The 72,089-nt window shown below is 38.9% G+C and overlaps 1 non-coding gene across 1 annotated transcript; it reads right to left on the reverse strand.

Moving 5' to 3' along the window:
- Positions 1-39,663: 39,663 nt before the first annotated feature.
- LOC129402684 (U2 spliceosomal RNA) lies at positions 39,664-39,850 on the reverse strand. The gene has a single exon (XR_008628776.1). It is a non-coding gene; the product is annotated as a U2 spliceosomal RNA (small nuclear RNA).
- Between the last annotated feature and the right edge of the window lie 32,239 nt (positions 39,851-72,089).

The raw sequence follows: 72,089 nt of genomic DNA on the forward strand, positions 1-72,089 counted from the left end.
ACATTCTTTTCCAGTGCACATGGAACATTTTCCAGAATAGATCATGTGCTGAGCCACACAACATACCTCAACAGAATCAGGAAGATAGATATTGTATCAGCTATCTTTTCAGAGCATGATGCACTGAAAATAAAAGTTAATCACACACAGATGCAGAAAACCAAATCAAAGAGCTGGAAATTAAACAACTCGATGTTGAAAAATGAGTGGGTTAGGAAAGAAATCAAAGAGGAAATCAAAAGGTACATGGAAACAAACGAGAATGAGGATATGAGCTACCAGAACCTGTGGGACGCAGCTAAAGCCGTGTTAAGGGGAAAATTTATAGCTCTGCAAGCATTCCTGAGGAAGGAAGAAAGGGCTCACATAAATAACTTGACTTCACATCTTAAGATTTTAGAAAAGGACCAACAAAAGGAGCCCAAACCAGGCAGAAGAAAAGAGATAATAAAACTTAGGGCAGAAATCAACGACATGGAAAACCAAAAGACAATCCGAAAGATCAATGAAACCAAGAGCTGGTTCTTTGAGAAAATAGAGAAGATTAATAAACCATTAGCAAGACTCACAAAGAAAGAGAGAGAACCCTTATAAACAGAATCAGAAATGAAAAGGGGGACATCACAACAGAAACCAAAAAAATTCAAAACATTATCAGAGACTACTTAAAAAACTGTATGCCATGGAACAAGAGAACCTAGAAGAAATGGATAAATTCCTGGATTCCTACAATCTCCCAAGGCTGAACCAAGAAGACCAGGAATACCTGAGAAGTCCTATTAATATCAAGGAAATTGAAATGGTAATCAAAATTCTTCCCAAAAACAAAATCCCAGGCCCAGATGGGTTCACTAGCGAATTCTTCCAAACAGTTAAAGAGGACCTGTTCTCAGTTCTTCTCAAGCTTTTCCAGGAAATTGAATAAACAGAAACCCTCCCAAACAGTTTCTATGAGGCTCATATCTCCCTAATACCAAAAGCAAACAAAGACACCACTTACAAAGAAAACTACAGGCCAATATCCCTGATGAAAACAGATGCAAAGATTCTCAACAAAATATTAGCAAACAGAATTCAACATCTCATCAAAAAGATCATACACCACGACCAAGAGGGATTCATCCCGGGGATGCAAGGATGGTTTAACATTTGAAAATCAATCAACATAATCTATCATATCAACAAAAGAAAAGCTCTGAACCACATGATCATATAAATAGATGCAGAGAAAGCATTTGACAAGATCCAGCACCCGTTTATGATGAAAACTCTCATCAAAATGTGTATAGAAGGAACTTTCCTCATTATAGTCAAAGCAATCTACTACAAGCCTACAGCAAGCATCATTCTCAATGGGGAAAACTAAGAGCCTTCCCTCTGAGATTAGGGATGAGACAAGGATGCCCACTCTCTCCTATTCTGTTCAATATAGTACTGGAAGTACTTGTAATAGAGGTTAGACAAGAAAAAGGTATTAAGGGCATTCAGGTAGGTAAGGAAGAAATCAAACCCTCACTATTTGCAGACAATATGATACTATACTTAGAGAACCCTAAAACCTCTACCAAGAAACTCTTAGAAACAATACACTTGTGTAGTAAAGTTGCAGGCTATAAAATCGACATCCAAAAGCTCATGGCTTTCCTATACGCAAATAATGAGAGAGAAGAAAGCAACATGATAAAAGCAATTCCGTTGATAATTGTGCCTCAAACGATCAAATACCTTGGAATCAACTTAACTAAGGAGGTAAAGGACGTGTATAATGAAAACCACAAAATGCTACTTTAGGAAATTAAAGAGGACATGAGGAAATGGAAAGGTATCCCCTGCTAATGGATTGGAAGAATTAATATTGTCAAAATGGCAATACTCCCCAAAGCATTGTACAAATTCAATACAATCCCTATAAGGATACCCTTGACATTCTTCAAAGAAATGGAGCAAGCACTCCTGAAATTCATATGGAACAATAAGCCCCCACGAATAGCTAAATAAATTCTATGATAAAAGAAAATGGGAGGAATCAACCTCTCCAACTTCAAACTCTACTACAAAGTGGTAGGAATTAAAACAGCGTGGCACTGGAACAAAGGCTGAACTTCAGACCAATGGAAGAGGGTTGAATATTTTTACACACCACCCCAAATATATGATTATCTAATCTTTGATAAGGGAGCAAGAAAAATGAATTGGAGCAAGGAAAGCATGTTTAACAAATTGTGCTGGCAAAACTGGACAGCTACATGCAAAAAAATGGGCTTAGATCTCCATCTATCACTATGTACAAAAGTCAGATCAAAATGGATTAAAGACCTCAACATCAGACCAGAATCCCTAAGGTACATTGAAGACAAGGTCAGGAAAATCTTCCACGACATTGTAGCCAACAGTATCTTTAAAGATGACATGCCACTGGCCAAGCAAGTGAAAACAGAAATAAATAAATGGGACTACCTTAAACTAATAAGCTTCTGCACCTCAAAAGATACAGTGACCAAAGTACAAAGAGAGTCTACAGAATGAGAAAGGATATTCATCCAATACCCATCCAATAAGGGGTTGATATCAAGGATATTCAAGGCACTGGTTGAACTCCACAAGAAGAAAACTGCGGACCCGGTCAATAAATGGGGTGATGAAATGAACAGAAACTTCCCCAAAGAAGAAATCCAAATAGCTGAGAGAGGCTCATGAGAATTTGCTCGACATCACTAATCAACAGGGAGATGCAGATCAAAACAGCAATGAGATACTATCTCACTGAATAGAGACTGGCCCATATCCAAAAAAACAAAAGTGACTGGTGTTGGTGCGGATGTTCCCCACATCGGCACCCCACATCCGCACCAAGAGAAAGGGACTCTTCACTGCTGGTGGGAATTCCGACTTGTTCAGCCCTTTTGGAAAACAATATGGACGATTCTCAAAAAATTAAAAATTGAGCTCCCATTTGACCCAGCAATACCACTCCTGGGAATATACCCCAGAAAGGCAAAAAGGTATAGGATAAATAACATTTGCATTTCTATGTTCATTGCAGCATTGTTTACAATAGCCACAATCTGGAAAAAACTGGAGTGCCCAAAAAACAGATGGTTGGTTAAATAAACTTTGGTATATCTACACAATGGAATACTATGCAGCTGTTAGAAAACATGAAGTCATGAAATTTGCATGTAAGTGGATCAACATGAAAAGTATCATGTTGAGTGAAATGAGTCAGAAAGAAAGAGACAGACATAGAAATATTGCACTCATATGTGGACTATAAAGTAGCAGAGAGGTACGAGCTAGCAATGATGCAACTTCTGGCAGAAATTCCTCTGGACTTAGTTACTAAGATACTAAAATACAGAAATCCAAAACCTCGTGGCTGCTATTGTGGCCACACGACCTCATATCTCTTTATTATCAGCAATGGAAAACAAATTATCAAATTCTTCCTTTCAAGCAGGTCTGATTCTGGGCGGGGGGGGGGACTCCAAAAAATAATAGTGAGTTTTTTGTTTGAATGTAATCAAAGTAAAGAGAAAGTAAAGTGAAATTTATCAGCTACACAGCCAGGGTCGGGGGCTGGAGGAGTACGGGGTGTGGGGGAGGTTTACTGTGGTTCTTGATGTTGGAATATGTGCACTGGTGAAGGGATGGGTGTTCGAGCATTGTGTAACTGAGACTTAAGCCTGAAAGCTTTGTAACTTTCCACATGGTGAGTCAATAAAAAAAAAAAAAGATACATCACTTGAGACAAATACATTGTAATTGCCTGAGTGTTGATCACAGTTATGTGGAATAATTAATAGTATCTATTTTTTGTAGAATCTTATCAAAGTTCATCACTGTCACTGTCATCCCATTGTTCATCGATTTACTCGAGTAGGCACAAGTAATGTCTCTATTACACTCAGCCCTAAGACTTTAGCAGCCTATCCTTCCTACTCTTTCCCAACGATTGGAGGCTCTTTCAGGGTCAGGGGAATGAGACCTATTATTACTGATTTTGGCATATTGAATATACCACGGGTAGCTTGCCAGGCTCTGCCATGCAGGCAGTATACTCTCGGTAGCTTGCTGGGGTCTCTGGCAAGATATATATATATATATATATATATATATATATATATATATATCTGTTACTTTAGTTTGGATATGAATACGCCACGGGGAGCTTTCCAGACTACATGGTAGCTACCATGTAGGCAACAGGCTTTCAGTATTTCAGTAGCTTGTCAGATTCTCCAAGAGGGAGAGCTAGGCTATTAGATGTTATGCAGCTGCAATGCGGCTGTGTGCTTTTGGGAGCTTGATTTCATAGTCTCTGGATGTTGGCCAGTGATGGGATTACATGGCACAGGGTGGGGGGGCAGTCTCTGGGTGTGACTTCCTAGCTACTTGAAAATGGGGTATTTGGGCGGAAGGGGCCCAGTCCCGATCGGAGCAGCCTTGGAGATCTTGGCACACCTGGGTTCCTCCACCAGCTCCCCCATGTGTATAGAGAGGGGCCCTGAGTATGGCTGTGGCTGTGTTCCAGAGGTCCTCAACTGTTGAGGCTCTGCTCAGGGTGAGGAGAGGGAAACGCAACCCATCCCCTCTGAGGGGCCCCAGTGAAGACAGTGGCCAACATTCATAAAGAACATATAAAATAGAATGACAGTTTACAATGATATATAAGGCATATGTCAAAAATAATTTGAAAATATATAAATAATAATTTTAGATTTAGTGGTTATAGCATAAGGCCACTCAAGTGCTCAAGGCCACTCTCCACATGTTTGGATGAACCTCACGCATGAAGGAACTGGCAGAAGAACCCAGGAATATGGGACCCAGGGCTGAGATCTTCAAGGCTGCTTGGATTGGAACTGGGCCTCTTCCACCCATATTCCCCAGTAGCTAGGGAGTACAACCGAGAAATTGCTCCCTGTGTCATGTAATCCCATCAACGACCAACATCCACCGACTATAAAACCAAGCACCCGATGGAGAGTGACGCAGAGTCTCTTGCCACCGCACCTGGCTGTTTTCGCCGCACCAGGGTCCCTTGGAGGGGGCAAGTTGAGTTTTCCACCCTACCCTGAACAGAGCCTCGACAATTGAAGACCTCTGGAACCTAGCCACACCCATGATCAAGGCCACTCTCCACATGTTAGGATGAGCCTCACGCATGAAGGAATAGGCAGAGGAACCCAGGTCTGCTGGACCCGGGGCCGAGATCTTCAAGGCTGCTTGGATCAGGACTGGGTCTCTTCCACCCATATCCCTCATTTTTCAGGGGACCCCATAGCTAGGCAGTCACACCCAGAAACTGCCCCCGGCCTGTGTAATCCCATCAATAGATGACATCCAGAGACTATAAAACCAAGCTCAAGGAAGAGATCGTATAGCCTAGTTCTCCCTCTCAAAGAGAACTGGCATCTACTGAGAGTTTCCTGCCCACATGGGAGAGCCTGGTAAGCAACCTGTGGCATATTCATATGCCAAAACCAGTAATAATGATGGGTCTCATTCTCTGACCCTGAAAGAGCCTCCAATACGGCATCATTGGGAAGGACGAGTAGAGAGGCTTCTATAATCTCAGGCCTAGGACGAATGGAGACGTTACTGAGACTGCTCGAGAAAATTGACCATCAATGGGATGATGATGATTATTTGAGTTCTCTTAAGGTGCCTCCCTACACACCTGTTTCCAAAATCTAGGTGTTGGTGCCATCTTACCTGAAGACACATTGTTATTGGAAGCTCATGGTATTTTTTTTATCCCAAAATTCTAAATGTTTCCTTGCATGGGAGAATTCCAAGGATTATCACCCTGGTGATGATGTAGGCAGGGTAGGTAAAAGCCAATCTGCAGAAAACAGGAAAAGAAGTAACTAAGACCTGATAAAATCTTGAGCAGCAATGGACCCTGAAGAGACTGAACCCATCCTCATGAAGAAAATTCCTGGATTACTCTAACTTTATGATTCAGCCCAAAGAAGAAATTCACTACTCTCAACCTCCCTGCTAACCTCCTAATCAATGGAATGTTACCTAGCAAAAAGCCCCACGCGAGAGCAGGTTGGAGAAACCTTATAAAAGCCACCATGAACAAAGGAAGGGTACATATATGTTTCCCAAGTAATCCATGTGTGCAGGATCCCACATGGCTGATTATATACATTGCCCTATTTCCCTTCTTGAGATGTGTACTTTCATACTTTCGTGTCTAAAGCTACAGTGTGTGTAGGGGATCACTCTGCCTTTGGAGAAGCCTACATTCTCACTTGAGTGTGGTTCTCTCTAAATTTCTCTGTCTCTGTCTCTCTCTCTCTCTCTCTCTCTCTCTCTCTCACACACACACACACACACTGTCTCTTTCCCACTCTACACCTTCGAAAACCCTCTAAAAAGATCTATTTTATTTTACTGCTTGTCTACTCCAAAAATTCCTTATGCAAATGAGCCAAGAATCCAGTAACCCTGGGACCTGGGTGGCAGCACGGGGTTGGGAGAAAATGACTGTCTTCTCCTCCCCCATTCACATAAGCCACCCCTGGGGCCCACAGACATTAGTGCTGGCCAAAACATGTATCTATAAAGAGCAACCCGGAAAGCATCCCCATAGGAGTAGACGTGCCTGGCAGCATCCCTACAGACCCATGATCGTCAAAGACACATGGACTGTCCCTGCATGAGCAGCAGGATGCTGTGTGGGATGCAGCATGATGCTCCACAGCATCCCAGTGCTGTACCTGCACCCACTGTGGGGAAGGGAGCAGGGTGAGTCAGGAGAAGGAGAAGCTCCTGCACTGGGATCCTTCTGGGAGGAGAAACTCCTATGCAACTACTGCTTACATCCCCATTTCCCTGCTCCCAGGATGCATTGCCTTTCTACTCTCATCTGTAGGTGCCCTCGGGTCGCCGTGGCTTCTGGGTCAGTCTCCATCACTCACAGTGCTGCTGAGTGCCTCTGTACTGAAGTTATGGCACCCTCATACTTTGAGGTCAATTCTCAAGGGGACCTTCCCAAAGGGGGACCCCGTGTTTCCATGATAAGGCCTCTCTTTTACCTGTCAGGATGCTCACCACCCCCACATGCAGGTGGACGGTCCATTTCTGACTCTGGACTTCAACTTGGTTGGGTCACACCTATCTGGCGGAAGTATCTGTACATTTCATTCTCTTTCTGCAGTGGCCCTAGAACGTGAATGCCAGGGAGGCTTGGCCACACTCCCTTTTCAGGAAGCCTGACATTGCTCCAACCTTCCCCAGGGAAGGGGTGGAGGTAGGAGCTTCTACTTTCCACAGTTGCAGCAAGGGATGGTAGGACCATCTCTAGGGGCACCATCACCCCCTGCTCTCCTTTAGCACAAGCTCTGAGTCACTGGCCCCCAGATCCCCTTTCCACCACAGAATGTCCCAGTGAGCCACTATAGTGAACCCTAAGCATAACCGGGTTGATTTACTCGCTATCTCTGCAGGCTGAAATGCAACAGAAAATTTGACAGAAGGCTGTTAGGAAACGGTCTTCCTTTAGCCGATGTTCGGGCTGGGGGAGGGTAAACCGAACTTTTCTGCGCAGCCTCACTGGCGCTTGATCCCAGCACCACCTGAAGCTTGAGCTCCATCGCTCGGCCCCTCCCAGGAGGAGTCTGGGCTCTCTGCAGAGTCCCCAGGGCAGGCATTTCCAGGGGCTGCTTCTCAGCAAAGGGGCTGACCTTCATCGAGCTTCTGATGATGAAGCGGAGTCCTTTCCTTAACAGTGTCCAGGGTCCGAGGACCAGCCGGTGTGTCCTGGATAGCTGCCTCTCCGCTGATCTCATCTCCGTGATGCATTGGGGAACCAGACGGCTGCGGCTCGGGCAGAGAGCGGCAGGGACACAGGTGGGGGTAAAGGGGTCTCAGGGAAAGACAAGGCAAGGCAAGAGGAAGCATGAGTGAGGACAAGATCTGGGACGGGAAGATGACTGCCAGAGAATTGAGGTAATAGTGAGCATGGAGGGCCAATTCGTCTTAGTTTTCTATTCCAGTTGGCCGGCTGCAAACCAAAGCCTGGCCAAGCGTCTACCCTGAGCAGGGCATTTCCTTGTATAGAGTGAGCATGATGTCTAGGCTCTGGGTCAGGCCCCCTAAGTTTTGGTCACCAGTAAGCAGCGCAGAGCCTTGTGGCTGAGGAAGGCTGCTCCAGGGGAGCACACAGCTGCGGAAAGCCCAGGCCCTGCGAGCTAGATTTCCCACAAAATTCCTCTGAGTCATTAGGTGTAGAGCCCACAGATCTTGTGGGGATTGTGATGGGGAAGTTAACAGTGTAAGAGGTTTTGCCTCCTTCCAGACAGCCTGAGGCGGGTGCAGGAGAGCAGGCCAGACTCCAAAATCGTAACAGTCAAGTTCCCCCAAAGTTTCTTGCACCAATTGGCCCCTTAAACAGGGACCAGAGGAAAGCGACTGGACTCTGAGCAGAATAACCGTGAGGACAGGCTAGTGTGATTAGTGCGAGCCAATGTGGTGACCTCACCGCGGCCATCAGGGCCCTCTGTGCCCAACCCACCTGCAGACATAAGTGTCAGGCCCAGGGCAGGAAGCGGGCACTCAGTGCCAAGGTGAGCCTTTGCAGAAACGTACACTAAGAAAAAGATGTTTGAGCCGCTGTTGGATAATGGAAAGGGGGGTGAGGGTGAGGGGCAAGAAGGGCCTGAGAGGGACAAAGAGGCCTTGAGGGAAATGGGTTGGAGGTGAGCAGAGCCATGGGAGGGGCTGGGAGAGGGGCAAGAAAAGGCTGTGAAGTTAGGGAGTAGGGGAGAGGTAGGAAGGGGGTAGAGAGGGAGGTAGGAAAGAAAGGGCAGAGACAGCGGGACTCGAGATATGATGACACTGTTGTTAGTGAGTTCGCAAGTTACTACAGTAAATAGCTGGAGACCAATGTTCCTTAAGGGAAGGCATCAGCCCAGGGGCATGCAGACTTTGGTTCATCATGTACATATACATTATGTACTTTTCTATATTGCTAACATAGTTTTACAAACTTCAGTTTTTAAAATAATTTATAATTTTCTGTGAACACTTTTGTGTTATGTAGAGGGCAAATGATAATACTCTAGGGGTTTTCCTAGTTGTGAGGTATCCCAGTTATAATGTGAGCTTCCAGGGACACTTTTCATATTTGGGGGGAGTGGGAGATTGTCAGGGGTTTGATTCAGTGCCTAACACATGCAAGACATAGACTTGATTCCTCTAAGCCATTTCAAAAGCTAAAGAAATTATTATAGCTAAGTAACGGCATCGCATACCTCTAGCACATTGCGTTCTTTCTGCCTTTTAGTCCCATTCCTATATATGAGCTTTAATCATTAAATGCATGGCTGTCAGTATTATGAACACTTCTTTATTTATCAAAAGCAGAAAGAATGAGAAAATTAAAACACCCATCCCTCCACCAGTGTACATTTCCCACCTCTGATGTCCCCAGTTTCCCTCCTGACAGCCAACATCCCCCCAGCCAGTCTCTATGGCAGACACTTTCCCTCTATTTCTCCTTCTCTCTCTTCCCTCTCTCACTGTCTGTTGCCCGTGCATGGTCTCTCTCTCTCTCACTCTATGTCTCTCTCTATCCTTTTTGGTCTTATGGTTTGCAATGTGGATACTGAGAGGTTATGTTTGTTCCTTTACCTATTTTGAGCACACAGTTCATATCCAGAGTGATCATCTACAACTCTCTTTCTCAGAGAGGTAACTTTTTTTTATCACAACTGCCAACTCCCTTAAGACTTGAGGCAGACCTCCAACCCTTGGTTGAAACAGTCCTCCTGCATTTTTTTTTACTTATATTTAATAGAAATGTCGTATTTTTCTCATTCCCCTCCTTGCAAAAAAAAAAAAAAGACACATTCTTGCTACTCTGTTTTTTAACTCTTTCTCTTCTTTTTTTTTAGTGAGTCAAAGTGAGGGTAGAGTTACAGATTCACATCTTTTCTTTCTTGTTTTTCCCTCATGTAATGTTCAAGAGCCCATCCCTCCACCAGTGTCCATTCTCCACCACCAATGAACCCAGTATCCCTCCCACTCCCCAATCCCATTCCCCCCACCCCACCCTGCCTCTGTGGTGGGGCATTCCAATTTGCTCTTTCTCTTTCTCTCTCTCTCTCTCTCCTTTTGGGTGTTGTGGTTTGCAGTAGGGGCACTGAGTGGCCATAGTGTTCAGTCTCTAGTCTACTTTCAACACGCATCTCCCTCCCTGCGCAGGGTCTCCAATCACATTTTACTTGTTGTTCCCTTCTCTATCTGGGATGAATTTCCCCCAGAGCATGAGGCCAGCTTCCAAGCAATGGAGACAACCTCCTGGTATTACATACTAATATTCTTGGGTATTAGTCTCCTATTCTGTTGTTTTATATTCCACAGATGAGTGCAATCTTTCTATGCCTGTCCCTCTCTTTCTGGCTCATTTTCACTTAGCATGATACTTTGCATGTTGATCCACTAAGTTGATCCACAAAGTTCATGACTTCATCTTTTCTAACAGCTGCATAGTATTCCATTGTATAGATGTACCAAAGTTTCTTTAACCAGTCTTCTGTTCTTGGGCACTTGGGCTTTTTCCAGATTTTGGCTATTGTAAACAGTGCCATGATGAACATATAAGTGCAGATGTCATTTCGACTGTACTTTTTTGCCCCTTCAGGATATATTCCCAGAAGTGGTATTGCTGGATCAAATGGAAGCTCAATTTCTAATTATTTGAGAAGTGTCCATATTGTTTTCCAAAGGGGCTGGACCAGTCCGCATTCCCACCAGCAGTGTAGAAGGGTCCCTTTCTCTCCATATCCTCTCTAACAGCGGTTGCTTTTGTTCTTTTGGATGTGTGCCAGTCTCTGTGGTGTGAGGTGGTATCACATAGTTGTTTTGATCTGCATCTCCCTGATGATTAGTGATGCAGAGCATTTATTCATGTACCTTTTAGCCATTCGTATCTCTTTCTTGGAAAAGTTTCTGTTCATTTCTTTGGCCCATTTTCTGATGGGGTTGGATGTTTTCTTCTTGTAGAGTTCAACCAGTGCTTTGTATACCCTTGATATCAATCCTTTATCAGATGGGTATTGGGTAAACATCCTTCCCCATCCTGTAGATTGCCTTTGTATTCTGGTCCCTGTGTCTTTTGCGGTGCAGACTTCTTAGTTTAATGTAGTTCCATTTGTTTATCTCTGTTTTTACTTGATTGCTTAGTTCTGTGTCATCTTTGAAGATACCTTTAGCTTCATATCGTGAGGGATTTTGCCGACCTTGTCTTCGATGTACCTTATGGATTGTAGTCTGATATTGACGTATTTAATCCATTTTGATCTGATTTTTGTGCATGGTGCAGGTCGAGGTCTAAGCCCATTCTTTTGCATGTGATTGTCCAGTTATGTCAGCACCATTTGTTGAAGAGGCTTTCTTTGCTCCACTTCACATTTCTTGTCCCCTTATCAAAGATTAGATGATCATACATTTGGGGTTGTGTGTTGGGATATTCCACTCTGTTCCATTGGTCTGCAGCTCTGCCTTTGTTCCAGTACCATGCTGTTTTAATTGTTACCGCTTTGTAGTAAAGTTTAAGGTTGGGGAGGTTGATGCCTCCCATTATCTTTTTCCCAAGAATTGTTTTAGCTATCCGTGGGTGTTTATTGTTCCATATGAATTTCAGGATTGCTTGATCCATTTCTTTGAAGAATGTCATGGGTATCCTTATAGGGATTGTGTTGAATCTGTATAAAGCTTTGGGGAGTATTGCCATTTTGACAATGTTGATTCTCTGTCCATGAGCAGGGGATATGTTTCCATTTTCTCATGTCCTCTTTATTTCATGGTAATTCTTTCTCTTTCTAATTTGGGGCATTTGCAATACGGATGCTGAAAGGTTATCTTGAATATCCCTTAACTTACTTTCAACATTCAGTTCTTTTCCAGAGTATCATTCACAACTCATGTTGTCATAATTGACACTCCTCTATGTTAACTACCCTGCACCTTTCGCACCCATTCAGCAATTGATAGCCATTGACCAGTCTTCCTGGACCATTTTCCTTTGCCTTGAATATGTTTCATAATGTGATGTTTTGTTTAAATCCCACAATTTAATGCAAATATTCCATATCTGTTTCTCTCCTTCGAATTCATGAGTCAACATGATTCTCTCCATGTATAGATTCATGCAAGTATATAATCTGTTATAGATTCCAAACTATATATTCTGGCCTACCATGATCTGCTGTAAATTTCTGTACTACTTAAGGAATATCAACCCTTGCCATATATCAAATAAGCCAACTTGAAGCAGGTTACACCAGAGAACAGGAGGGAGGCAGAGTCTGGGGGACATGACACAACTATGGGGTGGATTTGAGATGTCTTTGAGGTGGTCATAGCTGTACTTCTGTAACCTTGGTTTTCTAGGAAGTGCTCCGATTGGGGGCTCTTGTCCTTCTTTGGGTCCAATCCTACCTTACAAAATAAAGTCTTTGGGAGTCTGATTCTTTCCTGATCTTCTAGCTGCCTTTGAACAACCTGTCTTCATCAGAGCACCTGACAATGGAGCTCTTGCCTTTGTTTGGGGCCATTGTGGAGCACAACACCAAGGATTCTGATAAGATAAAATTGTTGAGGAAAACCAGTACCACTGGGTTTCTCTCTGCTTTTGTAGGGATTTTCACAACAGAGTTCTGCACTGGATGCCCTGAAGGGAATTTCACCCTATACTTGAGTTTTCTGGAGGTGCCTCCCTGCAGACTTGTTCCTAAAATCTTGGTGTTGGTGCCATCTTATCTCGTCACATTTTTATTGAAATCGTATAGAAGATTTTTAAATACCTCAAATTCTGAATGTTTCTTTGGCTGGGAGAATGCCAGGGGATAATGCCAGGGGTTATCCCCTGGCACTGATGTAGACAGGATATGGAAGGCCCCTCCAATGCAGTGGCAAAAGCCAATCTTGCAAAAAACAGGAAAAGCAGGAACTAAGGCCTGATAAGACCTTGAGCAGCAAAGAACCTGGAGGAGATTGGACCTCTCCCCATGAAGAAAATTCCTGGAATACCGTACTTTAGTGATTCAGCCGAAGAATACCATCACCACTTCCAACCTCCCAGGGTACCCTCCTTGGCAACAGACTTTCACCTGGGAAGAATTCCCACATGCAGGGCATTTTGGAGAAATCCCATGAAAACCACCTTGAACAAAGAAAGGGCGCACATACGCTGCGCGAGAAGTCCATAAGCCTCTGTGTCCATTTGGCTGAGCATATGTGTCGCTGGCATCTCCCCTCTTGAGATGTGTACTTTCGTGCTTTTGTGTCTAATGCTAGAATGTGTTGGGGCTCTCTCTGCTGACCTTCCCCAGGGAAGTGGGGCAGGTGCTTACTTCTACACTCCAAAGTTGCTGCAAGGGGTAGCAGGGCCATCTTTAGGGGCTGCATCATCACCACCGTCTTTCCTTGTGGGGATTATGAGCACAAGCTCCGGGTCTCTCTCCGGGTCACTGGGCCCCTCGCCCCTTCCCCACCACAAAAGATCCCAGTAAGTCACATGTCATCAAATGGCAAAGTTGCTTTATTCATTCGGCATCGGTTTTGCAGCAGACACAGCAGAACACTTGCCGCAGGACTCTCCGCAGTCTGTTCTCCCGCCGCATAGGCTCCCGCTCCGAGAGGGTGAATCGCTCCCGTCCTGGGGGTCTTCTGCGGGGTATTTGCGGGCGCCGTCTGACCCTTAGAGCATTGTCGCTCAGCTCCTCCCAGAAGGAGTCTGAGCTCTCTGAAGAGTCGCCAGCACAGCCCTTTTTCTGAGGGCTGCTCCTCGGAGGAGGGTCCAGCTCAGGCTCCTCGAATACAGGAGGATCCTCGAGCTTCTGAGCATGGGGCGTGCTTTCGTTCACCCCGGCCAGGGGACGAGCACTAGCCGGTGAGTCCTGAATTGTTGCGATAGCGCTGATCTCATCGGTGTGGGGGCCAGAGGGGCCACTCGGCTCTGGCTCGGGCAGAGACGGCGGCAGGGACACGGGTGCGGGAGGAGGGGTCTCAGGGAGAGGCAGAGGCAGGGCAAGAGGAAGCATGAGTGGGGACACGGTCTGGGTTAAGAAGAGGCCGGCCAGCTCGTTGAGGTACGAGAACGCAGCCAGAGGAACTTCCTCTGGCCACTCGATTGGGGTTGGCGGGCCACAGGAGAGACGCTGGCCAGGGGCAGAGCGCGGGGAGGGCCGTGCGCGCTGCAGGGTCTGTGCGTTGTGTGTCACGCCCTGAAGGGTTTCCTGAGCGCTGAACAGTTCAGAGCCCCGTGGCCGAGGAAGGATGCTCCAGCCAAGGGCTCGGCGGCCGAACCCCGAAGCCGTCTCCCAGTAGTGGTATGTGATCTCCGCCCAGAGGGCCACAGCAGCCTGCTCAGTGTAGACTAGGAGGGTCAGGCGAAGTGCCCTGGGGACATTGCCACTTTGATGCCCTTGCCAGAGGGCTACAGGCGTGGTTTCCGTGTTCTGTTGGTAGATCAGGTGTCTGCAGAGGACACAGAGCACAGGGATAAATCCAGGAGAAACAAAGGCCCCCTTATGGCTGACAGGGAAGTCCTCCTGGCCTCCTCCCGGGCCTCATTCTCACCCCGTTACCAGGGCTCCCCCACCCGTCCATGGGCGGTACCCCAGAACTCTGGAATTGGATCTGGGAAGAAGGTAAGAGGAATCACCTCATCATAATGAAGGTCTGGGAGTTTCCTGCCCATCGTTGTCTGTCCCGTCTGGGTGTTACCCCTAGAGAAGCAAGAAAGGCTCGAGGTCAGGGGAGCAGCAACAGAGCTTCTCATCCAGGGTTCAGAGCAGCGCCGGGCAGCTCCCCAAGAGTCACAAAGATCTGCCCGCACCACTCAATGGCCAAGACTGAGTGGCCCACTCTCGGGAGAAAGGTCTCCCTCTTAGAGCTCCTTACCTCTCCTGAGTCGCCTTTGTCTCCGGGCTCTCCTTGGAAGCTGTGAGGAGGAGAAAGAGTGAGCAGTGGAGTTCTTCTACTTCCACTCACTTGGAAACTCAGCAAATGTTAGATTTCTCCCCTGAATCATTTACAAGAATGCTAGATCACTTCAGTCTTCTCAGGCAGGCCCACGCTGGTGGTGCCAATGGACTCTCACAGGGGTCAGCTAGAGTAGGGCCCCTGTTCCACAGGCTCCCTCAGAGGAGCCTATGGTCTTTCCTCACAGGCTCCCAGGACCTCACTCTCTTGATAGGCCAACATGGAGGTTTGTGTTGACTCCCCACACGGTGTTGAGTATTGTTCCAACGTGAGAATTTAGTGCTCGTGTGTACTTCAGAGGAACAATGTTCTGTCCAGCTATAGGTACCTCAAACTTAATGTTCCCTGAAGTGTACAAATTCAGTCTTAGACACAGAACTGCCACGAAAGACTTCAGGAGCTCGCCCTATGTACTTACCTGATGGAGATTCGGAGTGTCATGCGTGTACAGGAGGTAGCGGGTGACAATTATGGCAGCCAAGACGCAGAAGCAGATGGAGACGAGCAGGGAGAGATCAAAAAAGAACCAAAACTCATCAATTAGGTCCTTACGTGAAGGCGGAAAAGAGTAGTGGAGGTACATCACGAACGCTTTCCCGGAGGAAAATGAAACCCTGAGCAAAAAGGGCCTGTATATATACTCCCAGTGCCATTATGAACCACTGACATGTCATAGAGGGTCAGAGGGTGGGGTTGGAGACCATAGTGATGAAAGCCACAGGCCACACCCACTCAGGGGACCCTGACCTCCCACTCCCCTCCCTGCTCTTTACTTTAGCTCTTGTTCCTTGAGCCATGTTTACTTGTTCTCTCTGAGATCCCCTGAGCCCTCTGGATGCTGTGACGGCGCGCAGCATGTCCCCCAGTCCCTGTCATGTAAGTGTGATAGAGTCCCAGACTTTTGGCAGACTTGACCCTTTGGATTGTCCTTTCCCATAGACCTTCATGGCATCACATGCGGACCTGGCCTAGAATGGCGAGCCCTTCCATTCTTTGGTTTGTGGATGGGCAACTGGTCATTTTTGTTGGGGCTTCGATGTGCCTTTCATCAGGAGCATCCATCAGCAGGTTCCAGCATAAGCAAAGTTCAAGTGACTCTGAAGCAAATGTTAGTAATCAAACCTCAGATCATGTGGAGGTGTATGGGGCTCACATTACTCTGAGGTGGCTGAAGTTACACAGTATCCTTTGGGCCACTCACATACATCCTTTGACACAACAGCATTTTCAGTTCCCTGAAGAAGCTACCCCACCCCCAGCATCCTTTCCAGCTTTCTTTTTTCAATTGGATCATACTTGTTTTTAAAGTGCTCCCAAACAGTTCCAGCCAGCTGGCTTATGTCCCTAAAGATGGTGCACATTTCACTGGGCTGTTCTAGGAAAAAGGCTGGGAAGTAGATCGAATGTACGTGGGTAAATGCTAGCCTAGCATGTGGTCGATCTGCCTTTGAATCCCCGGCACCCCACTAGGCCCCAGTAGCCCACTTGTGGGCCTAGCTCAGAGCCAGGAGTAAGCCCTAAACACTGCTTAGTGTGACCTCAAAAAAAACAATCAATTAAAAATCAATGAAATTCAAAGACAGGTCTCACACAAGCAGTGCATGAAACATAGGTTTGGGGGTTCTGTTTGCATGTTGAAAAGTTAGAAATGCAGCAGATTTCATGTGTGCTGGGGGCTGTTGCCTGGGTCCTGGTCTTCTAGTACATCAGCCTCAGGTAGAAACTGACTGAACAGGGCTGGATTCCACCCAGGCAGTAGGGGGTGCTGGTGGGGAACCCTGTGGGGTCTGTGACTAGGGCACTGGCCTCCCTCTCAGGACTCCGTCTTCAGGACCTTGTCTCCATCTCTGAGAGTGTCCCCAGTTCAAATGCCATCACGAATTCAGCAAGCATGTTGGCCTGTAGGTGTCTTTGTCAGGTTGAGAAATAGGGAAAAGCTTTCCCCTTGCTAGATTTCACATCTCTAGCCCATGTGGGCGTATTTAGATGCCCTTGTTCCACAGACTGTCTTGAAAAGAATTGCTCAGTTTCAGCAAGATCGTTAGACTTTCAGGACAATTTTTCCTGAGAACATTTTTTCTTTTATTTTGCATTTCATTTTATTCATTTTTATTTTTTGATTGAATCACTGTGAGTTTGAACATTACAAAATTGTTCATGATTGCGTTTCAGTCTTCAATATTCAACAACCCATCCCTCCACCAGGGTAATTTCCCAGCACTAATGTCCCCTGTTTCCTTTCCACCTCTTCAAGCCAACCCTCACCCAAGCCTGCCTCTACAGCAGGCACTTCTCTTCTCTCTTTCTTTCACTCTCTCATCTTTGGCATTATGGCTTGCATACAGATGCTGAAAGTTTATCATGTCTATCCCTTTACCTGCTTTCAACACTCAGTTTTTGTCCAGAGTGATCATGTGCCCCTAGTATTGTCATAATGGACCCTCCTCTAGCTTAACTCCCCTCCATCCCCTATAGCCTTGTGCTAATTCCCTGCCATTGACTAGGCCTCCTGGTCCTTTTTCCCTGGCCTCACAGTGTATTTCTAACATTTTTCATTTTCATGAAATTGCTGGTGTGCTGCTTCGTTAATTTATATTGGTAATTTTTCCTCTTTAATCTTAGATGTTTGCAGTTACTAATATATTTAAAGTCACTTTTTTATGAATTGTACTCTTCAAAGTTTCGCTCATTAGAATCTTAACCTATTCATGATGGGATTTTTTTTTTTAAGAAAGGTGAGCATGATTTTCTTTTATTCAATTGTTCACATCAAGTAAGACAGGTCAACGTTTAAAGAAGATATGGTACCAGACACCATAAATACCAGGAAGTAGTTTTGAAGGAAAATGTCCACTGGATGTCCAGGTATGTGGACATGGCATGCCATAGGAAGATGGCCTGAGAGGATGAGACCCATGGGATAATTGCAGAAACTGTTAAAAATATGAATTATTTGTTCTTATTGTGACCTACTCTCCAAATGTTCAGATGAGTCTTATCCATGGAGGAACCAGCAGAGGAACCCACGTATGTGGGACCCTGGGCGAAGATTTCCAAGTTTTCGGGACTGGGCCTCTTCCACCCAGATTCTCCATTTTCATGATGGGATTTTCTATACTGTTATCAGTTACCCTTCAGCTTTTAAAATCATTTATAATTTTTGTGAACACTTTTGTGTTATGTAGAGGGCGAATTACAATGTTATAGGGGTTTCCCTAGTACAGAGGAAGTTGTGATGGGAGCTTCCAGGGACTCTTCAGCAGTTTGGGGGAGTGAGAGATTGTCAGGGGTTTCATTAAGTGCCTAGCACATGCAAGGCATAGACTTGATCCCTCTAACATATTTCAAAGGCTAAAGAAACCCTTAGATTAAGCAATGGAATTGCCTACCTCTTCTTGTCCATTTTGTTCTGACTGCCCTCTAGTAACCATTCGTATATATGAGCTGTAATCACTTAATGTGTGTCGCCAGGATTGGGAACTCCTTTATTTGGCAGAAGCAGTAAGAATAAGAAAATAAAGTGTTGGGGGAATAGGCCACAGGACCGGAGCATGTCCTTGCATGCTCCAAGTCCTGTCTTGAGCACTGCCAGTGTGGCCCTGTAAGGCCTCCCAGAGCCGCACTGCTGTGCTGAGTATGCCGGGGAACGGCATGGCAGTTTCTGTGCCCTGTAAAGGGCCTCCCACACAAATCCAAGGCTAAGAAAACAAGACTATTTGTGTATTTATTTTATTCTTATTGAATCACCATGAGACAGAGTTACAAAGATGCCCAGGGTCCTGGTTTCAGTCATACTATGCCGAGAGTCTCTTGCCTGCACACCTGGCTGTCTTCCCAGGGGCTCCTTGGAGGGGATGGGCTCCAGCTTCCCTCCCCACCCCGAGCAGAGCTCCCGGATGCCGAAGACCACTGGAACCTAGCTGCAGCTGTGCTGGAGGCCCCTCTCACACATTTGGACAGGCCTCACGCATTGAAGGTACTGGCAGAGGAACCCAGGTGTGTGTAATCCCATCAATGGCTAGAGAGGCTTAAAAGCAAGCTCTTAGAAGATATCTTTTGCCTACTTCTCCCCCTGGGAAAAACTGGCAATGCTCTGAGAGTTTCCTGCCCACATGGGACAGCCTTGCAAGCTTCCCGTGGTGTATTCATATGCAAATCCAGTAACAAGCTGGATCTCATTCCCCTGACCCTGAAGAGCCCCCCAGTGCAACATCATTAGGAGGGCCGAGTCAAGATAGACTTCTAAGATCTCAGGGAAAGGACGAAATGAGATGTTACTGAGCCCGCCCTAGAAATCGGTGATTAACGGGATATCGTGATCGTTATGCTGCAAAACCCATCCCTCTACCTGCGTGCATTTCCCACCAACAATGTCCTCAGTTTCCCTCCATCCAGCCATCATGCTCCCTGCCTATCTCGATGGCAGGCACTTTCCATCTATTGCTCTTTCTCTTTCCCTCCCTCTCTCTCTTTTTTTTATAATGTAGGAGCACTGTTATTTATTCAGCCATTGAATAAGCCAATTGAATTGGGCATGAACTCCACATTACTTTTTAAATTTTTTTTTAATTTTACAAGTTATTTCCAACTGTTTGATTACATTCAATATTCAAACACCAATCCCACCTCCATTACACCTTCCCACCAACAAATTCAAGATGGTTCCATCCCATCTACAATCCCTATTTGAAAACACAACCAAAATAGTACATTTCATATTGTCTGTTATAAAGAACTGCTGAACATGCTTACAAAAAAGTGTTCTTATAGGAAACAGTGTGAATGTTGTTTTATTTTGGCAGGAGCCATTATGACATTCTATAGGATATCACTAAAATATTGCTAATGTTTTTTTGGGTGATGTGAGCTTTGGTGTATGTATCTGAAAATATGTATACATGCATATATGTATATATATTTCCCTCTGTGATTTGTTACCTAATATCTTAACCTCATTAAATGTGGTGTGGTTATTACGTTGAATAGGTAGGGAGTGTTTTATGATGTGTTGCGCGGCCACGCGGTCCCGAAATATGTTTACTCATATGTGAGGTTTGGCCAGATCACATGAGGAGCAGCCTTGAGCATGGCGGCAGTTGGATTATGGAGGTTCTTGGCTGCTGGAGCTGGGTCCCTAGGGGAGAGGTGGGCTCTCACCCAACCTTTTCTGGGGTACCCTAGTGAAGACAGCCTGGTGCAGGGCCAGGACATTCTACAATGCTCTCTTTCGGGCCTTTTAGTTTATAGTTACTGGGTTTTGGCAAATGATGAGATTACATGGCACCGAGGGCAGTTTGTTCATGTGACTGCCAAGCTACTGGAAAATTGGGGACCTGGGGGGAGACCATCCCTGATCCAAGCCGGCTTGGCACCCTCAGTGAAGGGTTCCTGCCTACCTCTGCACTTTAGACTCTAACTGCATCTTTTGATCTCTTTTTAGATTTATGGGCCTCTGAAATAAGGCCAATAAGTGGCTTATATAGCTGAGCCGGGGGTGGTTTGTAGGTGTGTCTCCCACATACCGAACATTTGGCCATTTACTTTTCTTGGCAAACTTGACCCCAAGTTGTTAGGGTCTTCTGGCCAAAATCACAGCAGCAGTTTTGGGGTATCTGGAAGTTTGAAGGCACCATCAGGCTGCTGATACACTCACCCCACAGTTACAGGTTCAGCTACTGGCAACACTATACTCCCTCACTGACAGTCTCTTTCTTTCTCTCTCTCTCTCTCACACTCTTTCTCTTCTCTCTTTCTTGCTCTCCCTCTCTCTCTCTCCTTTTGGTCCTATTGTTGCAACACAAATATTGAGAGGTTATCATGTTATTGATATGAGGTTATTGAGAGAGAATTTCTCTCCCCTCTCTACCCCTTTGTCTCTCTCCACCTCGGCTGTTTCTCTCCGGTCCTCTCTCCCTTTCTCCCTCCCTTTTGGCCCTATGGTTTGCAATACAAATACTGAGAGGTTATCATGTTTGTTCCTTTACCTCATTTCAGCACATGGTTCTTATCCAGAGTGATCATTTCCAAATACCTTTCTCATAGTGGTGTCTTCTTTATCACAACTGCCAACACCCCTAGATTTGAGGATTTGAGGCAGACTTCCAACCCTTGTAACAATCCTCCTGGCTCTTATTAAATATCAATTTCATAGTTTGTTGCATCGCACAAATGTAGCCAATCATTCTAAGTCTATCCCTTTCTTTCAACTCATGTCACTCACATGATATTCTCCATTTCTCTTTGTAAGAGAATTTCTTAATTTTTCCTAACAGCTGCATAGTATTACATTGGGCAAATGTACTATTATCTCTATATGCAGTCATTACAATGTATTTTAGTATGTATTGGAGTTAAGTTAATAAGCCCTAAATATTTCGTTAGCAACATGTTTGTTTTACTAAGTACACTTTATTGGAAACTTTGAGATAGAGTATTACATAATGGTCCAAGATTGGGTCAGTCACACAATGTTTCAACAGCGATCCCTCCACCAGATTTTTTTCCCCCAGCATCGATGCCTTGTTTCCATTTCCCCACTCCAAAAAAAGAAAAGAAAAAAGAAAAAGAAAAAGAAAACTTTCCGGCAACTCTACTTTTATCTCTTTCTCTCTTTAATTTTGGCCATTATGGTTTGCAATACAGATGCTAAAAAGCTAGGAATATCCCTTCACCTACTTTCAGCATTCAGTTCTTGGCCAGAGTTATGACAACTAATGTTGTCATAGTGGACCCTCCTGTAACTTAACTACTGTCCACTCTTCACAACATGAAATTTACTACTATTGACCTGTCCTCCTGTCTTGTTTTCCCTGTCTTGGATATTAGTTTTATATTTTTAACCTACATAGAATGCATATTTCTATATCTGTCTTTCTTCTTTAGATTTATTTCACCCAACAGGATTGTGTCCAAGTCCATCCATTTATAGAATGATCGAATGACCCCATTTTTTCTAAGATCTGGGTAGTATTCCATGATGATGTACCATAGCTGCTTTATCCAGTCGACTGTTTCAGACACTCAGATGGTTTCTAGATTATGGCTATTATGAATAGTGCTGCAGTGAACATAGAAGGCAGATGGTGTTTCTGCTGTATTGTTCGTATCACTGGGTTGTATGGTAGATAAATTTTTAGTCTTTTTGGGGAATGTTCATATTCTTTTCCTAAAAGGCTAGACCGGTTGGCATTCCCACCAGTAATGAATGAGGGTCCCTTTCTCCAAATGTTTGCACCTGCACTGGTATTCTTTTTCATTTGGAATTGTGCCAGTCTCTGTGGTATGCGTTGATATTTCTCATTGAGTTAGTAATTGGTCTTCTCCATTCCCTTTTGTCATAGAAATTCTTTATCTAGTCCAGATTTGCCCCCACTCCCCCTCAAAAGTACTTAGTGAGAAGTCAGTGCTCTTCTAGGACAATTGATCAGAAGTTAACTATAAGGACCCAAGACTGTTGTACAGCTCAGGCTATGGAGTTCTGAGAAGTTTCTGATCCCTCTAAAGTGTTGGGGCCTCTCAGGATACATCCAAAATATCTAAGATACTTGTACATTTCAGCAGTTGATATAGAATAAATCTAGAACTAAAGTATTTCTGCGAGGAATTTCACAACACAAAAGGTCACAGAAAGGACTCAACAAACTCAAAGACAGGATGCTAGAAATCATTTGAAAATAAAACAAATGAAAAAAAAGTGAAGGGTGCTTATAAAATTTCTAACAGATATTCAGGAAGAAATCACAGTCACTGTCACTGTCATCAATTTGTTCGAGTGGGCACCAGTAACATGTCTCATTATGAGACTTATTTGTTACTATTTTTGGCACATCCAATATGCCACTGGTAGCTTGCCAGGCTCTGCAGTGCGGGTGAGATATTCTCGGTAACTTGCCAGACTCTCCGATAGGGGCAGAGGGATCAAACACGGGCCGGCCGCGTGAAAGGCCCTACTGCTATGCTATTGCTGCAGCCCCAGGCAGAAATATTCTTAAATTATAAAACCCCAGAAAATAAGAGAAAAGGGTGAAATTTGATTTTCAAAGCAATAATTGTTGTCAGGTTCCGGAACATGTACTACAAAATGGATAGCTATATGAAAAAAAAAAAAAGACATTCTGAATAAAAGGAATCTCTATGGAACCACAGTAAGGGACATGATAATTATCACAAGGGAAAAGGAGAAAATCTGAAAATTAACAAAAATCATATTACCAACAAAGGATTCTCTGTAAGAATGACAGTGTATTTTTTATAAGAAAATTTCAGGCCAAAAGAGAACAGGATAAGTATTTAAAGGTAGATGTCAGGAAGGATTTATAACTAATTATGGGTATTATACCTAGCAATGGTGTCTGTCAGAATTGAGGAGCAAAAGAGAATTTTAGACAACAAAGTCTCGAGCAATCCATCACGCCTAGCCTATACTTATAAGATAACCTTGAGGAAATGCTCCAAATAAGAACAAAGATGCTAGTTACAGAGATTCATGAAATTATACCCATCTCTAGTACCTGGACATTTCAATCTTTTAAAACAATACTTTTCTGTTTGAATATTAGCAAATAACTTGTAAGAAGTATGATAGCTAAAAGAAAAAAGAAGTGAAAATATTAAGAACTTTTAAAGTTAAGCTGCTTTAAAATACTTCCAGAGAATACATGGGTAAAGTCTATATTCTGTGGCATTAAGAACATCAAAGGGATGAACAGGGTCAAATTATAGTTTAGTTTGAATTGGCATTGAGTTGATATCACCTTAACATTCTACAACCAATAGGTTTCTTTTAAAAATTTATTTTATTGAATGACCAGGATAGAGCATTGCATATTGGTTTGTGATTTTGTTTGAGGAATACAAAGTTCAAACAGCCATCCCTCCACCAGTGTCATTTCCCAGCACCAAGGTCCCGTTTCTCTCCACCCATCCAAACCATTCCACAAAGGCGTCTCTCCTCGCTATCTCAGGCTCTCTTTCTCTCACTCATTTTCTGCGTGGGTTTACAACACAGATACTGAAAATGATTATCGTGGATATCCCCTTTTCCTACACTCAGTTCCTGTTCAGAGTGATCTTTTCCCAATAATGTCGTCATAATGGGCCCTCCTCTATTCTACCTACCCTTCATTCCCTACAATTTCATGGTAACTTACAACCATTGAGCAGTCTTCCTGGCTCATTTTCCCTGGCCTTAGTAGTTTACTGCCAGCATAGGAGAGTCTGACAAGCTCCCTGTGGCATATCCGATATGCCAAATACAGTAACAAAGATGGGTGTCATTCCCCTGTCCCTGAAGAGCATTTAAAGTGGCAACATTGGGAATGACAAGTAAAGAGAGGTTGCTAAAATCTCAGGGCTAGGATGAATGGAGACATTTTGGGTCTGCTCGAGCAAATCGATGATCAACGGGATGACAGTGATACAGTGATACAGTACAGCATTAATGAAAGATTTAAATTAAAAATAAGTAAGCAGATAATAAAGTAACTAGCTCGAGTGTTTGCTTGAGTGGAAAAGAATAATTCAATGTGAAGGGCAGTGCTTGTTGCTTGGGAAATGAACTAGATGTCTAAGATTTACAAATAAATAGCTCCACCTGGCTTCCCATCATTAGGAGTAAAACCCAGAGAAGGATCTCTGCAGATCTGGTAATAGTGGATAATGCAAAACCCAGTGGGTTAGTCATTAGCATATGCAAAATGGAACAATTCTAATTAGGGCTTTATAAACTACCATAGAACTTCATAGACTCAAAATCTACCTTCAAAGGACTGAAGGGGCTGCTGTAAGACAGACAAACCCTTACAAGCACAACAAACCTGTACAGAAAAATGACAAAAAACACCATGAGAATAATCTCTCTCAATGTTAATGTTCTAAATGCACCAACTCAGAGACAGAGTGGCAAAATGGATTAAAAAATAATCCAACATTCTGCTGCCTATAAGAAACACATCTGAACAGTCAGAGTAAACACAGACTCAAAATCAAAGGATGGAAATCAATCCTTTAACAACACCCTCAAATAAACTGGGGAGGCCTCACTAGTATTCCACAACATAAATTTCAGGTCAAAAAGATTGAAAGGGACAGCAAAGGCCATGTTTTAATAACCAAGGGATATGTACAACAGGAAGAAAGGAACTCGCAAAATACTTAAAACAACAGGTAATAGATTTCAAGGAGGACATTGGTACCAACACAGCAGTAGTTGGGAACTTTAACATCACCTCATCACATCTTGATTGAACAACAAGACTAAAACGCTGCAAGGAAGTAAGTACTGGCTTTGAAGGAAGAAATGGAAGAGAGATAGTTATTACATGTACACAGGGCTTTTCATTCCCCCCAAACCAAATACACATTCTTTTTTATTGCACATGGATGATTTTATAAGATAGATCATATGCTGGGCCACAAAACATACCTCAATAGTATCAGGAAGATAGAAATTGTGTCAACTATCTTTTCAGACCACAATGAAGATAGAAGTTAATCACGCAGAGAAACAGAATCAAATTAAACACCTGGAAATTAAATAGCTCAATGTCGAATAATAAGTGGGTTAGAGAGGAAATCAAGGGAAAAAAATCAAAAGATTCGTGGTAACAAACGAGAATGAAGACATGGGCTACCAGAGCTTGCGGGACACAGCTAAAGTAGTGTTAAGGGGAAAAATTTTATAGCTCTGCAAATGTTTATCAAGAAGGAAGAAAGGGCCCACATGAACAACTTCACTTCAAAGCTTAAGAAAATGACCAACAGGGGCTGGAGTGATAGCACAGCGGGTAGGGTGTTTGCCTTGCAAAAGGCTGAGCCAGGTTCGATTCCCAGCATCCCATATGGTTTCCCAAGCACCACCAGGAGTAATTTCTGAGTGCATGAGCCAGGAGTAATGCCTTTTCCTGAGTGTGACCCCCCCCCAAAAAAAAAGAAAATGACCAACAAAAGGAGCCCAAACCATGCAGGAGGGAAAAAATAATAAATCTGAGAGCAGAAATTAATGACATGGAAACCCAATAAACAATCTCAGGAAAACAAGAGCCTGTTCTTTGAGAAAATAAACAAGATTGATAAACCACTGGCAAGACTCACAAAGTATGAGGGAGAGAGTGAATCCTAATAAACTGAATGAGAAATTGTGAAGCAAGGTGATGAGCTCTGAAGCAGCAAAAACCTGACCCTTCAAAGTGAAACCTCACAAGAGGGCAAAGTTAGCAATACAGGGTGGCTGTATCATGTATCTGGCCTTGAGTCTCACTCGACCCCTAGGAACATACATCTAAAATGCAGAAGCCATCACTTAAGACTTTCATAAGTCATCAATAAGCCTACAGTAAGTCATTCTAACTGCAACATATAGTCTTGAATGGGCAAAGTGGAGTAGAAAAGTTAATAAGCCAATAATGGTAAGCTCTATGTGATTGAGCCACCTGTAAGACAAGACCCTCTATAAAAATATGTAGTAGGCAATAAAATGAGCTGTGATCAACTGCTCCCAGAGATGTTACTCTGCACACTCATCCTCCTTCAGTCTTTGAGAAATAGAGAAAGCAAAAGCATCACCATGACCGGCTCATAAACAAGCCACAAGAAGCTAGACCTAGGTTTTGGTTCCAGAATTCCAGGAATTGAGTACAGATTCCTGAAATTGAGTCATGATTTCCCCTAAGTGAGACAGCCATAATGAGGTCAACTAATGTTATCAATCAGGTGCAGGTAGAAAAGCTCTCCCATGTAACCCTTATGTAACCAATCAGCTAAGCACAAGTATTGAAACGCCCCTCAGGCTGCAGTCAAAAGGGTGGTCTGCAGAAAGTTCCTGTTTTATAATGCTATGGTTAAAAAAACCCCTCACATTAGACATGGAGCCACTTGTTCCGAGAAGGCTTCGACTGTATCATTGAGCCAGATGAAGACCCTAGCTTGAGCTAGCCAATAAAAACCTTCTGCTTATTGCATCTCAACCTGTCTTTGTGTAACTCCTTCTGTGGGATCTCAACCCAGTTTAACGGCTTCTGCCCAGAACCAGTGTGAAATGTGTCCCGGCATATTGCAGATATCTGTTCCCCAACAAGAAATGAAAAAGGGTGTTGGATAACATTGGGTTGCCTTTACTCTTCCTGCGGGGAGCTAGGTTTATTGAGTTACTTTTTGTATCAACACAGGAAAATAGTTGATTCTATGCCTTGTAACATCAGAGGCAATTGACTCCATATAATATTTACCCCTGGGCATCCACCGTATTTACCTGAATAAAGCCTCAGTTTTCTTTTCTTTCTAATATCCCCAAAAGGAGGGTCCCGAAGAGGGACTGGATGGATCCAGGGCAAGCTGAAAGCTACCCTAGAATCAAAAGGGGACAACCTAATCACAATAATTATAACAAATTTTAAGAGCCTGGTCATGGAAAAAAACTGTCATGACCCAAATCCTGTTGGGCATAGGAAAGAGTAACCTAGAGTGAGTTATTCCCAGGAAGAGACAACCTTTAAGCTTAATATATCTCTTACTGTGTTCATAAAAAATGATTAGAAATATTATAAGAAGTAAATTTACTATGCTTTTTTAAATAGGTTACTAGCTTAGGAAAGGAGAAAGTAATATATCCTAGGTGGAATCCCACCCTTGAACATATCTCTAGTAATTAGAGTGCTGAACCCTTAAATGAGATTTTGTCCTTGAGTTAGTCTCCTAGAATTTCCCCTGAAGGAGTGGCTTGAACTCTGTTGTTATGACAATTTTCAACTACACCTATGTGTATCCCACTCTTTATGATTTCTGTATAACTATGCTGTATAGGGAAAGACTAGATGAGAACTATGAGAAAGAGAAGCACTAAACAAGGACTGGGAGGACTCTGAGGAGATGAGGATGACTCATCAAAAAATATGATGTGATTGTATTATAAGGGAGAGATATGACTACTCTGGGGAGGAGAGAGAAATAAACTGACTGCCAACCATCCTGGAAACCAATTTCTCTGTCCTCACAGTCTTTAACCAATCCTTCACGATAAGCAGGTCAGGGGAATGGCTCTCGGCCTCCAAAGGCTCACATTCATGTGCCACCGTGTCTTGTTTTTGAAACTCACAAGGGGGCCATTACAATAAAAAACAAAGAAATTTAAAAGATAATCAAAGATTACTTTGAAAGTCTTTATGCCATGAGACAAGAGAACCTAGAAAAAATGTTTAAATTCTTGGATTCCTATAACCTCTGATGACTCATTGGATTATGAGTCAGACTGAACCAAGAAGATTTGGAATACCCGAATAGACCTATCTCTATGAAGGAAATTGAAACAGTAACCAAAATCTGGGCAAATACAAAAGCCCACACCCAGATAGATTCACCAGTGAATTCTTTCAAATATTTTAAGGGGACTTATTGCCAGTCCTTTTCAAGCTTTTCCAGGAAACAAGAAATAAGAACACTCCCAAATTGTTTCTACGAGGCACATATGACCCTAATACAGAAAACAGACACACACAAAAAAAGTACAGGCCTATATTCCTGATGATCATGAATCCAAAGATCCTCAACAAAATCCTAGCAAACATAATCCAATGAGTCATCAAAAAGATCATACACCATGAATAGATGGGATTCATCCCACAGATGCAAGGATAGCTTAGCATTCAAGTCAGTCAACATAATACATCATATCAATAAAAGAAAAGATAAAAACCATATGATAATATCAATAACTCAAAGAAAGCATTTGATAATATCCAGCAGCCAGTTACGATGAAAACTCTCAGCAAAAGAGGAATTGAAGGAACTTTCCTCAATATACTCAAAGCCATCTACCACAAACCCATGGCAAGTATTATTCTCAAAGGGGAAGAACTGAAAACCTTCCCTCTTACATCAGGGACAAACAAGAATGCCCTGTCTCACCACTTCTACTCAACATAATATTGGAACTACATGCCAGAATAATTAGAGGAGAAAAAAATATTAAGACCATGAAGAGAGGAAAGGAAGAAATAAAGCTCTCACTATTTGCAGATCACATTATACGAGGAGAACCCTGAGGCCTCTACCAAGAAACTCTTAGAAACAATAGATTTGTATAGTAAACTCACAGGTATAAAATCAATACCCAAGGTCTACGGATTTCCTATATACAAATAATAGAAAAAAGTGATATAAAAATATTCCATTTACAACCAGGGGGCAGAAAATCAAGTACTTCAGAATCAGCTTAACTAAAGACATAAAGGATCCGTACAAAGAAAGTTACAGAACCCTTCGTTAAGAAATAAAAGAGGACAAGAAGAAATGAAAACACATCTCCTGCTCATGGATTGGGAGAATTAACTTTGTCAAAATGGCGATACTCCTCAAAGTATCATACATATTCAATGTGATCCCTACAAGGATACCCATGACATTCTTTAAAGAAATGTATCATACACTCCTGAAGTTCACGTGGAACAAGAAGTTCCATAAATAACTAAAGAAATTCTTGGGGGAAAAAAAGATGAGAGGCATCATCTTCTCCAACCTCAAGCTGTACTATAAAGTGGTAATAAAAACTTTATGGTATTGGAACAAAGACATTCACAGACCAATACAATAGGGTTGAGTATTCTTACATACACCATCAAATATATGATCATCAGATAATCTATTCTTTGATCAGGGAGCAAGAAATATAAAGTGGAGCATGAAAAGACTCTTTAACAAATGGTGCTTGATAGCTACATGCAAAAAAAAATGGGCTCATACCTCTACCTAACACCATGCACAAAATTCAGATCAAAATGGATTAAAGACCTCAACATAAGACCTTATCCATAAGGTACACTGAAGAAACTGTCAGCAAAATCCTCCTTGACATTGAAGTAAGTTTCTTCAAAGATGAAATACCAGTGCACAAGCAAATTGAAGCAGAGATAAACAGATGGGACTATCTTAAACTAAGAAGCCTTTACACCTGAAAAGACAATGACGAGGATACAAAGACAGCCTATGGAATGGGAAAGATGTTCACCCAGTACCTTACTGATAAAGGGTTAATATCAAGGATATAAAAAGCATTGGTTGAACTCGACAAGAAGAAAACATCCAATCCCAACAGAAAAATGGGGTGATAAAATGAACAGAAACTTTCCCAAAGAGGAAATTTGAATGGCCAAAAGGCACATGAAAAAATGCTTTTTATCACTGATAATCAGGGAGATGCAGATCAAAACAACAATGAGATATCAGAGACTGGCACACATCCAAAAGGACAAATGCTACTGGTTTTGGTGTGAACATGGGGAACAAGGAACTCTCCTTCATTGTTGGTGGGAATGCCGGTTTGTCCAGCCTTTTAGTTAAACAATGTAGACATTTCTCAAAAAAACTAGAAATTTAGTTCCCATTTAACCCAGCAATACAACTTTTGGGAATATATCCTGAGAGTGCAAAAAAAAAAAGCAGTAGAAATGACATCCTCACTTATACATTCATTGCAGCACTGTTCACAATAACCAGAATCTGGAAACTTCCCGAGTGCCCGAAAACAGATGACTGGTTAAAGAAACGTTGATACATCTACAAAATGGAATACTATGCAGCTGTTAGAAAAGATGAAGTTTGCTTATAAGCAGATGGTCATGGAGAGTATCATGTTAAGTGAAATGAGTCAGAAAGAGAGAGACAGACATTGAATGAGTGTATTCATTTGTATAATATATAATAATATGAGACTAACACCCAAGGACAGTAGAGACAATAGCCAGAAAGATTGCTCCAAGGTTGGAATCTTGCTGTATGAGCTGGGAGAGAAGGCAATTGGTATAGAGAAGGTATCACTAAGTCAGTGATGGTTGGAGGAATGGCTTGGGATGGGAGATGTGTGCTGAAACTAGATAAAAGACTGAAAATAATTACCAAAGTAAGATCACCATCTAATTCCTAAATCTATCTTTTCAATTGATGTGATTTAGAAATAATGATGAGTTCTAAATAGTGAGTTGGCTAACTAGATAATGATGACAAAAAAGAATTGTGTGAGCTCATAGAGAGAAACATAATTTATGAATAAGCCATAGAACTTTAGAGGTGAAAATCTAAAATAGTAATTAAAGTATATTTTTAGATTTACTTTATACATAAGGGGTTATAATAGTACATTTAAAATATTTAAAATTTGCATGGGAAGATAAGCAATTTTATGATTTCCATTATTTATAATGTCACTGTCACAGTTACTGTGATCCCATTGCTCATCGATTTTCTCAAGCAGGCACCTGTAACATCTCCATTGTGAGACTTGCTGTTACTGTTTTTGCCATATTGAATATGCCATGGGTAGCTTGTCAGGCTCTGTCATGCGGGTAAGATACTCCCGGCAGCTTGCTGGGCTCTCTGAGAGGGGTGGAGGAATCAAACCTGGGTTGGCCGCGTGCAAGGCCACGCCCTTCCTGCTGTGCTAGTCTGAAAGTAGTGAGCGGTCACAAGGTCAACCTAAAGTCAACCTGCAGCAAACTATTTATAGTGTGAAAATGGTTATTCCTAATTTATATATGTCATCAATGCTTGTCTATATAGTTTAGTACGTAGAGCTGTTGTCTATTTCTCTGCCTGCATAAACTGCTATGTATTTTTTACTAATTACATAAACTGAGTCCATATTTTGAGATTTGTTTTTCTAAATAAGTTTATACTTATACTCTACTTTTATTTTTTAAAAATAAATTTATATTGCTATGTTGTGATTTTCATTCCATTTTTTCTAAATTGTTCTGGATGTTTGCTTCTTCTCTTTGGACTAAATTGATTTGTGAAATTAGAAAGAAAGCTTATAATATTGTGATTGGAATAATTTTTAGAGGTTTTTATTTTATATGGGGTCATTATGTGGCCATTTATTTTCTTTATTAATTATCATTTGTTTATTTATTATTTTATCATTTATTTATTATTCATTATTTATTAGTTTTATTTATTTTCTTTCTTTTCTTTTTGTGGCTGGCATGTAGATAAGTAGATTCTGTTTGATTACACTTTCACAGCAATATGGGAAAATGACATTTTCCCTTTTCTTTTTGACTTTTAGTATTTCTAAGAAAGCATATTATTTGGTGAGTCATTTTGTAACAACGCAGAATACAAGTAAAATAATTATGTAGGAAATTGACTGAAGTAACATATCCTGATAAATCCTACTATGACAATCTTGTTAAATGAGGAATTTGCTTATATTAGTAGTATTATGTTTTTCTGTAACCACTTCTTCCAAAATGATAAAGATTTTTATTCAACCATTGTAGCTACTCCTAGAGTTTAATGATTTTAAGATAGCTTTTTGATTCTGATTGTGTCTGTGTTCTCTTAACTGGGAAGCAAGATCTACTATCTATCTATTATCTATAGCATATCTATTTCAACATTTATATCTTGATGATTTATTATAGGAACTGAATCACAATTATGAAGGCTGAGATGGCCCACCATCTGCAGTCTGCAAGCCTGAAACCCAGGAAATCTGATGCTAGAGTGACAGTTCAAATCTAAGCTTTAGAAGCAGAGAAGTCAATGATATAGTCCTAGTACAAATCTAAATGGCTGAAAACCAGAACCATTGTTCTTTGATGACAGAAAAGGAAAGATGTGGCTCAAGTATATAGTATATTTTCTTCTGCACTTTTATTCAGACTTTAAGTGGGTGATTAAAAATAGATCATATTGATAAGGTACTATGTTCTTAGCTCATTCTGCCTATTCAAATGCTAGTGTCTTCTGAGTCACTCTGCAAGCACTCAGAAGTAATGTTTACCAGCTATCTGAATATTTCTTTAGCTCAGTAAAGTTGGCATACAAATTTACCAATCAGAATTATTCTATTTAATAGTAAAGCTAGTTATTATTTTTCCTCATGAATTGTGGTACCCAAATTAAAGATTATACTTTAAACAGAAATTGACTAGTATGGTGTGAGAGGATCTTTATATATTTAGCAATGCTTATAAACTGTGGTAACATTTTTATCTACAAGAATGTTTGCTCTGGTGGTGTTGTGAGATAAAGAATAAATCGACAAAACAATAAAACATCAGTACTCTATTATATTCAGTGTGTCTGAAAAATAAAAACTTACCTTTAAAATTAAAATTGGTAAAATTGTGAAATTATATAATATACACAAATAGGAATCTATGATATATCATTGATTTTTGAGTACTATATATGTATTAACTTGATCATCAATCAAAACCCAGAGACTAGAATACAAATGGATGCAACCAGAAATAAAAAAAGAACTGTTCTAGTTTGAATGTAAGCACTTAATCAAAAAAGACAATGTACAAAACTAATTCTTCTTTCAGTAATAAATACTAGGTGTGGAGAAAGTGGAGGAGCAATGAAAATTGGAATATTGGAGCCAATTTGAGAGATAGAATATACAACATTTAGCATATGAAAGGAGATTGCTGTATTGAAGAGATTAGCAGGGTAGGTAAGTCTTTTTCCTTGAAAGAGATGAAGGAAGGAAGGAAGGAAGAAAGGAAGGAAGGAAGGAAGGAAGGAAGGAAGGAGGGAGGGAGGGAGGGAGGAAGGGAGGGAGGGAGGAAGGGAGGGAGGAAGGGAGGGAGGAAGGGAGGGAGGAAGGAAGGGAGGAAGGAAGGGAGGAAGGAAGGGAGGAAGGAAGGAAGGAAGGAAGGGAGAAGGAAGGAAGGAAGGAAGGGAGAAGGAAGGAAGGGAGAAGGAAGGAAGGGAGAAGGAAGGAAGGAAGAAAAGAGGTAGGGAGGGAGGGGAGGGAGAGAGAGAGAGAGAGAGAGAGAGAGAGAGAGAGAGAGAGAGAGAGAGAAAGAGAAAGAAAGAAAGAAAGAAAGAAAGAAAGAAAGAAAGAAAGAAAGAAAGAAAGAAAGAAAGAAAGAAAGAAAGAAAGAAAGAAAGAAAGAAAGAAAGAAAGAAAGAAAGAGAAAAAAGAAAAATGAAAGAAAAAGGAAGTAAGGAAGAAAGGGAGGAAGAGAGGAAGGGAAGAAGGGAGGAAGGGAGGCATGGAGGGAGGGAAGGAAATAAGAAAGGGAAGAAGGGGGAAGAGGGAAGGAGGAGGAATGGAGGGAGGGAAGGAGGGAAGGAGGGAGGGAGGGAGGAAGGAAGGAAGGAAGGAAGGAGAGAGAAAGAAAGAAAGAAAGAAAGAAAGAAAGAAAGAAAGAAAGAAAGAAAGAAAGAAAGAAAGAAAGAAAGAAAGAAAGAAAGAAAGAAAGAAAGAAAGAAAGAAAGAAAGAAAGAAAGAAAGAAAGAAAGAAAGAAAGAAAGAAAGAGAGAGAAAGAAAGAAAGAACAGGGAGAGAGGGAGGGAGGGAGGGAGGGAGGGAGGGAGGGTCCTCCTTCCTGAAGAAGGTCAGGAGGGAGAAATTGTGATGAATGATGCACATTTTATAGCAGATTTCCATTCACTGAAACAAATTTGCCACAGCTAATAGTGGTTAACACCTAACTGGAACTGAATATCTCAAAATGTTATAAAGACTTACCTCCTATTTATACATATACAAATGTTGTTAAAATAGTTGAACAGAAACCAAATGAGAAATAAGAATTAACAAATTTATCTTTTGTCTACACTTCTGTACCTTCAGCAACCTGTCAAAAAAAAAGAGAAATGATTCCTTGGAAACCAAAGGCACCCAGGGGGGCAATCAGCTTTAACACATGACAAGAGCCATAGACTCTTCCAAAGCTCTGACAATGTGAACTGCCAGTGCTGCCTGCCAGAGACCTGTACCTCACTGTGGACATAAAAAGAGTAGTTTCCTCTTCTGAGTTTTTGGAATTTTTTTTCCCTTTTTCCCTCTTTCAGCTCAATTTGGGAAAGATGGTAGTAGTGAGGAATTTGAGAAATCCCGTCTGGTAAGAGAGCCAAGTTCACAAATTTTGGCTTGTGGGAGTGCAAGGAAAAATAGCTAAAAAGGAAGCTGTAAGTTTGGAAATATAATGACGCTTTAAACTGTTTTCCCAGAAACTACTTTGTGTGCATTTTTTTTCAGTTTGCTTTCTATTATATGTCTGGCAGTATACGGAATGAATGACTTCACTGGCTATTTAACAATTAGTCATCTGTCTGATGTACAATCTCTCTGACATAAATATTAAAAGGCCTTACCTGGTTTTATTTCATTCTTGTCTTTATCAAATTTTACTGTGAAATTTGTAAAGAGAAAGTAAGAGTTAATTACGAGTCATTCTAAAATTATTATTTCCTTGTCTTGTGTCTCCATTTCTAGTGTAATTGGTTTAAAATTTATTTTACTTCCTACACTTCTCAGTTGACAGAAATAATGAAGTCATGACACTTGTAATCTTGACTTTTCTGAAAATGACATTTTGTGTTGGTAATTTTAGTTTTTCTATTTATAGCACTTCTTATTTGAGATATCTGGGAACTTCGTCTAATAGATTTTCTTCTCATAAACTCATAAACCTAATTTATTCATTTAATTCTCAAAAATCTGGATTTAAGAGAACTTTTTGATCTAAAATTATATTAAGTTCAGTTTTTGTTAAGGATTTATGCATGGATTTTTAGATCCTATTTATCTTCTCAGTTTTATTGTAAAACAGAATCAAGTGGTCTTAGGATGTTTACTGTGGGTTCAATAAACACCAGTTGCTCATGAATTCTCTTCTTTTTTGTTCCAAAGGTATTTGAGTATTTATGCAAGATTATGGGTGAAAAGATGTCAGTGGCAAGCAAAATAGAAAAGTAATGCCTTCTCTCATGAATCTTAGCACTTGCAGGAAGAAGAAAATATGTCAGATAGCTCTAACTGCTTTAGAAGACACATGTGAGTGCCAGGAAAATTCAGAAGTGGGGTTGTGATTTTTAAACAAGGCCTCTAATGTCTCATTGAGAAATATCCTTGAACAAAATCGCCCAGGAGTTAAAAGGTTAGCCATGCAATTTCAGTCGCAGGCATGTCAGTCGTCGGTTCAAAGACATGATGCCAGAGAGTAGAATGGAGGCCACCAGGGTATCCGTTGGAGTACTGTCAAGAGAAGGAAGGAACAAGCAGAACAAACCAGAGAAAGAACAGTGGAAGAAAGAAGCTCAAAGAGTAAAACTTTGTAGGACACTGGAAGGACAGTGGTTTTTTTTTTTTAATTTAAATTTTATTGAATCACCATGTGGAGGGTTACATAGTTCTCATGATTATGTCAGTTATACAATACTCAAACACCCTTCCCTTCACCCGTGCCCATATTCCATCACCAACCACCCCATTAAACCTCCCGCCCCCTCCCGCCCCCCCAGTCCACGCCCTTGTAAGTGATAAGTTTCACTTCGTTTACGCTTTATCTTGGTTACAGTCCATGTTTCAACACATAACTCACTATTGTTGCTAGGGTTTCCCCCCAAAAAGAAAATACAGTCCCACTGTCAAGGAAGCATTTGATGGCTCTCCATTGATGACAATGTAGAGATATTAAGTCCCACTGTTTGTTACATAACTTTTCTATTTTTTTTCCCCCCTCGTCCCGCACCACCGAGATCATGCCTGTTTAGTAATCACCACGCTGCCTGACAAAGGGAAAACAAACCAAAAAAGATGGTTATTTCCCATCATCAGCCGGCGTGGGGCTCTGGCTTAGTTGATAGACTGGTAGAATGTCTGCAAGCAGTTTCTGGAATCAAAGTAATACGTTGGTATCGGCCCGGCTCGGCTCGAGATTCCACCAGCGTCCCACTGTTCCAAGTACATAATAATTTATTCCCTTGTATCCCATTCCCACGCCACCAGGTCCGTGTCAGCTTAATGGACATCATACTATGGTTAACGCCACGCCGCGTTTCTTCCCGAGAAAGAAGGATATTTCTTCTCAGCCGGCGTGGGGATATGGCTTAGTTCAGTCTATAGAGATGGCTACCACTTTGGTGGCCTTCAATATTTCAGCAAAAGACTTACTATTCTTGTTAGGATCTCCCACCAAAGTCCGACCCGTTAAGAAGGAACCATTTCATATTGGTGATGATTAAATGACAATAGGTTGCGCGGCCATGGCAGCGGCCTCGCGGCTTTGAATTTCTGTATAAAGTCCAGGGAAAGTACAGCCAGAAATTACACGTCGCTACAAACTTTAACCCTATTATGGTCCCCCCAAAGTCCAACCCATTACAAAGGAACCATTTCATATTGCTGATGATTAGATGACATTAGGCTGCCGAGGCCGCGCGGTTTTGGGTTTCTATATAAAGTCCAGGTAAAATTCTGCCTAAAATTCTATCGTTACAATCTTTTACCCTTCAACAAAAAACTCAGTACTATTGTTTGGAGTTTCCCCCCCACGGTAAGCCCTGCCAAAAAGGAACATTTACACGTTGCTGACAATCAAGAGATATTAGGCTGCAATAGCAGCCGCGCGGTTTTGGATTTCTATATGAAGTCCAGGGAAAATTCTTTTGGTAATTGCATCACTCGCTGGCAGCGCCTGGGCCAGAAGCTCCGAGCACACAGTTTGGAGGCATTTTGGGGGCACCGCTTGTGTCCAAAGTGGTTCATTGCCTCCGGGGTCGATCTCGCACAGGGCCGGAAAGGAGCAGGACTGTGGGTTTTTAATCTAATGGAGAATGCATGGTAATTATTTGAGCCAATGAAGTGATATGATCAGATTTATGTGTTAGAGAATAATTCTGGCATCTTATTGACTATGCTTTTGTAAGGGAGAAAGCAAGGAGAACATTTGGGAGGATGGCTGTGCTCTCTGACACATGTTTCCACAAATTCTTGCTGATTTCATATATTTCTATGAAAATATGGGACCATATGGGATGCTGGGAATCGAACTCGTGTAGGCCACATGCAAGGCAAACACTCTACCCGCTGTGCGCCTCTATTATTTTTTATTACTGGTATTTCCCAGTCTCTTCCTCTTGCCTTTCCAATCATCCTTGGTCCTTTATGTTTTTCTTATATATTTGTCCTGCATTGGAAATATTTTATATCCTGTCATAGTTCAACACAGTACAAATACTTAAGATATTTTTGAAGTCTTTATCTTAATAATTCTTACTATAACATTAAAGCATATTTTCATAGATATGGTTTAAAAATTTTAATGATTACTTGATATAGTTGAAATTAAATGATGTAGTAAGAATTACATGATGTAGTTGAAAACAGTGTGAATGAGCGCAAACATAGAATTCTATAACGAGGATCACTGTATCACTGTCACCGTCATCCAATTGCTCATCAGTTTGCTCGAGCGGGCACCAATAGCGTCTCCATCATGAGACTTGTTTCTGTTTTTGGCATATTGAATATGCCACGGGGAGCTTGCCAGTCTCTGCCGTGCTGTCGATATACTCTCGGTAGCTTGCCGGGCTCTCTGAGAGGGGCAAAGGAATCGAATCCGGGTCGGCCGCGTGCAAGATGAACGCCCTACCGCTGTGTTATGGATCCAGCCTGTGATGAGGAATATATGAATAAAACACAAACGCTATCATAGATCAGTAATCATGCTGGTTAATCAACAAATTTATTATCTATATCTATTTTTAAAGATATTTCTTTTAACTTTTGCTCTCTCATGATTGTGACAGAGGAAGAAGATATTGTTTGATTATCTGCTAAAATCCATCCAAAGTGACAAAGCACGTAGACTGCTTTAGGAAAAAAAAATCCAAAATCTTGTCTTTTTTCCAAATGCTTTATGTAGGTGTAATGACAAGATTGCATTTTTATCATTTCTACAGACTGTGTCACACAGGGAAAACAAAATAGTTTGTATTCTGTCTTGTGGGAATTGTATTGGTGGTTTTACCTAAAACACACATGACAATTCTGACACCAACTGCAGAATACACATAAAATATGTTCTCTCTATGGAGAATAAGGTTGCTGTCTGAATAAGTAAAGCCCTTCACACCTAGGCCAAATGGAACGTGGTGTGTACTTGTCATAGAAACCAAATAACACTGATTTTTTTTCTATTCCTTGCCCTTTCATTACAAAGCAAAATTGCCACCCAAAATTATAAAAATTATGATTCTTAGATCTATGTAATGAGGAGAAGTATCTGAAATATTTATCTCAGCTGTTATGCTCTCACTTTCTAGTGATCAATCTAGTTTGAAACAAATGTAAATGCATGCACTTACTGAACAAATTATTTGGTTCTGAATGACTTCTATTTGGAACCTTAGAAGATTTAGAAATTAAGAAGATTTAAAAGATTTAGAAGATTTAGAAATTTAGAAGATTTAGAAATTACCAATACAATTATCTCTACTCCTCTGTACAGTAGCCAATTTTTGTCCAAAGACAAAAGCACTGTAGTTTTCTCAATAAAGCAAGGACCCTATGAGAGATAGTTAACAGTGATGAATATTGACAACTAGAGAATGCAGTTTACTATTAAATAAGAAGCAAAGTCAAACATTCTAAAGTCATTTTAAAGTCATTTTTGAAACATGAGTAAAAATAAAAACATGAGTAAGAATATTATTTTGCTCAGAGCAAGCCAAAATATATACAAATTATTGTGTAGCTTATTGTAATATAATCAAGTATTTGAGAACTATACATACATACTCACCAGCTTATGTAACTGATATTACTTGATCACTCAATGATGCATATATTTATTGCTCTGATAGAAAAAAAATCCATCTTACAATTGTTTCCTCATCTCACTACGTTTTAGATAAATAGCTTTTGGGGGGTGCTATTCCTGCAGTACTGCAATCAGAAACATGTGGTTGCATGTAAGGAACAGAGCAAAGCTCCTATTTTACCTCCATATGTCAAAAATCTATTTCATCCACAGTTAGATGACATATCAGATAGTAAATTGATAAAAAAAAAAAACTACACATGCTCTTAGCTGAAAGGCCAAGAAGTGATCTAAACAGATTTTTAATGTATTTTTCTTTTCATTTATTTTACTGAGACAATGTATTTCTCAGCACTGCTAGCGAGCACATAGTTGCACACAACCCCATCACTAGAGTACTCATTTCTTTTTCATCAATGTCCCAAGGACCCCTCTCATTTCTTCCATACTTCCAAAATAAACATCGTTTTATAGATGTTTGGTAGCCTTTGGCTATTTGTTGTTGCCTTATGTTTTTCTTTTTTTTTATTATGGTACATATATGAAAATCCTGATAGATTTCATTCAACATGGTACCTTGTAGCTCTATACAAACAGTGCAAATTTTGATGATTTGGGGGACTTGTAGTTGAGCAGTATTCTTTTGTGTATTGTTTTTTACAATTTCTTTATGTAGGCATCTGTTGTTTGACACTTAGGTTGTTTTAAGATTTTGGCTATTGTGTAAAATGTTAATGTGAACATAAGGGCACAGATGTCTTTTTGAAATATTGTTTGGGGGCTCTTAAGGTAAAGTCAGAAGTAGAATAGCTGGGTCTTATGGAATTTCAATTTCTATTTTTTTGTATTACTTTCCAAAGAGGTTGAAGCAGTTTGTTTTCATTCCCACCACCAATGGATGCAGATTTCTTAATCCTCACATCCATCAACACTCATTTCTTTTTGTAAATGCTTTAAAATATTTTCTTTATTTTTCCTTTAGTTTTGATTTTAATTTTTTTTGTAAATTAAGGTGACATGATAATATTGTTGGTTCTGCGATTTTGATATATACATATAACACAAAACTGATGTACCTGAAATTCCTCAATTCTGCCCCAGTTATATTCTTCCCACCCCTTACATATCTCATTTTTTGCTTGCTTTCTCATTTCTGAAGTCTAGGGCCAAAGGTAATCGAAGTATGTGTTCTAGTCTCACTGGTGTGAGATGATGTCATACTATTTTGATTTACATTTCTCTCATAAGTGATGGAGTGCTCCTTTTTTTCATGTTGCCCATCTATATGTCTTCTTTATAGAAATATCTGTTCATCTCTTCTCACCATTTTTAGCTAAAGTAGTTTTTTGTTGTTGTTGTTAATCATTTTATATATCTTGAACCCATTTTCAGATGAGTGGTCGGCAAATATATTCTTCAATTTTGTGGAGTAGATTTTTGTTATAGTTATCATTTTCTTTGCAGAGCAGAGATTCTTCTTTTTTTTTCCCCCTTTTCAGTTTTTGGGCCACATGCAGTAGCGCTCAGGGCTTACTTCTGGCTCTGTGCTTAGATTCATGGAACCAGAGTGGGTGCTGGAAATCAAACCCAGGTAAACCACATACAATGCAAACACCACACCCTGCCAACCTGACTGTCTTTGCAACCGCAAGTGTAGTGAAGAAACTTCCTAATTTGGTGTAGCTTCATTTATTTATCTCTGCTTCCATTTGCCTTGCCAAAGACATTGTATATTAACGACACTTCTAGATTCAGTGTCATAAAGAATTCTGCCTATACTTTCCTCAGAATAATTTATAATTTGAAATCTGATATCAAAGTTTTAAGATCCATTTTGAATTAACTTTTGTGTAAGGTCTGAGATGGGAGTGTGAGTTCCTTTCTGTCTGTCTGTCTCTCCCTCTTGCTTGCTCTCACTTTCTCTCTCTTATTCATGACTGACCAATTTTCCTAAAACCATTTTTTAGATCATCTTTCATTATTTCATTACTGCTCCTTTCTTGATGATTAGTTGAATCTGAATGTTCTGCTTCTGGTCTCAATTCTATCCCATTAGTTTGAAAGTCTGTCTTTATTCTAGTACCACACTATCTTAATTACTATCGTTTTGTTGACAATTTAATTTGAAGGAAGGAAAGTCTCCCATCCTTGTTTATTTTTTTGCTACCATTTTTTGGGTATTCAAGGAGTTTATAACTTCATATACATTTGTATTTGTTCTAAGTCTCTAAATGTGTTGAATCTGCACAGTATTCTGGGAAGAATGGCCTTTTCCACCATTATTAACTGTTCAGATAGAAAAACAGATGTTTTTCCATTACCTTGTGTTTTCTAATTCTTTTAGTAGAGACATAAATTTCTTTGTATGTCTTCCAATCTTTTTTTCTTTATTTTTTAGGGTGAGGCAACACTAGACTATACTCAGGAGTCATGCTCAGCATGGTGTGGGGGACCGTATTGAGTGCTGGGGATGGAAGCTGGATCAGCCATTTATAGAGCAGATTCCTTACAACCTGCAATATATTTAACATTTCCTCCACCTCTTTTCTTAAGCTGATTCTCAGCTTCTTGACTTTTTGAAACACAGTTATGATGGAGCTGAATGTTTTTAATTTCTCCCTCTTTCATTTCACTGTTTACATATAGAAATGTGAATTTCTATTTTCTTGGAATTACTTTATTGATTACTTTATTACTTTATTGATAAACTATATAAAGTTTATCACTTTATTATATAAATGTAATGCTCTATGGGAGATGTAGCATTCTTAAGGTTTTCTAACTATCATATCACATTATCTGCAAATAATAATAGATCTTTTTTCAATAATTCTTTTCATATCTAGATTCCTTTTACATTGCCTCTTTTCTAGTTGCTGCACCAAAGAGTTCTATGTTGAGTAAAAGTGATGCTTGTGAGTAACCTTGTCTTGTGCTTGATCTTAGGGAAGGCTTTCAGTTTACCATCATTAATTATGATAGTTGTGGGTTTGTATTAATAAATTTTAACTATAATGAGGAAAATATATAAATTAAATATCAAAATAAATCAGAGAGTCTCTTGCCCGCATGCCTGGCTGTCTTCCCCGGGGCCCCTTGGAGGGGATGGGCTCCAGCTTCCCTCCTCACCTCGAGCAGAGCTCCTGAGACCGAAGACCTCCGGAATCTAGCCACAGCCATGCTCAAGGCCCCTCTCCACACATTTGGACAAGCCTCACACATGAAAGTAGCTGCAGAGGAACCCAGGTGTGTATAATCCCATCAATGGCCAACATCCAGAGACTTAAAAGCAAAGCGGCTGCATGATATCTTATAACTTGCTACTCCCTCTGGGAGAAACTGGCAAGCTACTGAGAGTTTCCTGCCCACATGGGAGAGCCTCGAAAGCTTCCCATGGTGTATCCATATGACAAAGCCAGTAACAAGCTGGGTCTCATCCCTGACCCTGAAAGAGCCTCCAATGTGGCATTGTTGGGAAGGCCAAGTAGAGAGAGGCTTCTAAAATCTCAGGGATAGGATGAATGGAGAAGTTACTGAGACTGCTCGAGAAATTCGATCATCAATGGGACGATGAGGAGGAGGAGCAGGAGGAAAATATATTTTAGCCCTATTTATTCAGAGTTCTTATCATTCAATGAGTATTGAATCTTTTCAAATATATATACATATACTAATACATATACTAATTAGTATATATACATATACTAATATACCTAATATACCAATATATGCCAATATAAACATAATTTGAAATTTTAATTTTTATATTGGCATAACAAATTACATTGACTATTAAGTCATTCTTGCACCCCCTGGGATAAATCCTAATTGATCATGTTGTGTGATTCTTTTAATATACTGTTGTGCTTGATTCTATAATGGTTAATTGAGGTTATTCAAATCTATGCAGCATGAGTTATACTGGTCAATAGGAAAACATTGTAAATATTTGCTATTAAGCCCTTTCAAATGACTACAGAAAATCAGAAACTCATTGTAGCAGAATTTTTTTTTTTTGGATGGGGACCACAACAATGCTCAGGGTTACTCCTGGTTCTGCATTCAGAAATCACTGCTGGAGTGCTCAGGGGTGCTGGGAACCAAACCAAATTTGGCTGCAAGCAAGACAAACATCCTACCCACTGTGCTTTTTCTCTGGTCCTGGAACTCGTACTTTATAATTTTCCTTCTAGTAATCATATTAATTTTAAAAGCAATAACTGGTAATTACTTTTGTCAATGGCCTATTTTCCATTCCTCTACTTAAAACAAAAAAATATTAAGACATAACTTCCTTCTGTCTTGCTCACCTTGCTATCCAAAAGTTCTTAGTATTAATAAGGATAAAAAAGGTAACACTGAATGCATAGCTCTTGGGTAACTATATGAATGCACTCTCGTACCCAAACTAATTATGATAATTGGAATACCTTAAAATGATGTATTTTTAAAAAATATAACTATACACTATGACCTAGGAATTAGGTACTTACTACTTTAATTTGTGAGATATCTAATGGTCAAGAGATCATGACCGTTTCATAAACAGAGAAGAGACATTTAATACTTTATTTCCACACAATATCTACCAATAATAAGTTGTGCTTGCTTTATGTCTTTCAAAGTTCTTTTATGATTTGACAATGGAGTATCAGTAAATTGGATTTTTGTGTAGCAACTAAGGGAGTAATACTTAGAGATATATGCTGAGTTTTCCTGATAAATCAACAAAAAGAGGCAGAATTAGGAAGATAATAGCTATCCTATTGTTTCTTCACATAGGTAACATGTAGACCCCAATTAAAAGACACTTTGTTAGAGTCCTAACACTGTGCTCTGAACTATCATTTGGCTAGATTTTTTGACTTTATCCCCAAGAAATGTAGTTCACACCCCTGACTAGATGAAAATCTAAGCATAAGATAAGAATTCAGGATTGTTTATGGACAATAGATAAATCCCAGTTATCAGGGATCATAATTTTCAATTGAGCACACAGAAGAGAAAAAAGTGAGGGATAAAATAAAGAATCAGTGAGGACTGGGAGGTGTGGATGGCATAGTGAGATAGTTATGCAGATAAGGCAATTGCCTTGCAAATGGCAGACTGGATTGGATCCCAGAAAGCCATATGATCCCATTAGTTATGTCAGGAGTGATCCCTTGAGCTGAACTAGGAACAAGATAAGTTTACCACAGGGTGTGACCCCCCACCCCCCCAAAACAAACACAACTGGGATCATTGGTGGAGGAGAATGGGCACTGGTGGAGGGATGGGTAAATGATCACTGTATGACTGAAATACAAACATGAAAGTTCATAAGTTTGTAACTGTGCCTCACAATGATTCATTAATATTTTTTTAAAAAATTAAAAAAATTCAAAAAATTTTAATAGTAAATTTTCCACTATAAAGTTAAAATTTTCACTAGCACTTTTCTTAAGATGATACTTTATTTTTTTCTGAGACCAATGCTAGATGTGACTGGAGAAGCCCTATAAAAAAAATGAAATTTTTCCATATTTTGTGGAATGTTCTGGAGGGATTTTCTGAAATGAACACATTATCTCCTACAAGAAGGCCAGGATTAAGGGATTTACTTCAAAAGAAAGAGGCTCTGACATATTGGAACATATCCTTTTGAACTATGTGATGCCAGGGGCAAAAAAAAAAAAGAAAAGAAAGGAAAAAAGAAAACACAAGCTACTGACTTTTAGTGAAGTTATACTCTTCATAAAAAATGCCAAATGTGTGCATTTAAAATAATTAAACAAATCACAACTAGTTCTACAAATCTATTGTTTTAAACAATGTTTAACTTTACCCCAGAAAAATATTTTGTAAACATTCTCTAATCTATATCTATAGCCATCTTTGATATAATCTATAAGGAATTTTTCAGCACAGCACCATTCAGAGAATAATTTCCTTCTTTTTTGAATATTCCACTTTCTCTTTACATTTGTCAGGAACACAGAGCTGGTACAGAGTTAACACTTTCTAAGTATTACTCAAATGCATTTAACTTTTTTTTTTAACTAAAATCATTTTCTTTGAACGTGATTCATCTACACTTGCCACTTGTCAGTTTTATTACTAGCCATTGTGTTTCTAGAGAATAATATCTCTACTCTAGCATGCAGTTATTTATACTTTTTCTCCTTTACATAAGGATAGTGATACTGGTGATGATGAAGAATATGATCAAGATAATGACAATCAAGATAATGACAAGATAATGACCACCAAAATATCATCTGACTTTCTTCCCTCATTTCTTTTTGTAAATGAAATACATTCAATAACAAAGTACTCACAATGAATAAAAAGGAAGACTTTGCTTTACTACTATGCATAACTTTTCTACCTCAGAAGTCATGTTGAAATCTGTCACTGTGAGCTCTGTTGTAGTCCTGTTGAAAGGGAGATAGTTTAACAGGTTTAACTCAAAGTGACACTTTCCTCCTTAACATCTTTATTTTTTCTTGTAGTAACTCCGATAAGAAAAAGTGGGGTTTATTTTCATTCCTCTCTTTTTTAATGAAGTGTATCTGGAATAAGTTATGGGTACTAAAACATAATATTTATGATACTGTCCATCTCAGATAAATTGTTGGATTTTGAGACTTGTTTAATTATAAACAGTTATCTTTTATACTTTATTTTGATAAATACTCACATTGACCTCTCCTTTTATGAAAAAATACTCTGTACTACCATTTTTTATTTAAGGCAGGAACATTTTGAAAAGCCATACTAAATTATAGGCATGTATTAAAAATTTATGGGAAAGCATTTTAAAATCATCTAAGTGATTGTTATACTTAACTATCAATTGTGATATTCTAAAAATTAACATTCCTAATGAATAATACTCTTTGAATTACTAGGACTATTTTTTGTTGGAAAATGCTGCTAACTAAAATTTTATAAAATAAAAATCATAAAGTTCTATACATCAGGTCTTCTAATACTTTTAGGTTAATTACAAAGTTTACCATATTGGGAATGTTAAACAACCTCTTAAAATTGGAAATCATGATGTAGTTTATGTTAGAATAAAGAATTCATTCCTTTTAATTTTCTTCAGTCCTTTCTGTAGATGTCACTGTAGCATAGTACAAAGAAAAACAATTTGTTTTATTTGAAAATGTATTACTTCTATGTGTAAATGAAAGAAAATAATGATTAGATGTACCATACGAGGGTTGTCATATCAACAATAAGATTTCCAAGCAACTAGCAGAATAAATTATTTTATAGATTTATTTGCTCAGCTTCATAAAATGGACCAAATAGAAGACACTTTTTTACCCATGATTATGTGGTAATTAAAAACGTCATTATACAGAAATCATGCATTTAATTCACATTACTAAGAAGAATTCAAAAATAGATCATTTGAATGTAATTAATGCCAAAAAGACTTAATTAAGATTTACTCCTTAAAATTAAGCATTGTTGTGTAATGTTTGTATGTTTTCATTAATTGGTTGCTATGATTTCTGTAAAGTTGTTCTGAATTTATCCTTCAAAGAAACTAATATAATGCAGCCCTTTAAACACTCCTCAGAATGACTCCTGACAGTGCTGGTGCTCACTCTATTAGACACCAAGGCTTAGAATCTTCTACATATGCAAATATCTATGCCAGTTTTTAAGTGTTCCAAAAACTTTAAAAGGGTATGAGAAAACGAAGCATTGATTTTATTTTATACAATGCCCTAGGGATGTTAGAGACTTGTTACATATACACAGACCATATTCTCAAAACATCTTTGTATAGTTTAAACATTTTCATTTCTGCTTTTGAACTGCTGTTACTACTTGGGAGAAACATGACCTGAATGCAAGAAAGCCAGGGTTTTTCTATTCTCTTCTTTTATTAAACTTTCTCCAATATTTTGATGCTGCTAAATTGCTGAATACAAAAAATATTACTAAACTTCCAACTTAGCTAAGGGAAGCAAAAATATCTCATGTAGCAGCAGTAAAAGGTACTTTGTACCAATCGACCACAGAGATATTTGGTTATGGAAAAAGTTGTTAAAAAGTGTTTTCTATGTTTGTTTGGCCTCATCAAGGATTCTTTTATTATTATTCTCACCCTATTTGATTTATTCTGAAAATATAATTTCTTTCAAAAAACAGTTTTGCATAGCTAAACTACCAGGAAAAGAAACTTATATTGAAAAATAACTAAACAAACCACTGTATTATCTGGATTTATCTAGTTTAAATATTTTAAAAAGTACATAGCTATACTTTTGCTAGCTAATGTGTGGTAGAGTATTTTTCTGCCAATCCAGAAGCCATTTTGTAATTACTGGCATCTTTTATGCCCAAAGAGACACTTTAGAGAGTAAGTAGAAGAAAAATATTTCTCCCTTCAAATGATATTGTTCTAATATTATTATGTTTGCCAAAGAGTTCAACTTTCGACTCTAGGTGTCTCCTTTTTATCTATTTTCATGCCTCAAAACAAGGAGAAATCAATTTTGAGATTCATAACAGTGCTATGTATACCTAAAAATTACAACAAACATTCTTCCTATACTGAGCTTATTTTCTTATAACCTGTCTATGCCCTATTTCATTGTTTCTGTATATTATTTTCAATTGTATGCTCTTAGGTAAATTTTCCCTATTATCCTTATGAGAAGTCAATCTATTTTTACCCTTTCTGTCACAGAAAACAGAAGAACAAATTTTTGAAAAACTTCTCAGTCTAGTCCTTTCTCATTTTTATTTTATAACCTACGATGTAAGATCAATGGAAACCTACTGGTGTTAGATCTTATACTGAATGGAGTCAAGAGAACGACAGATGGGGTGATTGCTAGACAACGTCCAGTATATCATAAAACATTTAAATAATAGAAAGTGCACCCTCCTACACAGTGACCATGTGTAACTGCCATGATAACCATTAAGTAACCAAGCATAGCTTTATATGGGTGATATCTTAACTTCAGGTTATTTTCTCCATAAAGTTCTTCTTTCCCCCCAAATTACAAAAAGTTCACAGTTATTTATTTTCCCTATCATTTTACTTATATAAATTCTTAATGTCTCTGATTCATGCTTGAATCCTTTGTGTAGATTAAAAAACCTGGACCCTTGCTCAGCACATAAGAAGCATGATCTTGTCTGATCAATTGCTATATCAAATTGAACAAAAGTGCTTACATATACTTTCCCATAAATAGGATACCAGGGTGTGTCATTAATTGTTTGAAATAGTTAGAAGACAAAATTACTAAAGAATTCCCTTTCTTTCCCAAGCATAATTTCCCCCAGGATTGGTTTAACAAACTCGACCAGTGTTTGACAAGCTTGAATGCAAAAACCTACAGATCATATTGCAAGTATATCCTAATTCTGGAAGTTTCTGAGGAGTCTTGGGTTTAAATTTCTATTTCTAACCCACTCCCAGGTGGGTTAGAAACTGAATGCCACTGACTTAAGGCCACTCTCTATGCTGCTGATCCCTAGAAAATTTCCACCTTGTAGGTGAAGAAGCTGAATCATAGAGAGTAGTATCAATGCACCAAATTCCTTTTTTCCAATTTTTTACTGCAATCTAGAACTTCAGTGTCCCAAAGCAAGAATGGATATGCATTTTACTGCAGCTTATAAGCAGAAGTACATAAATGCCTATTTGTCTGTGCTTTGATACAAAAGTCTATTTTCTTTCCCTTTTCTGATTACGTGGCTTGAGATTATTTACTCATCATGAATGTTCCCATATTAATTCAGCACATAATTGACTGAGAAGCCAAAGCACATTTCTTTTGAGGCTTACAAAATATTTTAACCTGATAAATTGCTTCGGGAAAACTAAGAAAACTTACCTTCAGATAATTACAAACCACTTGATAGCAAATGCAGGAATATTTTATTTATTTTTTTGGTTTTCGGGTCACACCCGGCGATGCACAGGGGTTACTCCTGGCTCTTCACTCAGGAATTACTCCTGGCGGTGCTCAGGGGACCATATGGGATGCTGGGATTAGAACCCGGGTCGGCCGCGTGCAAGGCAAATGCCCTACCCGCTGTGCTATCGCTCCAGCCCCAAATGCAGGAATATTTTAGCACCAAGAATTAATCGTTATGCTTTAATATAAACTTATATTTTAAATATGAACGTTCCAATAGTGAAGTAAATGCAATAAAACAGATCACTTAATACTTCGATGTTGCTGCAATTAATTTTCTTTGATGAGTCATTTTTCTGGCAGGGAATAAACAGTAATTGTACAATATAAACTTTGTTCGCAGTATATTATAGGAGCTCAGCCATTTTGAAAAGCATCAAAGTTTCGAACTGAAGAGAATATTATCCGAATAATATTTCCATTTCTATTTTTTAAACTCTGATAAGGGAAATATCCCGTTACTTATCTGTTGCATTAAATGGATTCCTTTCAGAAGATTATGATTCAGTATGAATATTTTTCACATGTGAAGTAAAAATGCCTATTTTGCCATGTTACATGGATATATTAGGACATGGCACTCAAGGTAACGATGCAGTTGATAGAAGTCTAGTCACTAATTATTGACAGCAAAACCTGACTTTAACCAAAAGTTAATAAGATGTTGATATTCTTAAAGTGTATAATTCAATTGTCATAATGAATAAGATAATCTCATTAGTCTTATGGGTTATGCTGTCAATGAAGTTAACTTCAAAGTTGAGTTGAGAGCCATGCAGCAAAACAATTGCATAACAGATAAGGTAGGAGAAAAAAAGCAGGAAAAAGGGAAACTTCAAGTAGAGCCTATACAGTCTTAGACAGGTACACGTTGAATCATGCTTATTTAGCAGTAACAAGTTAATGGCTTTCTAAAGGCTTTAATTAAACAAATGACAGAGAAATAAAAACTGCCCCAGAACTGCATAAAAAGTGTGTATACAGTTGTATTTTGCATTACAGTTTTGCTGTTTCTGGCCTATCTTTGTTGTTACACATAAATAAGTAACTTTTTTTCCAAAAAATTGTGTCTAGTGTGTCCAAACAGGAGAGGAGTAAAAGGTAGCCAAAGTTCAGTATCATTTATTACTTTCTTAGCAACAAATTGTACATTGTGGCTAGTATGTTGAAATATTTTTTTTGGAAATTTTGGGGCACACACAAGTGTTCGGGATATACTCTTGACTAATTGGTTAGAGATTACTCCCAACAATGTTTTTGTGGTGCAGGAGATTGAACTGGGTTCTGGTACATGCAAGGCAGATAACCCCTGTACTATCTCTCTGACCCTGAAACTTTGGATATTTTATAAGAAATTAAAAATGAAGAATAACATGCTAAATGATATGTTAGAAGGTGCAAAGGACTAATATCACTTCTCTGTGGTATACTGATAGGGAGGCACAAACAATGGAATAGTTATTATTGAAAGATGTCAACCATTAGTCTTTTATTACAAAACTCGGATTACCAAACAGTTAGAGGAAAGATAAAGAGAAATGAAGGAGTAAACTACAAATGACAAAGGGGACCTTATAGGATGGCCTTTTGACACTTATGTAGGTGGGGTAGAGCAACATTGTATATCAATACCATAAATGTTAACTTATGTACCATGTTAATTATTATAAGTATGTTCTTTATTGTAACCATGATACCTAAACTATAATTTAAAAATAAATAATTTGATAAAAAATAAACAATTTCTTAGAAAAGTTTCTTTTGGATAAAAATTATGGAAATTGTGCAAATGTAAATTTTAGTAATGCATAGAAGATTTATTACTATTATCAATTTTATGAACACGAGACTTTTTATTTCCAATTTGAAAACAGCTGTTTAGTAAATGACCAGATTACAAAAATAAGGTAGATACCTTTATTCATACATCTAATCAGTCAGTTGATCAGGTTTTCTCAGTTGCCAGCATCTCCATCTTCTACAAAATAGTTGTTGTTTTTCTTCATCTGGGGAGGGTGGGGATAATTTGAAGGATGAAAGCAAGTTGTTTGCCTCTTTGAATAGTTTTCCAACAGTACAGATCTCATGAATCAGATCCTCCATGCAGATGGTGATACATTTACCAAGAGTTTGCCCTTTAATTGCATTACCTGTTAGGGCAATTTGCTTCTTGTGGATTTTGCCATTACCACGCTTGTAGACTTGCTGACTTCAGGTTTGGGTATCCACATGCAATGTAGGATTCCAAGATCCTCAGCATGTTATTCAAAGCCTTGTTTAGTTTAATAAGGTCCCATTGATGATCTGGCGAAGGCAAGGAAGCTGCAGCACTTTTTTGGACCTTGGGGCTAACACCGTTGATAACCTCTGATTCTGATGACAAAAGCCAATCTGGACTCTGCAGGAACAAAAGTTGCCAGCTTTTCTCGCCATCCTACCATGCTAATCTCTGTCCTGTAGCATCTGCCTATATCCTTGTGATAATGCTTAACTTTATCATATATCAGAGTCCTCCTTGCCTTTTGAATCATCTTTTGGGCAAACTTCTTTCTCTGGTGCTTAATCAATTTTGCGAAATTCTTTCACTTTTCTTCAGGGTTTCTGGCACATCAGGAAGTTTTTTTTCGTCTCCTCTGCATCCTCCATGGTTCCAGTTGGAAAAGAGGAGAACATGAGACTTTTTACATGCACTAAATTACTGGTCAAGAAGCTTGTGTTTGCCATATTAATACAGAAAATCTAAAATGAAGGGTAACATATAGTTTTGATTGGAAATGGTATTTTTAGATTAATAATAATAAGAAAGCATAAGTAGAATAATTTAACAAGGAAACATTACTTCTTAATTTTTAAGAGCTCTTTTCTGGGACAATCTTGTCTGTGGATTGTTTATATTTCTTGGCTCAATGTAGTGTGATCCATTTATTAATTCATTTGTTCAACAAATATTTTTGAAAGCCCATTACAAACTGCACATTGCTTTAAACTCTAATAGAACAAGCAATATTCTAGTACATAAAATATACTACACCTGAAGCAGCTTACAATCTATTTGTATTTAGCATCATATGTTAAATAAAAATATATGGTAGAAAATGATCGCCATAGGGTGCTAAGAAAGGAAATCATAATGGGATTTCACAGCACTGCTGGAAGTCTATGGTGAATTAGTGCAGAGTGATGTCAGTATACGAAGAATTAATCGCATTGATCTCTATGAAATATGTGTTTTGTAGTTTCTCAGTTGTTTGCTAATTATGCTTCCCTCATAAATTACCAAACTTTCACAGTTCTATTTCTGAATCTGCAAAAGGGACACGAGCGACACGTTCTTTTCTGAGGTTCTTTTCTGAGTAATGATTAGACTCGATTATATAATAGATCTGCAATAAAAATGGCATCTGAAAAACTGCCATTATTATGATTAAACAGGAACTAATTATGTGAGACTTTTGAATTTTTCTTATCACATTTATATTATGCAAACATATATAATATACAAACACACATACACTTAAATTAGTGTAGTGTAGCTACATAATAAAACACGTATGATAATGGTATTGTTTAAGTATGTTGAGATGAATGTCACATATTTTGGTTTTAATTCACCCATTATTTAATCAACAACCTTTGTTTTACTATCTAAACCACCTGTCTTGGAAGACATAGGAGACAAAGCAGGACAGTTGTAGATGATCCTGGGCACATTGGTGGTGGTGAAAGTGCAATAGCTTTGTATATCAGTACGATAAAAAATTGTAATCATGTTGCATAAATGGTAACTAAAAATTAATGATCTGTCTAAAATTGTAGATTTCTGAGAAAACATAAAATATCTGGAATTAAGTCAAGGACACTGTATTTTGAAAAATTTACTAAATTTATCTATCTATCTATCTATCTATCTATCTATCTATCTATCTATCTATCTCTATCTCTTTCTGAGCCATATTTCACTGTGCTCCTGGCTTACTTCTGGCTTTGTGATTGGGGATCACTCCTAGTGGGAATCCCTAGGATTATATCTTGCAAGCCATGTGCAGGGCAAACACCAGACCCACTGTATGATCTCTCCAGTCCTCACTAATTCCTCTGTAAGGGGCTATTATTTTGAAAACTCAGTTGCCTGTAATTCACATAAATTACTTTTGCTGTTAATTTTTGGATTCTACCCTTCTATAAATCTGAGTGATATGCAAAATATAGTAGAGACCATTATTTCCATTACATAAATGATAAAAGCTAAACTAAATTCGATTGTTGTTGAATTTTAGTCTGAGCATTTCCCATACTTGTCCATATTGGTGTTGTGTGCATAGTTTTAGAGTTTCCTATGATACTATTCACTAAAGCCATATATATGCATAATATATGTATGATATGTATATCATATATATGTATATATAATATATAATATATATACTATCAAGAGCAGGAGCATATGCATTAAGAAATAAGTAAAACATAAAAAATGGTTCCTAATGAGGTTCTATTCCAATAAAGAGCTGTGATAAATTCTACTCTTATCTAAGATCAGTGTTATCGTTATTATATCTTCATTTCACCACTCCCCTAATTCCATGTTATTTTATTTATTTATTTATGTATTTATTCATTTATCTTTTTGGGTCGCACCTGGTGATGCACAGGGGTTACTCCTGGCTCTGCACTCAGAAATTACCTGGGGTGGTGCTCAGGGGACCACATAGTATGCCAGGAGTCAAACCTGGGTCGGCCACATGCAAGGCAAATGCCTTACCCGCTGTGCTATTGCTCCAGACCCCCCCTCCATTATTTTATTATGATTTTCTCCATAAGCTATATGGTTTTATACTAAAAGCTTTACTCAGTCATGTCAAGGTTATGAATGTAGGTTGTTGAAATTCTTGTACAGAGTACTTACATGGACATATACTAATTTGAGGTCCTGATAACTGAAATGTGTAGAAGTATTTATCTTTCTACGTAAAAAGATCGTATAGTCCCCCAAATATCAGTTTGCTCCTTCTCCTTCTAAATCAAAGTATCTGAGCTCCTTCCTCTAGTTTTTTTTCTTTCTTCTAGTAATTTGTCTTTCTGTCCTTGTGATATTCCTATGATATTATTATATGTAATATAATATGTATATAAATTTAGTATATCTATTGGATATGTATATATGTATAAATATGTGTATATAATAATTATGGTGTTGTCACACAAACTGTGTATATGTACATTATATATATATGTATATGTAAATATATATATGGCTGGAATTGGAGGTGATCATGATAAGTAAAATAAGGAGAAAGCAAATACTGAATAATATCACTCATCGGTGGAATATACAGAAAAAAGTCAAGCAAATAGTGAAATAAAAACAGTCTTTGGGACTCATAATCGTTGAACTGAGGAATTACAGAGGGGGAGAAGGAGAATGACTCAGGTGAAATAGGCTCCAATTGATTGTGTTTAGTGAATATTGATACTTTGATAATGTAGAAATATATATTTTGAAGAGGTACAGAATTTAATGCCTAATCAATGCTACCTCAAAAATTTTAAGAAATAATTGAGTAAAAATAAAGAAACCTGTATTGATAAATATGTTTATCCATATGTAGTATTTAAATACTAAAGTAATAACCAAAGGAAGAAAAAAATATAATCATTTTTAAAAATATTATATTAGTGCATGCTAAATATTAAAAACAAAATAAGGAAATGTAACATATGAAATTCATTTGCATAATTATATACTGTTAGTTATAAAAATGCCAATAAATAATGCAATTTTACTTACCATTAAATTGCATCTGCCTTTGAAATCAAGCTTTTTGAATGCTCAGATTACTGATGTTATATAACATATTTACCTATTAATTCAACATAGCACAGAAGGTAGGGCTTTTGCCTTGCATGCAGATGACCTGGGTTTCATTCCTCTGTCCTGCTTGAAGAGCCCAGCAAGGTACTGAGAATATCCCACCCGCATGGCAGAGCCTGGAAAGCTACCTGTGGCAAATTGGATATGTCAAAAACAGTAGCAACAAGTCTCACAATGGAGACTTTACTGGTGCCTGCTCGAGGAAATTGAAGAACAACGGGAGGACAGTGCTACAGTGCTATTGAATTAGTAGTATACTCTATTTTATTACAATATTTATTATTTTCAATCCGTGAAATTGATGTGAAAAATAAAATTATAACAGGTCTAATAAAGATGACAATATTCAAGAAGCTCATTAACAAATATTTTTCAATTCATAATATCAAAAGTTCTTTTCACTTTGAAATTTTGGAAAAAAGAAAGAACCAATGCTGTGAAATGTCACATATTGAGATATTTCTAGCATTTACAATTTTCATTAAAAAATTCAATGCAATTGAAATTATTAAACATTTATTAGCAATAATTTTAAGAGATTTGGAATAAGCAGTATTTATATTAAAATTACATAATTTCATGTATTAATTTGTGTTAGATTTTTTGACTCAAAATAATTGTAAGACATTCAATGAATTAATTTTCTATTTATCAAAATCAATTAGTGCAATTAATAAAAGCGTGTGATGTTTATATGTCTATTTATCTTTCTTCACCCAAACTAGACATTTACTACCAGTCAAGTTAGAGCCACTAATAAGAAAAAGAAATAAAAGAGTATTTCTGGAAAAGTTTAATGGACTGTCTATTCTAGGATTTTTATATAAAATAATACATTTAATATTATATAAATTCTTTTCACAATGTGACAAAATGAAATATTGTAATTGTTAACAGCTTCCAGGAAACACACAAAATAGACGCAGTGGGTAGGGCGTTTGGCTTGCACGCAGCCAAGCCGGGTTCGATTCCTCCATCCCTCTCAGAGAGCTACCAAGAGTATCTCACCCACATGGCAGAGCCTGGCAAGCTACCCGTGGCGTATTTGATATGCCAAAAAGAGTAACAAGTCTCACAATGGAGACGTTACTGGTGCCCGCTGGAGTAAATCGATGAACAGTAGGATGATAGTGCTACAGTGAAAGATCAATCTAAGCTGCATATCTCTTCCTACAGGTAATAGATAAGATGTGATTTATAATATTCACAATGGCAAAACTGAAATGATGTCTTTGGAACATACCATCTCTATACATGTTATAATAGCAAATATTAGATTTCAAATGATTATCTATCAATAGAAAAAAATGGTCACAGGAATACATATATTTTTGTTTATTTCCTAAGCCTTTTTTAAAAATTCAGCATATTAATCTGAACATTTGATGTGTTTTTTCATTTTTTTTATGATTCATCTGCAGATTTTCACACCAGAGAAACCATTGTTATATGGATGAATCTCTCTGTTTTGTCATATATCCCTCTGGCATTCAGGTTTTCCCCTTCTCTACTTTAAAGTAGCATTACAGGGGCCAGAGCGATAGCACAGCGGGTAGGGCGTTTGCCTTGCACGCGGCCGACCCGGGTTCGATCCCCCGCATCCCATATGGTCCCCCAAGCACCGCCAGGAGTAATTCCTGAGTGCAAAGCCAGGAGTAACCCCTGTGCATCGCTGGGTGTGACCCAAAAAGCAAAAAAATATATAAATTAATTAAAAAAATAAAGTAGCATTACAGTATTATGACCTTAAACTATATTTACTTCCCTAAAATATACCAGAATGTTTGTTAAGAGTTATGAATATTAACTGATAGTTTTTATTAATAAATATTTTTAGATAAAAATGGAAAATTTTAACATTTACGTAAAAGTTAATTTCCAAATACATATTTTGAAAGACATATAATCTACAAAAACTTCATTTACCATGTTTAGAATGGCTTTGAAATTTGTTTTAATTTATCCATATTTAAGTGTAGAAAACTTGTGCATAACATTCCACCATATTAAAGAAATATAAAAATAAAGATGAATAAAAACACAAGTTTTTAAATCAAAAATTATAATGAAGAAGCAAATCCTGGTACTTATATAATTATGCTTATTGTACTTTATTGTAAGCATCGTTATTCAATATAATATTAGAAATATTGTTTTTTACTTTATTAAAAGTCTGAGTATGTGCACAGCTGCCACTGATTTAAAAGGGCCCTGACAAATCATTTGGTTTAACAAAAACATTGACAGGAATTAATGTCTTGTTATTCTTACTAGATGATGAAGTCTCCATGAGGTTAAAAGATTATTCACGGTCATTTAATAATTGAAGATGAGGAAATGGGAAATCTTGATGTTTATCTTGTTATGTGAACTATCTCTGAGTGAATAAAATGTTCCCACTCAAAGACAAGTGTGAAAAATGTGATCAAATGTTACTAGGTATTGAATTCTCCAATAACATTTTTTGTGCAAATATTTAGTTTTTGTTATCGGATAGTAACATAAATTAAACAAAAGCTTTTATTAGAGACAAACCAATTCATAAGGATTGATGAGTGCAAATATAAATTGGAATTTTGTCTTCTTCATTTGGGTGTATAATCTCAGAAGACATCAGCCCAGTTAAAATTTGAGAGTGTGCACACATGTGCACACATGCATATGAATTTAATATGGTCATACTTTTGTAAGCTATAGAGATTTTCCAAAACTGAGATAGAATTGATATAGACCAAACTGATCTGATGTAATGCAATGATGATAGTAAAAATACCATTCACCATGAAGATTCATATATGTTTCTTTGTACACTCTCTCTCTCATTTGGGAACACAACTGGCAGTGCTCAGGGACCACTCTCAGCTTTGTGCTTAGAAGTCCTCACTCTCATGGAGCTGGTGCTATTGGAAGAAAATGTGCTCCCAGAGATTGAATAAGTGCACTCTTTTTCCCTCTTCCGTCCCCACTGGCAATTGCTCTTATTCAAATAGACACTACGCCTCAGCAAGCTTATAAATTCATAGTATATCTATAATTGTAATCATCATCTTATAAGTGCGAGGCCTGTGCTCTATTATTTTAGTTATTTTTCCAGTCCTGATCTATTTCTTGCAATAAAAACCCCTATTTTCTATAACATAGAGACTATATTAGTCTTTCTAGTCTTTATATGCTATAAACCATTGAACATGCATTCAGTCTCCCTTTCAAAAGTCAACATAATTGAGATCTGAAGGACAGTGCAGAAAGATCTTGTCTTGCATGTGTCCAACCCTGTAACACCCATCACATATGGCACACCTTCATGACAAATTGCAGGGGTGATGCCTAAGTACAGATTCAGAATTAAGCCATAGTGCCTATAAGAGAGGCCCTGTCTCCCAAATCAACACAACTTTGGTCATATATGTGTGTGTATGTATACACACACACACACACGTAAGTATACACACACACGTAGGATATCACTGGTTTGTCCTTTCTCCCTTGCCACAAAGAGTTTAGGTTTATCTGGTAATAATCTCTAAACATTTTAAGACAACATTGGTTTGTCCTGTTCCCCTTGCCACAGGAAGCTTAGGTTTATCACAGTGCTCCTGAGGCACTTCCATTCCACTGCGTTTATCTGTAAACTCCTCTCCATGCTTTCTTCCCCAACTGGTCTTTTTCCCACTAATCAGACCCTGTTAATTTATACGGTCGGATTCCTATGAAATCTATGATTTTATATGTATGAGTGAAATACTGCCTTTCTCCTCTTTTTATGTCTTTTGAGTAGTTTATTTTAAAACAATGTCATTTTTGTATGGACAAAGGAAGACAGCTGTTAATATGCTTTTGTAACTCAGGATTTAATTGGCTTCAAATATTATTCACTCCCGGGCATCTGCTTTATCTACTTAAGCCTCAGTTACCTTTAGTTCCTAGCGCCCCAAAAGCAGGGCCCCGACGAGGGACTGAAGGGACCCAGGGCGAGCTGTGAGCTACCCTGGCATTGATATGGGTCAGGCCAAAGTGCCATGATTCTTAACTATAAATTAAGAGCTTGATCATGGACAAATGCTGTCATGATCCAAAGGTAACAACAAGACTAGGACCCTGCTAGGAATAGAAAAGACTAATCTGGCCTGAGCACTGTAATATGAGATCGAGATGACCCCAGGAGAGCAATTCTATAAGTTTAATGTATCTCTTACTGTGTCCATACAAAATAACTAATATTATGAATGTATGCTTGTTGGACTAAGGAAAGGAGAAACACACCCTAGATGGTATTTTGCCCTTAGGCGGGTCATCTTGCTGCATGAGAATCTGTCCTAGAAGCAGCATCCCCTGAGGGAAAGAATTGTGACCACACCTATGTGTAAACCCCAACCTCTCAGGCTTGGGGAATTAGCTAGGCTGTAAGAGTGGGCTGGGGGTGCCAAATCTGGAGAAGCCAGATCCAGATCCAGAGGAGAAGGAGAATGAAGTACCATTGGGGAGGAAGAAGCAGGAGGAGAATCAGAGGAGAATGGAGATGGGAATTGAATAAACTGCATCTGAGATGAACCAGCCTGGCCCTCATTCTTTCCTTTGCCTCCTCATCGCCATCAACCTCCCCAGGGGTGGAGGAAGTGGCTCGAGACTACAAAGCGCGGGCAATGGGAGAGATAGAGTACTGCTACCGCCAGTACCCCCTTTTTGAGTTTATACACACATATATTTAATTAACAGATAGCATTTTCTTGTATGGATACACCACAATTTATCTATTTTCCTGCCAATTGGTATAGTAGGATATGTTTTCCTGTGTTAAGAATTATAAATATACATACATATTGAAGTTTCAGTAAACATTCAAGTATCAGTGTATAAGAAAGATTTTATTTATAGCTGGAAAAGACATACTTAGGAGAGAAATGACAAAATTATGAGGCATTTTTTACATATAAAATGTTTGACAAACTGACAAGCCATTTTCCAAGGAAGTTGTATTAAGTTATATTGTCACAAGCAGTGTAGGGTATTTTCTGCTGTCTCATATTCCTACCTGTACTTTTATAAATTTTTATCTTCATTCTTTTTTCCTACAAAAATTTTGTCCTTCTACTTTACATTTAAAATTATTAAATTGCTCCCAGAAGAGAGTGATACAGAATCTTGCATGGCAGAGCCTGGCAAGGTATCCATGGCATATTCGATATGCCAAAAATAGTACCAATAATGGGCCTCATTCCCCTGACCCTGAACATGACAGGGACGAATGGAGATGTTACTGGCGGCCACCCTAGCAAATCGATAAGCAATAGGACGACAGTGATACAATGGTACAGTGAAATTGCTTCTGAAATATTATTTCAGGGATTTTATTTATGTGTGTATATCTACATAATTATTACTAATTCACCATTAAATTTGCAGTGTCTTGCCATTACTCAAAATGCTTCCCATCTTATTTTTAACTGCTCTATTCTTTTTTCTCTGTAGCCACCATAGCTTTCACTAAATCTAGTAGTGAGTATTTTCTCTTATTAGTTTGTTTTGTGTTCTTTAATTATTTATATTCTACATATGAATAAAACTATTTCTGATAATTGTCTTTTACTTTGTTATCTATTTCACCTAAGATAAGTACTTCAAGGTATATGATTTCTGCTCCAAGGGCATAATTTTATCATTTTACTGGAAGTATAGTAGTCATTAAATATATAACATTGCTGCACTTTGATATGACTCTTGTTCATGGCATTTGATAGAGGTCTGAGTCCATTTTTTGCTTATGGCTGTCCATTTTTGCCAGCCTGCTTGTTAAAGATGCTTTCCTTTCTCCATTTCACATTTCTTGATCTCTTAGCAAAGTTTAAATGATTATATATTTGAGGGTGTGTGTCAGGATGTTTAACCCTATTACAGTCTGTGGATCCATCTTTATTCCAATGCCATGCTGTTTTAGTCACTACCACTTTGTAATACACTTCAAAATTGGGAAAGGCGAAGCCTCCCTTTTTTTTTTCCCAAGAATTTCTTTAGTTATTCATGGGGGCTATTGTTCCATATGAAGTTCAGGAGTGTTTGGTCAATTTCTTTCAACAATGCCATGAGTATCTTTATAGGCACTGCATTGAATATGTGTAATGGTTTTGAGAGTATTGCCATTTTGACAATGTTAATTGCCCCAATCCATGAGCAGGTAATGGCTCCATTTCCATATATTTTCTTTCAGTTCTTGAAGAAGCATTTTGTAATTTTCTCTGTACAGATCCTTTACCTCCTAAGTTAAGATGATTCCGAGGTAATTGATATTCTGATGCATGATTGTGAAGGGTTTTTTTCATATTGCTTTCTTCTCTTTCATTATTTGCATATAGGAAAGCCAAAATCTTTTGGGTATTCATTTTGTAACCTGCCACAATGTGGCAAGAGTGGGCATCCTTGTCTTTCCCTAAACTTAGAGAAAAGGTTTTTAGTTTTTCCCTTTGAGAATAATGCTTGTCGTGGGTTTGTGGTAGGTGGCTTTTACTACATTGTGGAAAATTCCTTAAATTCCCATTTTGTTGGGGCTGGAGCGATAGCACAGTGGGTAGGGTGTTTGCCTTTGCACGCTGCCAACCCGGGTTCGATTCCCAGCATCCCATATGGTCCCCCGAGCACCGCCAGGGGGTGTTCTGAGTGCAAAGCCAGGAGTAACCCCTGGGCATCGCCGGGTATAACCCCAAAAGAAAAAAAAAATCCCATTTTGTTGAGAGTTTTCATCATTAACAGGTGCTGGATCTTGTCAAATGTTTTCTCTGCATCTATTGACATGATCATAAGGCTTTTTATCTTTTCTTTATTCATTTGATACATTATGTTATTGACTTGTGAATGTTAAACAGTCCTTGCGCCCCAGGGATGAATATCACTTGGTCATGGTATACGATCTTTTTGATGAATCACTAGATTATATTTGCTAATATGTTGTTGAGGATCTTTGCATTTGTGTTCATCAGGGATACTGGCCCGCAAATTTCTTATTTTTTCCTTTTCTCTCTCTCTCTTTTTTATTCTGTCTCTGTCTGCTTTTGGTATCAGGGTGATATGTGCCACCTCAAAACTGTTTGGGAATATTTCTGTTTCTTCAATTTCCTGGTAAACCTTGGAAAGGACTGCCAATAGGTCCTCTATAAAGATTTGGAAAATTTTTGGCCGGAGCGATAGCACAGTGGGCAGAGCGTTTTCCTTGCATGTGGCTGACCCGGGTTCAATTTTCAGCATCCCATATGGTCCCCCAAGCACTGCCAGGAGTAATTCCTGAGTGCATGAGCCAGGAGTAACCCCTGTGCAATGCCGGGTGTGATCCAAAAAGCAAAAAAAAAAAAAAAAAAAAAAAGGAAAATTTCACTAGTGAATCCATCTGGACTTGGGCTTTTGTTTCTGGGATGACTTTTGATTATGTTTCAATTTCCTTGATTGTGATAGGTCTATTCAGGTATTCCAAATTAGCTTGGCTCAACCTTGGTAGGTTATAGGAATCAATGAATTTATCCATTTATTCTGGATTATCTTGTTTAGTGTCATACAAACTCTCAAAGTAGTCTCTGATGATCTTCTGAATTTTTGTGGCTTCTCTTGTACCCTTCTTACGCCCCCCCCCCCCTTTTGTGAGTCTTGCTAGTGGTTTACTGATTTTTAAAATTTTTTTTAAAAGAGCCAGCTCTTGGTTTTATTGATCTTTTGGATTGTTGTCTGGCTCAATGATTTCTTGTTGACTTCTTCTCTAAGTTCTATTATTTCTTTCCTTCTGCCTGTTTTGTGGTAGATTCCAAACATTGACCAGTCCTCCTATCCCCACTAGAAATTGAGCTCCCATTTGACCCAGCAATTCCCTTCTGAGGATATATCCTGGGGGCCCCAAAACACACAGTAGAAGCACCATCTGAAATCCAATGCTCATTGCATCACTATTCACAATAGCCAGAATCTGGAAACAGCCTGAGTGCCCAAGAACAGACAAACTGGTAAAGAGACTATGTCACATCTACACTGTGGAATACTATGCAGTTGTTAGAAAAAATTAACTCATGAAATCTGCCTCTGAATGGATGGATATGGAGAATTTCATGCTGAGTGAAATGAATCAGAAGGAGAGGGACAGATAAGAAATGACTATTCACTTGTGGTACATATATATGTATATATGAAGATATATATAAATACTAATATCCAGGAAAAATGGTAGCTAGGGATGACTAGTCTATGGTTGGAATCAACCACAATATGTGTGGGGCAGAGGCTAGGTAAGATAGAGATGGGATCAGTATGACAATCATAACCGGAAATTATAATGCTTGGCAAGAACTGAGTGTTAAAAGTAGGTAAAGGGATATTTTTGATAACCTTTAAGTATCTGTATTTCAAACCATAATACCCAAAAGGGGAAGAGAGAGGGGAGAAAGAGAGAGAGAGAGAGAGAGAGAGAGAGAGAGAGAGAGAGAGAGAGAGAGAGAGAGAGAGAGAGAGAAGAAAAATCCTGCCATAGAGGCAGGCTGAGTGGGGGTTGAGGGGTGATGGAAAGGAAACAGGGGCACTGGTGCTGGGAAATGTGCACTTGTGGAGTGATGGGTATTGGAACACTGTATGATACACTCATGAACAGCCTTGTAAGGGTCTCACAATGATTCAGTAAAAAAAATTTTTAAAAATATATGAGAACTGGTGAATTGGAGGAAAAAAAATTCAAGGACCAGGATGTGACTCTAGTAGAATCTTGCATGCATAAGGGTCTGAGCTCAAACTTCTGCATCACAAAAGGAAGTAAAAAACAATTAATTTTCTTCTATTACCACCTGGTGGAACTTAGAAGAAATCAATTGGGTTTTCTATCTATTGGAAACAAGGAAAAGTAAATACAAAGTGAACCAGGGTTGTTTTAAAAAATATGTTCAAACAGAGACAATACTACTAAAAGCATGAGACCCAAACTACCATAATTTAACCTTAAAATATGCCTGCTAAGGAGTGGCCTGGGGGTGGGGGAGTGAGAATGGAGGAATGTTGGTCGGGAGAAGTTGACACTGATGGGAGGGATTAGTGCTGTGGCAATGGATAGCTGAATTTCTTCTATAAAAAGCTGTGTAAGTCATGGTATCTAAATTACAAATAAAACCCAAGGCCTGTAAAAATCCTACAGGGGTTAAGAATCTTGCCTTGCAATAGTTCAATCCCTGGCACCACAAGGTCCCTTGAGTACTTCTGTCCCTGAGCATTGTGGCCCCAAAGGGAAAAAAAAAAGAAAAAAAAGAAAAGCTCAAGTGACTGGAGAGAAAAATAACATAAAATAAAATAAACAAAATGAATATATAGCATTGCTTATTTGCCTCGTCATTTGATGGCACGCATTAAGGATGATTTAATTATTTCACTTGTGAAAAATCCTGCTATTAACATAAAGGTATAAATATCAATTCAAAATAGTGTTTTGTAATGTTCGGATAAATTCCTGTGTAGTACTGGATTATGTGGAATTCACTGATTTATTTATTTATTTGCTTAGGAAACTTGTCACCAGTTTGCATCAATTTAGTTTCCCACTAGCAATATATCACATCAGCATCAACATTTATTGTTTCTGACAACAGGCGATTTTCACTGATAGAAGTGTAATATACTACTGTGACTTTGTCTTGCATGTCAGTAACAGTAAGTGGTGCTGAATGTTTTTTTGAGTCTTTGTGATTCATCTCTATGTCATTCACAAAGAATTTATGTTTTTCTCCCATCTTATTGAATTTTTATTTTGTTTCTGTTGATTCATAGTTAATTATATATTTTTGCCATTTTGATACTAAATCCTTGTCATATATATAATCACTTGTCACTTGTCATCCTGTTCCTCATCGATTTGCTTGAATGGGCACCAGTAACTTTTCCATTCGTCTCTGTCACATGCTAGTGTAGCCCAATGGCGTCTGCTTGCTCCAGGAACACAAAGAGCATCACAGCCTCTCCTTGCTCATCCTTCTCAACACTGCCATACTGGGGGCTCTTTCAGGGTCAGGGGAATGAGGCCCATTATTGTTACTGGTTTTGGCATATCAAATACGCCACTGGTAGCTTGCCAGGCTCTGCCGTGCAAGCAGGATACCCTCAGTAACTTGCCGGGCTCTCCGAGAGGGAGGGAGGCTTTTAGGGCAGCCTCTAGTTGTCCTTACAGGTGCTCCCAACCTACCAAATGCAAGCGAAATAAATTGATATGAAATTAATAATATATATGATATAAAATATATTTCCCCCAATTGCTAAAAACTGATTTTTAATTTTGTGGTAGTTCTTTTTGCTGTATATATGCTCTTCCATTTGATGTAATCTCATTTGTTTACTCTTTTACTTTCATTGATATTAATGTTGACTCTCAAAATAGGTCTCTAGTACTGAAGTCCTCAGGACCTCACCTCTGATTTTGTACTTAGTTATTTGAAATCTGATATTTGTCTTCAATACATTTAGATTTTACTTTTGTGTATTGAATCAAATAACTCAATTTAACTGATTCCTGCTTTTATTTTTGTGTTTTCATGTTTCTATTGAGTTTTCTCAATACTCACATTACTTTTTTTTATATTTTGTTTATTTTATTGAAGATTAAATGTCATGTATGTGTGGAATTATTTTCCGGCTTTTTATTCTATTTTATTAGTCTATGTGCTTAATTTTAATCCAATACCAGCTCTTTTAATCACTATTACTTTGGAATATTTGTGTGAAATCAAGGGTTATGTTCTTTTTGTTTCACATATAAATTTTATAATTTTTGTTCTGTTTTCTTAAAAATAGTGTATTCATGTTTAGATAAGATTTTCATTTAATCTGTACAATATTTTTGGTCAATGATTATTTAATAGTGTTTTCCAATTATGGTATGCTTTTTATTTCTTTGTGTCTTCTACTTCATTTAATAATGTCTTTTAGCTCTCAGTATATATTTTTATTTGGCTAGATTTATTCTTGGATAATTCATCTACTTGGAACACTTTAATTGCAGTACTTATCCATGCCTGACTGTGATGCTTCAGATATTGCATATTCTTTTGTGGTACACAGGTTTCCAAACAGAAGTATAGGTACCATGCTGCAGGTGGCCTTAGGGATCAAACAAACAAGGGTATATTGGCAAAACAAATGCTTTTGTCACTGAGTCATACCTCAAGTTATATTTTAACTTTTATTTTTAAATGAAATTTAAAATGGAATGATTTTCTTAAAATTTTCTTCCTCAAATTCATTGTCTGCTTTATATAGATGCAGCAGAATTGCTGGTGGTGAAGGTATAAAATGTTAATATACATTAACACTTCTAACCTTCTAGATTAACACTTCTAAACTTCTGGCTTTGTTATGTTTCCTTTGATCTCATTAAACAACCCCAGAATTTGTATCACTTGTCATACCATTGACCTTCGATTTGCTCGAGCGGGCGCTAGTAACATCTCCATTTGTCCCTGTCGCTTGCCAGTGCAGCCCAGTGATATTTGCTTGTTCCAGGAACAGGAAGAATCTCAAATCGTTCATTCAGGGATTTGACGAAGAAATCTGACCATCTAGTTGGTAGACGGCCACGAGGTCTTCTGATGTCCCATGGAATCCAGTCCGTAACAGCTCTAGTCCAGAGGTCATCTCTGAATCGCATTATGTGACCGGCCCATCTGATTTTTGATGCCTTGGCAAACTAGACAGCATCCCTGATTCTTGACCGTCAATGGAGGTCAGAACTCTGGATTCCTTCTCTCACTTGAGTGAGATGTGATACTCCTAGCAAAGCTCTTTGATTCCTCTTTGGGATACCCTAATAGCGTTCTCATCCTGTTTGCATAGGGCCCATATGTTAGTGCAGGAAGAACGGTGGAATGGAAAAGATGTGCCCGGAGCTGGAGGTTCTTCATTCTCTTAGCCACTTCTTTGACACTCTTGAAGGCATTCCACGCTGCTCTCTTCCTCCTGAGCAGTTGTGGCACCAAGTCATTCCTCATGTTGATTTCTTGACCCAGGTACACATAGCTGCTGCATTCGGAGATGTTCGTTCCATTGAGAGCAAATGGAGCTTCAGGAACTAGTTTGTTTTTCATGAGCATCGTCTTGTTGAGATTCAGCTGCAATCCGGTCTTTCCACACTCGTGATCGAAGTCGGCCAGCATTTGTGCCACTTGGCTATGTTTGGTGTTATGAGAATGATGTTATCAGCAAAGCGGAGGTGGTATAATTGCTGAACATCTATCTTCACTCCCATTCCCTCCCATTCCAGTCATCGTATGATGTTCCCAATGGTGGCACTCAAGAGTTTCAGTGAAATGGTATCACCCTGCCACACTTCCTTGTAGAATGGTGAGATCCTGATGGTGAATCTACAGTACAGCTCTTGGAGGATTTTGATATACTGAGTTTGAATGCCCTGTTTGGCTAGGGCTTTGATGACTGCTTCAGTCTCAACAGAATAAGAGGCCTTCTTTGAATCAATGAACGTTAGACAGAGTGGCATCTTGAACTCTCACGAAACTTCAAAGTTCTATACAGAAGACCACACCTTTTACAAGATCATTGTTGGTAATTTTAATGCCAAGATAGGTCCAAGAAGGTCACCTGAAGAACTCCACATTGGGACCCATGGCCTAGAATGGAACAATCAGGGTGAGAGACTGTCTAAATTCATCATGTCAACCAAGACCATCCATGGTAACTCACAGTTCCAGAGGGCCAATCTAAAGGCTGGACATGGGAGTCTTCCAGTGGACAGTTCCACAATGGAATTGACCACATCATATTCAATCAAAGATTTTGCCTGACCGATGCTGTCCCAAAATTTCAAATGGGATTGGACCACCTTTGTGCAAAATTCTACTTCACAGAGCAGGGAGAAAAGTTTGCAAAATTTTGCCTGGGGATGGATTTTTCCTCCCCACCCTGTCTTCCTACATGGAAGACATGGCAGGTGCCATCTTCTAAGAATCCTAACCCAGAGGTATTAGATTTTTACACTTGGGGCTCCTAGGGACTCATGGGAAGTGGGTGTAACCGGCACGCCCTCGGCCCAGATAAATTCGGAGCTGCTGAGGGTGAAGCGGACCCTCTGCGCCTAAATACTTTGATTCCAGAGACTTCTTACAGCAATGCACTGGGACTGTGAGCTGGGCTATTCTGGCAAAATTTTCCCTGGACTTTATACAGAAATCCAAAACCGCATGGACGCGGCATTATAGACTTAACATCTATAATTGTCAGCAATGTGAAACGGTTCCTTTTGAACAGGTCTGACTTGGGGGGAAACTCCAAATAATAACAGTAAGTTTTTGTTGAAATATTAAAGGTTATTAATGTAGCAGCCACCTCTCTGGACTGTGAACTAAGCAAAAGCCCCACCCTGGCCGAGGAGAGGAAATATCCCTCTTTCCAGGTTGTTTCCCATTTTCAGGGAGAAACGTGGCATAGCGTACATCATACTATGAGGCTCAGGAAGGGGGATGAGGGGGAGAAATAAAAAAGGAAAAGGAAAAAGGGAAAAAAAAGAGTTATGTACTTGGAGCAGTGGGGCTACATATCTCTTCATTCCCAGGAATGGAAAACTAATTATCAAATGCTTCCTTGGTAGTAGGGCTGACTTTCTTGGGTGGAAACTCCAACAACAATAGTGAGTTTTGTGTTGAAATATGGAACGTAATCAAGGTAAAGAGAAAATGAAGTGAAATTCATTAGTTAAACAGTAGGGGGTGGGGGGTGGGGGGTGGGGGGTATACTGGGGTTTTTGGTGGTGGAATATGGACACTGGTGAAGGGATGGGTGTTTGAATATTGTATAACTGAGACATAAACCTGAGAACTTTGTAACTTTCCACATGATGATTTAATAAAAAGTTAAAAAAAAAAAGAAAAATTTAGAAAATGCTTTCAACACCAAAAAAAAAAAAAGAAAAAGAAAAGTTTGCAAAATTTAAGTCTAAGAAGACAACTCCCAGAATGACAACCAACTGGGAGCTCTTTGGCACTATTGCAGCAACGTGGGAAGATGCTATCCTTGACAACATCAATGAGGAATACGATCGACTGGTTCAGCACTTCCATGACTCTGCGAAGAAGGCCGAGAGTGAGAAAGCCACAAACAGATGCCTGTCTTAGGAATCTCTTGAGCTTATTCATCAATGTGGTTTGACGCAAGCCTCAGCAACCATAAGCTAATGTCCGAGCTCACAAAGTTTTGCAGAGATGTGATAAATGAAGACCTCAAAGAGAGAAGAGCAGCAGTGTTGGCCAGTGCAGCAGAAGCCGGGAAAAGTATTCTCAATGCTCGTCTGTCCTTCGCCAACTACAAGACCAGGATGACGGCCCTCCAATGTCCCGATGGATCTATCACATCTTTTAGAAAGACAATGGAGAGGATTATTCATGTCTTCTACTCAATCTCTTTGACAGCCATGTCCACCTGCCCACATACCAAATTCCGCAGGATGGATATGTTGTTCCCAACGTCCTCCCTTCTGAAATCCGTCATGCCATTTTGTTGGTAAAGATGCGTACAGCACCTGTTCCAGACATGGTCAGACCCAAACACCTGAAGAATCTGCTGCCAGGACTCATCAATACACTGGCTCGACTCTTCACACACTACCTGTCTGAAAGCAAGGTTCCGTCTCAGTGGAAAACCAGTAGCACCATTCTGTTATACAAGAAAAGAGACATCCACGACATTGGCAACTATCGCCCAATCTGCCTGCTCTCTGTCATCAACAGTTGTTCACTCGTGTCATCCTGAATAGAATAGGCAGAACACTAGACGAAGGACGACCATGCAAGCAAGCTGGGTTCTGAAGGGGATTCAGCACGATAGACCATATCCACACAGTGACCAAACTCATTGAAGTTTCGCGAGATTTCAAGATCCTCACAACAGTGTCACTAAAATCATTGTCTGAAGATTTATTGAGTTGGTTGGTGCTAGCTGAGATCTCTGTATTCTTTTTTTGCTCCTTGAGCTTTGTGAGTTTTTATGCATCTTCTTAATTAGGTTTCCTGTGCTCCTACTGTGCTATGAATAGTGTGAAATTAGGAGGAGATGAAATTAGAAGGTGGCCAGTTAAGTGACCACTTGTTTCAGGAGTCGTGGAGCTAGAACCCTGGTTTTGGTGGAGTGCTACCTGATAGGTGTGACAGCCTATACATACCTATCAGATAGTAGACAGAATTCTGGCACTGGGCCCATTGCTATGGCAGAGTTTGTGTGTGTGTTTTGCTACTTAATCTGTCTGTCTCTTGTCTGGTGATTTCAGATTATTAGTGGTTTAAGTGAATAAAATATATGGAGTTAACACACTATCACTCTAACTCTTTTGATATTTTGGGGACTCCTTTTTTTTTGGGACTCCTTTTATTTTTACCTTCTTATTTTCTCTTGTTTCATTATGACTTTGTTTCCCAGTGACGTTATCCATTTATTGATTGTCCTTACATATTTTTGCTCCACATTTCTTTTTATTTTATTTTTAGAAAATATACCTTCCATATCTAAAAATTATATATCTAAAGGTTTTGGGGCTTTAATTTCTTATCATCATTTGACTATATTGGTTCTGTCCTTTTCTTTCAATCTTTTAATATATTGCTTTTTGATATCACTACTCTCTGTACAGTTATGATTTTGTTTTTAATTGCCTGCTAAAAATTTGTCAGTTACTCATTTAGTGTAGTATAATTTTCTTCTACATTTACTGTGGTAAATTATGGTAGCTATTTCTCTCCTAGAAATCCTTTATTTTTCTAAAAAAAATTGTTTTGGGGCACGCCCAGCAGTGGCCAGGTATCATTCCTGTCTGACTCATCGGAGCTTCTAGGCTGCACTATTGCTCTGCACCTATGTTTTGTTATATGCACTTTTGATTTATGATAGTATTTTCTTTCTTTGAGTGTGAGCCTATTTTTTATAAAATCCACTTTAGAATGAGCTTCCTTCATTGTGTTCTTCGTACCCAAGATTTCTATTTGGATTTTTTTTGACATTTTCAGTATCTTTTTTTGTAAAACATTCAATGTATTCATTCAGTTGGATGATCATTTTTTCCTTAACATCTTAGACAAACCTCTCTAGGCTTTTTCGAATTCTCATAGTTAATTAAATTTCACCATTATTTTTTTTGCACCTACTCCAATTCTAATTTCTTGAATTTATTCACTCCAGACATTTTATTTTCATTTGAGAATTCCATCTTTCTGTTTTGGTTTTAGTTAATGGAAGTTTCTATCTGTTTACACATCTAGGTTAAGTTCTTTAGTTATCTTGCATGTAGAAATTTAACATTAGTATATGATTGTTCCTTCAGTGTTTAGACTGTGAAAATAGTGGCCATGGGTTGTAGATGATGAGATAAAGACAAACATTAATGCAGCCATCATAGTATTTGCCACTGGGACAGAGAGCCCAACAGGCTACCCAACACTGTTCCTCAGTCCCTATTGCTCCTGGAACCTATCCCTGCCACTCCAGACAGTCTTTTCTCTGTCTCTATCTGTCTGTCTGTTTCTCTTTCTTTGTATCTCACTTCCTCTCTCTATGTATCTCTTACATCAAGCTGAAAGGCAGACTCTTGTTTATAGAACTTTGACCCTGTGTGTACTGGGTCAAGTCTGTCTACAGTAATGGCAGCTGATGTGCACCATATTAATTGGAGTGCATGATGCACTCCATCTCTCTCAATCTGCTTCAGGTTTTGATATCAAAACT

This window comes from Sorex araneus, chromosome 2 (genome assembly GCF_027595985.1).
Source record: "Sorex araneus isolate mSorAra2 chromosome 2, mSorAra2.pri, whole genome shotgun sequence".
Classification (NCBI taxonomy): domain Eukaryota; kingdom Metazoa; phylum Chordata; class Mammalia; order Eulipotyphla; family Soricidae; genus Sorex; species Sorex araneus.